The sequence below is a fragment of the Zingiber officinale genome, chromosome 4B (genome assembly GCF_018446385.1).
Source record: "Zingiber officinale cultivar Zhangliang chromosome 4B, Zo_v1.1, whole genome shotgun sequence".
Taxonomy (NCBI): Eukaryota; Viridiplantae; Streptophyta; class Magnoliopsida; order Zingiberales; family Zingiberaceae; genus Zingiber; species Zingiber officinale.
The window spans coordinates 126,890,736-126,962,824 of record NC_055993.1 but is presented as its reverse complement, the minus strand read 5'-3'; the positions used below and the strand labels follow the sequence as shown (position 1 = coordinate 126,962,824).

Genomic DNA, 72,089 nt, shown 5'->3' with positions numbered 1-72,089 from the left:
TTGTGGATTTCTAAAGGTTTGAAACTCGCTAAGACATTGTTGGTGCAATGGTCAAGGGGGAGTTGACCTTTAGGGGAAGTTTTACCTAATTGTCAAGGGGAAGTTGACTTTTAGGGGGAGTTTTTACTCCAAAAGACTTTTAAGGATTAGTGATATGGGATTATCACTAAGTTGATTGTTGAGTTTAGTATCAAGGGGGAAATTAAGAGTTTCAAATGAAAGGTATGGGACTTTCATTAGGAAGAAACTCTTGACCTTGATACCCTCCTTTTTCTTTTTGATGTGTGTCAAAAAGGGGAGAGTAGTCATTGGAGAATTATTGGGGAACCCAAGTTAGGTTATCGGGTTAACCTAAGCTAGGGGAAGAATGTCAAGGAATGTTCAAGGAAGAATATTGAAATTCTTTTTGATGTGTGTCAAAAAGGGGGAGAATTATTGGGGAACCCAAGTTAGGTTATCGGGTTAACCTAAGTTTGGGGGAGAAACGTTCAAGGGAGAATATTGGAGTTTGGAAAGAATGTTCAAGGAAAACATTGGAAAACCTGAGTTAAGGTTATCGGTTTAACCTAACTTGATTATGGTTTTGTCAAACATCAAAAAGGGGGAGATTGTTGGTGCAACCTTAGGTCAAGGTTGACCTGGTTGACCCGACTCGAGTTGACGTGACTCGAGTTGTATTTTGATGTTTGACTTGGGAAGATTGTCGGTGCAACCTTAGGTCAAGGTTGACCTAGTTGTGTTGCATGTTGATGTTTGACACTCGTGAGAGAGTTCTATTCTTGATGTGGGACAAGAATAGATGTTTGGGAGATTATTGGTGCAACCGTAGGTCAGGGTTGACCTGGTTGACCTGATTCGGGAAAAGTCCAAGTATGGAGACTTGGCACGGAAAAGTCCAAGTAGGGAGCTTGGCACTGGAAAAGTCCAAGTATGGAGACTTGGCACGGAAAAGTCCAAGCAGGGAGCTTGGCACGCGAAAAGTCCAAGTATGGAGACTTGGCACTGGAAAAGTCCAAGTATGGAGACTTGGCACGGGGAAAGTCCTGGTGAGTGAAGCCAGGCAGTGGGAAAGTCCTAACTGGGATGTTAGGCAGTTGGAAAGTCCTGGTGAGTGAAGCCAGGTAGTGGGAAAGTCCTAACTGGGATGTTAGGCAGTGTGGAAATCCTGGTGAGTGAAGCCAGGTGGAAAGTCCTGGTGAGTAAAGCCGGGCAAGGGAAAATCCAGATGGATCAAGGGTGATCGGACATCTGGTGTTGAGAAGTCCAAGTGAGTGAAGCTTGGCATATGGAGTCGGAGAGGGCTCGGTAGCTCGTTCTCCGAACTAGGTTAGAGAGGGCACTCTAAACCTAGGAATTGGATCGGACTGGTGACCGATCCAGTGATATTGCGTTTGCCCTGATCGGTCTGGTGACCGATCAGAATCAGATCAGTGGCTCACTGATTATAATCTGATCGGTCTGGAGACCGATCAGGAGGCAACGCAACTTGCGAGAAGAAAGCCGTGGATCGGTCTGCTGACCGATCCACCCATGGCCTGATCGATCGGCAGACCGATCAGTGACGATCGTGAGGGAAGCTGATCGGTCTATGGACCGATCAGAGGTTCCTGATCGGTCAGGACCGATCGGGGCTTTGATCGCGACACCTGATCGATCCGGGACCGATCGGTGACGCAAGCTTCACGCGCTAGGCGATCGGTGCGGCCGATCAGGTTCTAGCCGTTGACGCAAGCGGCTAGTTTCTTCATTGCCTTCTTCGCGGTATAAAGGGGTCGAGCGAGTCGCACTACTTCTTCTTCCTCTTCTCTTCTTCTGATGCTGGTGCTTGACCTTTGTTGAGCTCTTCTTCACAAGCTTCGCGTGAGCTTCTCGATTGGGATATCCTGCTGTTGTAGGTGTTGAGGAGCTGCGCTTCAACGAATCCAATCGGCGAGGAGGCAAGAAAACCTGTGTTTTTACATTTATTGTTCTTGTCTTCTTGTATTTCTTGTTGTATTCCTTTCTTGCTGTTGCAAGAATATTGTGGCGAGGTTTCTCCACCCACAAGGAGTATATTGTATTAGCCGGTTTTCCGGGGACTCATCCACCGACGGATTGATAGGCTTCGTCCACCTTACGGACACGCCGAGGAGTAGGAGTTTCATCTCCGAACCTCGTTACATCGACGAGTTGAGGTTTGGTTTGTTTTGTTTTCGTTTTCTTTTGTTATTTCCGCTGCTAACCTAATTTGTAGAAAGAAACGAGCAAAGATTTGGGGTCGGCTATTCACACCCCCCCTCTCTAGCCGTACGAGTACAAAGGATCCTAACACTATCTCCCCCTAAACTTATACATTTCCTCCTCCTTTTATTATATCAAAAAATAGGGGAAGAAATTAGAATATTTTGAAATTAATTTTGAGGGGTGCTTTAAAAATAGTAAACAGAATGTTTAACAATTTTTAAAAATTTTCATAAAGTCATACTTTGTATTTTGACAAAATAAAAGAGTTAACAAAAATATGTTGTTAATTTTAAAAATTCAACTAATATTTTAAAAAATTATAACTTGTTAAAAAATTATAATAATAAATCATTTTAACATTTAGTCAATTAAATATTTATTTCAATAATAGACTTTCAGGATGTGGTGAGGTATTAGGTCTTTTGGATATTAGAGCAACAATCACTTTCTTAGACAAAGGTTTTAAAGAAATTAATATTTAATTTCCTTTATGACATTTTAACCCTTTTAAAATCGAGAGAATTTTAGTCTAAGTATGATTTTGGAATCCAATATAAGTTCCTACCTACTTGATTAATCAAAAATTTTAGAGGTATATAATTTTTAGAAATATTCCTAATTTATCCTTGGTAATGTCTAATATACCAGTTTAGCTTACCATACTTCCAAATTTTGGTTTTTGACAATTATTCAAATTCAAACATGCATGGTCATTGTTTAAAATTTTGATTTGAGTTTTTAACTTATCATTTTCTAATTTTAACTTATCAAACAACTCTAATGGATATACTTTTGCTAGTTGTTTTTTCAAATCAGTGTTCTCTTTTTCTAATTTTACCAAATCCTTGGAAAGAACTTTAATGAAATTAAACAACTGCTTGGAAGATAGTGCACGTACCTCACTTACCTCATGTTTTGATGCTCCCTCTTTATCATAGCTTTCTTTTGATGATTCTCCCCCTTCGTCAATGCTCATTTTTGAACTAGTTTCATCTTTTGTTTGATGGTTTGCCATTAGGTCTAGTCCGGAGAAGGCCTCGACCTCGGACTCAGAGGATGATGATTCATCCCATGTGGCCTTCAAGTTCTTGTGCTTTGATCTATTACCCTTGACTTTCTCCTTTTTCTTTAGTTTAGGGCATTCATCCTTGATGTGTCCTTCTTTGTTGCAGTTGTAACATCGGACCTTCCTTTTATTTCAGTAATACTTTTTCGTTTGTGATTTAAATTTATTAGACCAAATAAATTTATTAAATTTTCTTACCATTAGGGTCGCTTCGACTTCATCAAATGATTCTTCGGAGTATGAATCATTTGTTCTTGCCTTTAGGGTAATGTTCTGACTAGGTTCCTTTATTTGTCTTACATATCGAGATTCATGTAATTCGAAAGTGGAGAAAAGACTTTCTGAAGTACTCACCTCGAGATATTTGGATATATAGTAGGAGCCTACTATAGATTTTCATTCCGGTGTTCCTAGGAACGCATTTAACGTAGACCTTTGTGCATCCCGATTAGTTACCAATTCTCCGAGGTTTGTTAATCCGATGATTAGTTCCTTGATTCTTCCGTGTAGATGTGCTATTGACTCTCCTTCTTCCATCCGGAGGTTTGTCAGTTGATTCCAGAGCACGCCCCTTCTAGCAAACTTTGTTTCGGAAGTTCTTTCATGTAGCTCCAGGAACTTCTCCCAAAGTTCTTTTGCTGAGATGTAATCTCCAATCCGATTTACTTACTGGGGTGGAAGTACGCTAAGCAGATGAAACTTGGCTCGTCTGTTCGCTACGAAGTCTGCTTACTCCTTCTTGGTCTAATGATATTCTTCTTTTTCTTCTCCTTGGGGGGTTTTAAGAGCTATAAAATCATATTTAATTATTAACAAAATTTCAAAATCAGTTTCAAAAAATACATCCATGCGTTTCTTCCATAATGCAAATTCTCCCTCAAACTTTGGTAGGTAGATTATCGGTCCGGCTATCGATTTGGTACTTCAGTCAATGGTTAGTCCTTTTGAGGTGGTTGGGCTCTGATACCACTTGTTGGAGCAGATGGTTCAGCAAGAGAGGGGGGGTGAATTGCCTATTAAATTCTTTGGACTTGGATTAGTAGTATAATTATAATTAAGCAACAACAATAAAAAAATAACAACTTAAAAGGGAAATAAGTAAGAGACTGCGACTTTTACTTGGTTACAATCTAGGTGGTTATTAATCCAAGGCAGTTATAAAGTTTCACTAAAAATATCTCCTTTGATGAAGGAGGAGAAGCCTCTTACACTCTTTGAAAAGCTCAGACAATTACTAGGAAGTTAATACAGAAGTTGTTACCTATTTCCTAGATCTAGAGGTCTTTTTATAACCCATGAAAAACTTATCCGGAGCTAAAAGACGCCTTTAATAAGATGGAAGGCACCTCCAGCGAGGCGCCAAGGGATAAAGCTTTATCCCTTGGCAATGGTAACATCAGCCTGGTCGAAGGAGCCTTCCATAGGGTTGGAAGGCGCCTTCGTACTATTCATCGAAGGCGCCTTCCAACCATGGACGGCGCCTTCCACAGCGAGGCGTGGAGGCGTCGTAGAGGCGCCTTCAATTCCCTTTGAAGGCGCCTCCAACAGCATCTTCATCCTTCTTTTGCTCTCCTACTGCTCTGATCTCCTGGGTGATGTCGGCCAATCGAAATAGGGCTCACCCGAACCTAATTGTCAACCTTCGCCTCGAGCAGGCTTCTGCTCCGGTTTCTCGTCCCTCGGAACGTCGAGCAAGCCCTTCTCGTCCACCGATGTACTCTTCTGTAGCACCTCGTCCCTCAGATACACCGAGCTCGTCGACTCCCTTCCCGTGCCATCCTTCTCACTAGCTGCATCTTCTGCTCGATTTCTTGTGTTCATAAGCTCCTGCACACTTAGACATAAGGATCAAACATAATAGGACCTAACTTAACTTGGTTGATGACATCAAAACTACCACGGTGTTCCAACAAAAACTCAAGATATGGAGAGTCAACTACGAAAGCATATCAGATATGCTACGAGGAGCAATTGGTTGTCATTATAGATCCATTCTAATTCGTTGTCATACAGTAGGAGCAGACAACTAGGAGTTGTGGGATCACATGACAGGGTTTACTTAGGAAAACAATCTCTTAGCGTTGTCGATATGAAAGTAGACGACGAATTGGAATTGATACACCAATATAGTTCTAAAAGTTCACATAAGATATAATGGATAGTCTACCTACATAAATAGCTATTAAGGATATAAAACTAAATATAGATTAGGTATTTACAATCATTATGGTGAAACCTACATTCTAGAATTGTTCCCCCCAATTCAACTTCTTCCTTTGAACACTTGTCTTCCCTTAACCTTCTCTACTCTGAGCCCTCTCTCAAACCTCTCTCAACTATTGTTCTCTTAAGCTTTCTTGTGACCACAACAACCTTGATTGTCTAGATATCTTATTTTGCAAACTCAGCTAGTGCTTAATCAACAGTGCATATGGATTGATATTTTATTACTTGATGATAGAATCGTGTACTTACAATTTCCCATATCAGGTAGCAACCACGTCACTATTGAGTGGGGTAGCAGTCGCTTGGAAGACTGCCACGTTGCTGTCGTCGGGCAGCAAGAGTGGCTGCGTCGCTGCCTTGCATTTTTTCATTGAATAGAAAAAGACTATTTAGGATTACCTTTCTAATTCCTTAATGATTGTGGAAAGAGGAGGGGATGAACAATTGTAGTAAAAAGGTGGAATCTGTCACCCTAGCGATCTCACACGGTCGGTAAAAAAAATGATTAATCAAGCCCGGTAACGTCGAACCTGGGGCAACCAGATGACCCCACGGAAGTTTACTTCCGACTGTCAGGGTAAATCGGGAAAGTGCATATGGAGGTTGATCATGACAACAAGCATTCTCAGGTTCATTATAAATGATTAACTAGGTCATGTAACATTGAACTTGAGTGATCGATCTGGTAATTAAAAAAAATGATTAACAAGAAGGTTAGGTGTAGGGTAAAATTTAAATTAATTTAATAAATTAATATGTTTAATTAATTAATATATAAACATAATAACATAATAAAAAAATATTTGTAAAACAAAAATAAATGATAGAGAATAATGCGGTGGTAAAGGGAGTCCATCAAGTATGAGTCAAAGGTCGGACCAGCAGCCGACGTGGAGGTCAAAGTCAAGAAGGTCAAAGGCAGGAAACCGCTAGGTCACCAAAGTTGGCCGAACGAGTTGCAACAGTCGAGCAACCATAGAGGGTCCAATCAGCCTGGAAGTTCATCAGGTCAAATCGCTCGTCCGACCGAGATGACTATAAAGAGAACATTAGATGCTCACAACCGACTAAATGAAGGATAGCTTGATTGGACCACATGTTCAGTCGGGCGAGGAATGCCCTACTGAGCCGAGCGACTCTGGAGAAGAGCAGCCTTGATCGATCGGGCGGGGAATCCAAGCCGAGCGGCTCTCCCGCTCGCCCAAACAGTGAGACCCCTTGCGTAGCTCATTGCATTCTTTTGGGAGTTGGTGTCGCTGACAGTAAGGCATGGTCAACAGACAAATTGTATGACGGAAGCTTCCACTATCATGTCAAGGATTTACACGCCCTGTTAAAGAATGGTGTCAGAGACACTTTTCGGGCATGCCTTTTCATAGGACAGTTGGTAAAACATGCACGCGCCTTGGGAAGCATGCACGTCTGTTATTGGAGCACTATATAAAGGGGGGTTTATGCCCCGGAGTGTTATTTTGTGTTTGAGCTCCTATAGTTGCTACAATTCTTCGCCACTTTTCTATTATTCCGGTAATAACTTGAGCGTCGGAGGGTCAATACTGGGGATCTCTTTCCTGACCCAGTATTAACATTCTTTGTATTGCAGAGCGGGATGAAGTTTTCACACGATCAATTGAAGAGTCACATCCTTAGCCAGTTATCTTCGTCAAGAAAATATTAATGTAGTGTTTAGTGGGAAAAGAGATGGAAGCACAGGTGGTTCTGGCTGAGAGCGGCGTCCTCACTTATTATTTGATGGCGGGATTCGACTAGGTCCCTACAGGCCGCCTCATCAGCCGAAGGTATACAGATTATTTGTTTGTCAAAATGATTTGAGTTGGTTATCTCAAATTGTCGGCTTAATTGAGTATCACCAACTTCGGCTGGAGTTTTCCAAGTCCAAGTGAGTGAGGAAGTTTGCTGAGACGTCAATTCATCAAGTTTGCGAATCGTGCCAGTGCTTTGAGTGCTGAGTCAACAAGGTCAATGCGAAAGATTCGAGATGGACGTCGGACAAACTTGGAGTCTGAGTCCGAAATCCTAATAATTGCATGAGCGTCACTCAAGAAATAAAGATATCGAGTTATACAGCAATGAAGTCTTTGTAAAATAAATTCGTCCCCTTCAAAGATATAAAATGTCATGTTTGAATTTTTAGGATAAAATGGTGAAACCTCAAACACAATTTAACACAGGTTAATAAGACGAACTGAAGTATGTCAAATTTAATATTTTACAATGTAGTTGCCAATTTATAAAAAATGTATATTTTTGATATATTGATAATATCTATGGTTCGGTATTTTTTTTTTTTTTGATAAGATAGTTACAGTATATTACATTTTAAGTATTTCCCCCACCCCTAGTCTCTAGACACCTCATGATTTCCAATTTCTTCCAACTAGTGTTATTTTCCACTAGAAATAAGATTGGCAGGTGTCAACTGATGTGGGTCTCTAGACCCTTGATGATTTCCGGTATTTTCTAACTTGTGTTATTTTCAGTTACTTGAGGAAGACAGACACAATAATTCATTCTTAACGAATAAATATCTCTAACCGTGTAATTACTTGATCCAGTGACGGGGACTTTAAAAGGTTATGATCAGCTGTTTAACTTGGTGCTAGATGCCATTAACTTATCGTTCTGGCTGCTTCTGGCTTAATGCAGAATGACATTCTATGCAATCAGACTTGTTTTTTTTTTTAATTTTCTTAAACAATTCGTTAATGGTGATTTTTAGTGGGTCTCAACACTGCCCACTCTATTCGTCTATTTGTTTTCTGCATATGTTGTTGTTGAAAACTAATGGAAGCAATTTTGTAGGCTAAAAATGATCATTTCCAACAGGTTTATTTGATTGATGCATTTGTGTACAGATATGTAGGGATAATGCTCGTCTCTCAGACTGATGGAACAGAGGAAATTGCAAATTCCTTTATCCAGCCAGATGGAGCTTAAAATTCTAAGTATCAAAAAGAAAGGTGAGAAAATTTTAACCATGACAACTTTTGATATTTTTTTTATATTAAAAATAGAATTTATTGATTGTTGTTAAGGCTAAATAACTTTAAATCTCGTTGTGTTTTTCATCCAAAAGCAGTTTGCCCCCTATATTTAAAAAATAACATTTAACCCCCTATGTTTTAAAGAAAAAAAATAATAAATAACCAAAACAACTTTACTTTGCTATTTAAATATTAAAATTATAGTTAAATAACTTTAAGCCCATTTTATTTTCCATCCAAAAGAAGTTTCTCCCTTGTATTTAAAAAATGACATTTAGCCCCCTATGTTTTAAAGAAAAAAAGGAAAAAAATAGTAAATGACCAAAATAACTCCTTTACTATTCTAAATGTTAAAATTATTCTAATTAAAAGATCCTTATTCAAGGTAACCTTAGATTTTTAGACAAAAAGAAAAGTAAAAATAAAAAATCGCACATAATCGTTGAAAGCTTAATCTTAGTCAAACCTGATTGATATATAGGTCAAAATTTTCACTTGTTCCTAAAAAAACTCTCACAAAATTTATACATGTGCACCAGTATAAACAATAGATAAGCAGCAACTCTAAAAGAAATAACTATTCAAAAACTCATTCCACCACCTTTACCAAATAAAAACAAATCAAAATTTTAAATTGATGAACCAAAATCAAATAAAAATGGAATAAAGTTCATCGTTAAAAATCTCTTTCTCATAATGACGTAATTATAATAGTTTTATTGTATGTTACATTTGATAATGAGAAAGAGATTTTTAATGATTAACTTTATTCTATTTTTATTTGATTTTGGTTCATCAATTTAAAATTTTGTTTTTTTTATTTGGTAAGGGTGGTGGAATGAGTTTTTGAATAGTTATTTTTTTTTAGAGTTGCTGCTTATCTATTGTTTATACTGGTGCACATGTATAAATTTTGTGAGAGTTTTTTTAGGAACAAATGAAATTTTTGATCTATATATCAATCGAGGGTAGATCCTCTGGATCACTTTTTGCGGTCAAAGGGATGATCCCTAAACATGCATTGGAGGAATACATGATCCCCACTTATAAAATAGGTGGGAGTCATTCATCTCCATCAATGCATGTTTAGGGACCATCCCCTAAACCGCAAAAAATGATCCAGAGGATCTGGGCTCATATCAATCAGGTTTGGTTAAGATTAAGCTTTCAACGATTATGTGAGGTTTTTTATTTTTATTTTTTTTTTGTTTAAAAATCTAATGTTACCTTGAATAAGGATGTTTCAATTAGAATAATTTTAACATTTAGAACAGTAAAGGAATTATTTTGATCATTTACTATTTTTTTTTTCTTTAAAACATAGGGGGCTAAGTGTTATTTTTTAAATACAAGGGAGAAACTTCTTTTGGATGGAAAATAAAATGGGCTTAAAGTTATTTAGCCATAATTTTAACATTTAAATAGTAAAGTAAGGATTATTTTGGTCATTTGTTATTATTATTTTTTTAAAAACATAAGGGGCTAAGTGTTATTTTTTAAATATAGAAAGATAAATTACTTTTGGATGAAAAATACAAGGGGATTTAAAGTTATTTAGCCGATTGTTAATTACTTTTGATGAATACATCTAAATTTACTGGACTATATACTAGAGTCTATTACTTTTTAGGATGATATTTTTTCTACAATTTAGGTTCTTTTAATTGGATAAATTTTAACAATTTTTTATAAAAAAATATTATTGTTTATAGTGGATGTTTGTCTGGTAGAGAAAGAATTATGCGAATACTTTATAGAAGTATTTATATTTTTCCTGTTTTAATAATTTTACTTAAATCAAGTTACTTTTTAAATATAATTAATAAATAAGACTCCCAGAATTACAAAATATAAATATATTCGAAAGAGACCTTCCAAGTTGTTAATTATATATTTACTATATCATAATAAATTATAATTTAGATAAATAAAAATAATTTGTTAGAAGGAGGGTTTGAACATCCTACCGTGTGGTAAAAAGCCACACGTTTTAAAGGAAAGAGATCTACCAAATTGTTATTATACATTTACTATATATTTTACTATATGGTATTAAATTCTAATTTAGATAAATTAAAATCATTCGCTAGAAGGAGGGCTTGAACCTCCGACCTTGTGGTTAACAGCCACACGCTCTAACCAACTGAGCTATTCCAGCTTGATAATAACTGAGAGAGACCCTACAAATTATTAATTATATATTTAACTAATATATGTAATTAAATTCTAATTTAGATAAACAAAGATAATTCGCTAGAAGGAGGGCTTGAACCTCCGACCTTGTGGTTAACAGCCACACGCTCTAACCAACTGAGCTATTCCAGCTTCATAATAAATGAGAGAAACCTTAAAAATTATTAATTATATACTTAACTAATATATGGTATTAAATTCTAATTTAGATAAATAAAAACAATTCGCTAGAAGGAGGGCTTGAACCTCCGACCTTGTGGTTAACAGCCACACGCTCTAACCAACTGAGCTATTCCAGCCGCATATTCCTTTTTATTTAACTTATAAAGGAATATTAATATTCTAAATAAAATAATTTTTTAACCATTATCGCCAAAAGTAATAGATGAAAAACAATCATCTTACACCACCTTGAGTTTTACAACAACAACATACTCGCACAATTGATCATTTTTTTCAACAGATTATTTCAAATTATATTGATCTTTTGAAATCTTTCATAATACCTACCTAGTGAAAACAATCAATATATTTATTGGCTTAGCTTCTAACTCTTTCAAGATAAGTCTTTTCCTAATTTATTCCTTTTAACTAATTTTTTTAATAAAACTATTTTTAAAAAATTAGTTCGCTGCAAATATAATAAATATAGAAATAGCCCACAGAAAACCGGTGAATCAGGCAACGAAGGTTAAATCGCTTTTCGACATCTCACACTTGTAACGGCCGCTACTTGTCTATTTGTCGCCTATCCATATGGTAACCGATACGTGGGCACCATGCAACGCCTTCCTCATCGGCATTTATCAGCAGACAACCATTTATTGCCCGAAGCCAGCTCGATTCGCTTTATTAAATAAACTTAAAATTTTAATAAATATTAAAAAAATAGGATCGGATCGTATATTATATTAGTTTATTTAGAGGGCGTTACGATGTCAGTCAAAGACACGTATCGGGTTACGGAACGATTCGTAACAGCCCGTTGTCCGTAGCCGTCATTATTCCAGCGCGCCCTCGGCTCGCCGCATCCCCATCCCTAATTCGCTCTCGTGCTCGTCACGTGCTCGATCGTCTTCTTCCTCATCCTCTCCCTGTTTTTTTTCCCTTCTACTTTACTAAACGTTAAATCCGTAATGGCGAATGAACCAACACGGGACATGGCTTCTCTTCCTCCATGGAAACGATTGCTCGAGAGATTTCATGATTTGCACCTCGTTCGATTCGGAGTCTTGGGAAGGAAAAAAATAAAATCTTTTTTGAGTAAAAAAAAAATTTAGTTGACTCCAAAATTTAGCTGCTCGTGCGAGCAGAATATATAAGAACATTGAGCAACACAAGTCGTCGGCTCAATGGCGTTGGGGAGGCGTCTGACGATCTCCCGGCGAGGTTCCCGGGCACGAGCGCGGCTGGCTGTCCCGATTGGGTGCGGCAATGGGAACTGCCAGGGCGGTGGGGCCCACGTCGCCGGGCATGATGACGAGGAAGCTGTCCTCGAAGGAGGCGGGGGCCTTGGCGCCGTGTGAGTCGCGGGGTTTCTGGCTGTCGGAGTCGTGGTCGGAGAGGCTGTTCCAGTAGTAGGAGCATGTGAGGAAGAGGAGGGCGAGGGCGACGAGGCTGAGCATGGCGGCCATGCCGCCGAAGAGGAAGGGCACCGGGTTTCGCCACCACAAGTGGGCCGCCGCCGCGCCGCCGAGCGAGGACGGCGGCGAGGAGAGTAGGGCGGCCTGGCCGTGGGCATCCAAACCTGCGCCGGTCCTCATGTCTGCTGCGAACGCGGTGAGTCGGTGGTGAGTGGAGAAGTGAGGTATGCGCGTGTATTTAAAGAGGGGAAGCGGATAATTAATCGGACCTTTTAACTTCTTATTATTATTTTTATTCCCCTAAAAATTTTAACTGAATAATATTCGCCGAATATATATATATATTCTTTCCATGCGGTGAATTCGCCTATAAAAGGCCCTAACTGAATTCGCCTATAAAAAATGGTGTTCAAAGGCCGAGCCTATATATATATATATTCTTTCCATGCGGTGAATTCGCCTATAAAAAGCCCTAACTGAATTCGCCTATAAAAAATGGTGTTCAAAGGCCCGAGTTAGGCTCGGCCTGGTATCCCGTGGGCTGTGTTACTCGTGGCTCGACTAGACCACTACTTGATGATGGGCTATGGCTTGGTTAAACCTATGTGGTTTAACCAGACCGAAGATGAGATTGGGCCATAGACCAAACTGATGATGGGTGCTTGACTAAATCTATGTGGTTTAACCAGACCGAAGATGAGATTGGCCCAGTTTGACAATGCCCAATATTAATCTTCTTTAAAAGGTTATGGTTTGATTATGTTACCGTATTAAAGTTTTGTTCGATGCATCTCCAAATGCTATCATGTTACCATATCAATTCGTCCCCTCGGATGAGTATAGTGACTAGCGCATGAGGTATTATCATAATGAGATTTGGGGTTTGAATCTATGCAAAATCGAGGTAAATACCTCCCTTATGTGTTAGTCACTATTCCAAAAACTAGTAGCCGCCCGTGATTTATCTCTTCCATGTTGGCCTTGGGACGAATTGGTGGAGGCGCTGGGGACGAACGTATTTACCTTTTGCCATAATGTTACCATATTAATTCTCCAACTTTTAATTATATCTGTAAATTTTTTTTTCAAAATGTCCTAGGGCTTGGTAGGATGATAAGAGGGCACATAATTGAACTACAAGTGAAATTGATGTACAACATTTGGAGTCATCATATTTTCTGAATATATATATATATATATATATATATATATATATATATATATATATATATATATATATATATATATATATATATATATATATATATATAATTTTCACGGGTCCAGATGCCCAAAAGTACTCTTAGATGTTTGATTCACTTTTTGAGAATTAAGGTGTCTAGGTGGACATCTGGGTGCCCAGACCTGTGAGGGGGGTCAGGAGTGTGCAGAGTAAGAGTATGCAAGTTAACATTTTCATATATGAAAAATGATATCCTACACATCCTTATCATGCATACTCCTAGGCGACCCTCATAAGTTCGAATGTACGAAAGTACTCTTGGGTGTCCTGATTCACTTTTTGAGAATCAGTGCGTTCGAAAGTACTCCCGGGTAGTTGAAATCCTTTGTCCCAAAAATGATGTGTCCCCGTGTTCCTTTGTCGATCGGACGATCATGATATTCTCATGATGTGCACTGCATCCTTGAGATATGATTTAGCTCGTCGATCGACGAGAGAACACGAAGACACATCATTTTTGGGACATAGGATCTCAACAAACTCTCAGATGTCTCAATTCACTTTTTGAGAATCGAAATACCCGGGCAGACATTCGAACGTCTAGACCTATAAGGAGCGCCTAAAAGTGTACAGGGTAAGAGTGTATAAGCTAACATTTTCATATATGAGAAATGATATCCTATACATCCTTACCTTGCACACTCTACGGCAACCTTCACAGGTCCAGACGCCTAGGAGTGTGATATAAATGAGTCTTCACATTGTTTTATATGAAGACTCTTTTCATAGTTGTTCGATATGAGCAACTTAAAAGAAACTACCGTCGACTCCTAATTGATTATCAAGATTAATTGCTTGGATGAGAAAACAATATAAAAGATCTTGTTTATATTAGTTATTTTTCCATCTACATAGCACATTTCATCATCCTGTCACATTTCAACAATGTAAAAGATCTTGTAAATCGCTCAACAAGGGATAAATCATGACATTAGCAAGGGATGAACTCGAGAGAAAGTAAAGTAAGAAATTATAAGAAAACTAAATATCGTTGCACCATTAATTGACTGAACTATGGATCGATCAATCGAAGTTCCAAATTAAGTTAGATGTGGCTTCTCTTGTGATATGTTAGAATGGTGGAGCCTCCACATGTTTCCTCAAAAGTCAAAATATATGTTTACGTAGAGGACAAGAGTCAAGATGAAGATATATAACTTGACTCGACCGGCTATGCCAAGGTTGTCCTGATCAGCTATGTCAAGTTTGTCCCGAGTGGCTAAGCCAAAGTCATATGCGCTGGTCCTCCCGATAGTCATTTGGACATTATCTAAGCATGAGGTGCCACTCCCAGTCGAACGACACCACTTTCAATCGAGTGTTCCTAGTCGAATGCTCCTAGCTTTCTGTCGACTGGCTATGCCAAGGTTGTCCTGACCGACTATGCCAAAATTTTCCCAAGCGGTTATGCCAAGGTCATATGCTCTAGTCCTCCTGATGGTTGTTCGGGTGTCATCTAAGCATGAGGAAGCACTCCCAATTGGGTGACACCACTCCCTATCGAATATTCCTAGCCAATTGCTCCTAGCTTTCTCCTGACCGACTATGTTAAGGTTATCCTGAGCAGCTATGCCAAAGTCATATGCTCTGATCCTCCCAAATTGAGGATGGCTCCATGGTGTTGATAAAGAAATCCTTCTCCACCCTAGAGATCTGATGCTCTATTAGATGGGTCCTCCCCCATTTATATTTCATAATTAATATACTTTTAACGACAACCATCAGTATATTGAAGATGATGAGCCAATGATGTTACTGATAATCATTAATACACTGGAAGATGTAAAAGCTAATAAAAGTGATAAATGATCACTAATACATAGGAAGGTAAAAGGTCATCGAAGGTAGCATAAAAGGAAGGGAGACGCATGAGGTAAGACAAGTTTTTCTAATCTTAAAACTCTCGACTATTCATTGATTCATATTTTCCCATGTTCCCACTAGTTCTTACTTAGCATCAAAATGGCAACGCTAGAACTTCTTGGCGCTATTCTAACTCTCATCTTTACTCTTTGTTATTCTCCAAGTTCTCAGGCAGTAGTGATTTCACCTCTAGGACTCTTCTGTGTGGTTCCAACATTAGTAATTGATAATGTTGAATCATAGAAGCCACTAGGGGGGAGGGGAATAGCGATCGAAAATTCGTTATCGAATTAGAGTAAGCAGCGGAAAGGAAACACAAACCACAACGCTAACACGAAATAGTTTTACTTGGTTCGGAGCCTTCGTCGACTTGGTGACCAAGCTTGTAGGGGACGGTCATAATAATACAAAAAGGGAGAGTTGTTTTGAATTTTTAAAATCTTCTCTTTGTAGAAAACTATAAGTTTTAAAAGAGAGATTTTAATTTTTAAAACTTTCCTTATTTGAATTAGGTCACATGTTTAAATAGAGAGTTTAAAAGATTTTAAAACTTTCCTTTTTTAACCATCATTATGATTTAAGAAAAAAAGGAAAAGAAGTTTTAAAATTTAAATTTTCTATCACCATGTTAAAAAAGGAAATTTTATAAGAGAGTTTTTAAATTTTAAAACATGGTTTTAATTTTTAGAAACTTTCCTTTTTTAACTCATACTTTAGGAAAGAGAGCTTGTAAATTTTATAAGAGGATTTCTTCTTGTAAAATTTTTAAAAATTATTTTTCCTTTCCTTTTAATTGTGGCCGGCCACCTTCCTTGGTGCCCAAGCAAGGGCCGACCAATAGGATTAAACCAATCCCAATCCTAAACCAAATAGGATTGATCTCAACCATTGATTGATGATTGATTCAATCAAGAGAAAAGAAAAGGAAAAATAAAAAGGGAAAAGGAAAAACTCTTGGATGATTTTATTTTTTGTAAAAGGTTTTTCCTTATTTGCCTTGGGCAAGTAATATAAAAGAAGGGGTGAGGGGGCTTCATGAGACACAACTCTTATTCTTTTGCTTGGGTGATCTCTTGGTGGTCGGCCCTCTCCCTTCTTCCTCTCCCTTTGCTCTCTTCTCCTTGGTGGTTGTGGTGGCCAGATTTTAGAAGAAGAAGGAGGAAACTTTTGGGTGGTGTTCATCTTGGAGGATCGTCGCCCACACGACGTCCAAGGCGAGGCGAGGAATACGGCAAAAGATCTTGAGGTCATTAGCTTATAAAGAGAAGGTATAACTAGTATTTTTCTTTCACATCATACTAGTTATTTTTCTTTGTATGAATTCTAAATACAAGAGGCAATTAGATCTAGTTTATCGAATTTATTTTTCGATTTTGTGTTTTCTTCTTTTTCGAATTTGTGATTCGATTGTTCTTTTTGGTTAACCTAAAGTTATTTAAGGAAATAAATATTAGCTTTCCTTAAAAGGCTTTGCCTAGGCGGTGGTTGTTGCTCCCATATCCAAGAAGGTCATGTGCCTCGCCATGCAGTCCTGGAAGCCAATTTTGGAAATTAATATTTATGGAATTAATAATTTAGGTAGATTTGAATCAATAGTGTTAAGTTCCGCTTGCGATTCAAATCTAAACCATTAAGAACAGATAAGTTAAATATGGAATCAATGATGTTAAGTTCCGTCTACGATTCCTGATTTAATTTCTAAAGAACACAATAGGTTATTTAAGGAAAGATTCGACACTTGTACAAAAATTTTTGTACAGTGGAACCGGTACGTTTTTCTAGGATTAACCAACAAATTTAACTTCTAAAGAACACAATAGGTTATTTAGGAAAGGTTCGACACTTGTATAAAATTTTAGTACAGTGGAACCGGTACGATCTTCCTAAGACTATCCAACAACTATTTCCTATGACACCTGCTCAGAGGAGGTTTTTATTGGTAGCCGTGGATTATTTTTTTAAATGAGTGGAAGCTAAACCATTGGCCAGAATTACTAAACAAGCAGTTATCAAATTCTTATGGCAACATATTATTTGTATATTTGGTATCTCATATAAGTTGGTTTGTGATAATGGAAGGCAATTCCAAGGTAGAAAAAAATTCAAGAATAGTATTTGGGATATGGTATTACCCAGGCTTTCGCCTCTGTAGTTTATCCATAGAGTAATGGACAAGTCGAGGTAACAAACAAGAAAATTATTAGAGGGCTCAAAACTAAATTAGATCATGTTTGAGGAAGTTGGGTGGACGAATTACCTAATGTGTTATGGGCATATCGCACAACTCTACGAGAATCGACAGACATAACTCCTTTTCATCTAGTTTATGGTGGTGAGGCCGTAATCCCGATCGAAATTGGCATGGAATCCGATCAGAGGTGATTATATGAAGAAGATAATGTTGATCGACATTTTATGGAGCTCGACTTGATAGAAGAAGTATGGGGCAAGGCAACAACTCATCTTATATCATATTGTCAAAGAATGAGGTAAAATTATAACAAAAGAGTTATTCCTAGATTCTTTTAGGTGGGTGATCATGTTTAGAAACGCATCAAGCTGGTCAAAGATGTTAATAAACTGGAGCCACAATGGGGAGGACCCTATAGGGTTGTACAAAAGCTCGTCTATGGTTCTTACTATTTAGAAGATGTTGAAAACCAGAGATTAGATAGATCTTGGAGTGTCAATCATCTACAACTTTATAGAGCTTAACAAGTATGCATGTAACTTACTCTTGTATTTTGCTCAATATATTCAATGAGAAGTACAGGCGAAATTATTACAGTCGATCGATCGCGATAAACAGATGGCTAGAGACTTTAAACCTCATAGTTGATCAGTCAGGATAAACAGACGATCGGAGACTTTAAACCTCACAGTCAATCGGTCGCGATAAACAGATGGCAGGAGACTTTAAACCTCATAGTCGATCCTTCTCGATAAACAAATGGTCGGAACTTTAAACCTCATAGTTGATTGGTCATGATAAACAAATGACCAAGACTTTAAACCCTACAGTCGATAGGTCGCGATAAATAGACGGTCGGAAACTTTAAACCTCATAGTAAATCGACCGCGATAAACAGACGACCGGATACTTTAAGCCTCACAGTTGATCAGTCGCGTTAAACAAACAACCAGAGACTTTAAACCCCACAGTTGATCGGTCGCTTTAAACAGACGGCCAAAAACTTTAAACTCTACATAGTCAAGCTCGACTTTAAACTTTATATAATCGAACTATAACTTTAAATCATATTCATTCCAAATATCATCAAAGATACCAATATCCAATCTATTTATTTCGCTCGGCATTATAAAACCGATCGATTTATTATTTAGTTCAAGGATTCATCATGAAATGTTTACAAATATCCAATCTGTTTATTTTGCTCAGCATCATAGATCCAACTAGTTTATTATTCAGTCTGGGAATTCATCAGGAAATATTTATAAATATCTGGTTTGTTTATTTCGCTCAGCATCATGAATCTGATCGATTTACTATTCAACCTGAAGATTCATCATGAAATGTTTACAAATATCTGGTCTATTTATTTCACTCAGCAACATAGATCCGACTGGTTTATTATTCAGTCTGAGAATTCATCAGAAAATATTTACAAATATTCGATTTGTTTATTTCACTCGTCATCATGGATCTGATCGATTTATTATTCAGTCTAGGGATTCATCATGAAATGTTTACAAATATCTGGTCTGTTTATTTTGCTCAGCAATCATAGATCCGACCGATTTATATATATATATGGCCTATTTATTTCGCTCAACGTTCACTTGGCGTAGTGGTTCACTCGGTTCATTATTCTGTCTGGAAACTCATTATGAACTGTTTCTAAGCATCTAGTTTATTGATTTCATTTGGCATTATATGACTAACCGGTTTCTTATTCAGGCCAAGAACTCATTATGTTCGTGCAGCAAAATACTCAATCAGAAAATCCATTATGAAGAAGTTATCCTTACTCGACTCGAATAACCTCAGTCGTACATCCTATCCAAAGATCCCTTACATCTACACAACTAAGTCATTTGCACAACCAAGTCATTCTACCTGATGTTATTTCTTCAGCTTGTATATGAGGTAGATTGGTGTGTATTGGTGGTTCTGAAGATACGCAAGGGTACACAAGTAAAACAGGTGATATCAAATACTATTTAGTACACAACTTAGTAGTTAATTATGTGTTTATTTTTATAAATAGCTGTGATTACATAATAGGAAGTATAAATACACTAGCCAAATTTGCTTAAAATATCTCCTACGAGCTCCTTAAGGAGTTGATTCTGATCTATAAATGATATAGGGCTCCTTTGATAGATATCCCCCCTGGCGTAACTACTGAACCACTCCTCCGGCGGCGTGATTAAGTGTTTTAACAAATCGTGTGGTCAGCTGTCCCTTAAAATCAATAGAATTAAGATAGGCTCTTCTTCCTACTTCGACTCTTTCTTCCTCCCTAGCTTGATAGGTTGATAGTTGGGGTTGTGCAGTGCTGGTTTCAGCCTTTGCAGCGTTCAATTTCGCCCGCAAGGATTATATTTGAGTTTCTTTTGCCTTTAGCTCTTCTTGTCGCTTTAATAATAAAAAGTTTTTGCCAGCTAGTTCCTGGGTCAGTTCAGGGGAGTTGGAGGCATGAGAAGTTGTTAGCCCTTCTAAGAGAGCAGTCTTGTGAGCTAAGTTGGAGATGGCTACATCTTTCAAGACTCTTTCCCTTTGAAGTGCAGATTCCCTACCTTATAACAGTGATTCCAGTCTCTGCTTCTCAAAACGTTGAGACTCCATCAGTTATCGGCAGTCTCGCAATGCACTTTCTGTACTTGAGATAAGTAGAGCTTGTTCCTCTCTTTTCTTCTTAGGTCATCTGTGGTGGCAAAATTGGACTCCAATTCTTTCACACAGTCCTTCAAAATCTTGTTGGATTGTTCCAAGTTTACCACTAGTTGGCTTAAGTGCATGCTCGAAGAATAAAACTAGAAGAAGTAAAGAAAAGATCATGATTTAGCTAGGTAATTTACCTGAGAAATTAATTGTGAACTTACCGCAAGGGCCTTCTGATCATGTTCATCGGTGTATTCTAATATTGGGGCTCCTTGTATTTGTCTGTAAGTTTGCATCTAGGATTTGGTTAAAGAGCATTTTACTTGTACTATCCCATATGTAGGAAGGGCTTCCTGCCCTCGTTCGGAAGGTAGTATGTATACTTGATTAAAGCGACAATGAGGACTAGGAGGAGAAGAGGATTCTAGCAGATGAATGCTAGGATATTCAGTAGGGGCTTGCACGGAATCAATAAGAGCTGAGGTAGTAATGACCAATGACTTCTCAGTAGGCTTGGCGCGAGAGCACGGGCGTTTGGTAGGTCGAGATTGGGTTTCTTGAGCAGAAGATGTCATAGGTACACCGAGGGAAGCTGGCATAGATAAAAGAAGCGTGGGTAGACCCAGGGTCAAAGATTGGGGGATAGAAGATCCTGGAATTCCCATAACTGGCTCTGAATAAGATTTGGATATCTTTATACCTAGTCTAGTTGATTCGGGAGCCTGTTTTAGCTTGCAAGAGGTAGAAATTGTAGGATTGAAAAGAATTTAGATATCTTCATAATGGTATGATATTGTCCACTTTGGGCCTAAGTCCTGATGATTTTGCTCTTGGGCTCTACCCAAAAGGCCTCATGCCAATGGAGATATCTTTTCTCTTATAAACCCCCCCTCAAACAAAGGACCACAGGCTTCCCACGTCTGATCCTTGACCCACCAGGTCTTCCTGCTCCTCGGTCCACCCGACCTACTAGGACTTCCTGCCTGGTGTATGGCCCTCTTGATCAGAACATAGAAGCCCCCACTTTCTTTATTCGAGGTCAATATTGTACACACATGGCTCAATTAGACCATAGCTGTTGTGCACAGTCGGTGGTTAAACCTTCTAGCAGTTCGGGCTCTGATACCAATTGTAAGATCGAAAAGAACTTAGATATCTCTACAATGATATGATATTGTCCACTTTAGGCCTAAATCCTGATGATTTTGCTCTTGGGCTCTACCCAAAATGCCTCATGCCAATGGAGATATCTTTTCTCTTATAAACCCATGATCTTTCCCATGTATTTTCAATATGGGACTATGTTTGCAACCTTACAACCCCAACAGAAATCAATCTAGCTAATTGCATCATAGTGATGTTGAAGTTGTATCGACAACGTACCGAAAATGCATGCTCTTTCCCCCTAGTAAAAGGATTCTCTGATACATCAAGGGGGACTTACCCAGTAGAGGGGAGCCCTAATAGTTGTAAAGTGGAAAATTACGATCGTCGGCGATTGATAACAAGAGGGATATCTGACTCAGAGGAGTTGGAGGTAGGTCGTGGAGCAAGGGGTAGTAATCCAGTAGAGGACGAGGAAGCTTGTTCACTTTAGACCTTTCATATATTCTATCACTGGACCCAAAGTGGGGTTTGTATGAAGGTTCCTTAAATTAAGGATAGGAGGAAGATTGTATTGCCAAGTTGTAAGATAGGAGGAAGGAGTTGGAAGATAAATTAAGAAATATCTATCTTTCCATTCCTCTTATGCTAGTACTCAATTGAATAAAATTGTCTTAGGATGAGATTGAAATTTAAACAGGTCATTTGTTATATGACGAGGAAGAAAGTAATAGTGAAACAAAAGGGGTGATAAAGGGATGTTGAGCAAATGGCAAACAATGGCAAATCCACTTAAGATACTAAAGGATTGAGGAATAAGTTGATTCAGTGGAATGTTGAAGTAGTGGCTGACAGCAACAAAAAAAAGGGGACAAGGGGAAACGAAGTCTTGACACAACTTGTTCTAAAAGAAGGCGACACTCTCCGGGGGAGGATGATGGGGGCGGTCTTCTGAGGTAGGGATCACTATCTTGCAAGGAAGATCGTAGTTGACCTAGAGATGGTAAGCTTCCTCGAGAGTAAAGCCGAAAGAGCATTGCGCATGCCACTCGTGGTTCTCCGCCATTCTTGAAAGGGAGAGTTACATGAACTTAAGAAGAGGAGTAAAAGAAAGTTGGAAAGGAAACAATGAATACGAGAATGAAAAGGGAAAAGCCTTAGGATTTTTTCGTAGAATGTTTTTAGGGATTCTATAAAAAGGCTTTTCTGAGTCAGGCTGTTGGATCATAATAGTAGAAAGGAAGGATCGATTGTGAACTGTGGGATGGTACAAATAAGGCTGTGGAAGGGAGGAAGTTCTATAACTCTATTGAGATATGCACACGTGTCACCAATGGAAAGAATACAGTGGGAGGCGATTTGATAGGCGATTATCTCTAGGTGTTGTTACGTTTACCAAGGCAAACTTGGTTTAGTGTGTGAATTCCTTAGCCAGCTTGGGTCAAATTTATATGGGAGGGGGTATTTGTCCCACATGGATTTCATTTTGGTCGGTTTGAAAATTCTAGGTTCGCTCGGCCTAGAAGACCGAATGAATTTTAGTTAGCATAAATTTGTAGGCTTCATGTGATATAGCGTGTTCGGCCTGGAGGGGTGGATGTACTTTGCGTCAAACAACATAGTGGAGGGAGCTTATCTCTTTATAAAGTAATAGGGGTGGCAAATTTTTGACCCGACACGAAAACACGACCCGAATCGAACACGAAAAAAATCAGGTTAGGGTTGGGTAGTTTCGGGTTCGGGTCGAAATTGGGTCGACCCAATTAATAAACAGGTCGGGTTCGGGTCAACATGAAATGACCCAATTACAACCCGCGAACCCATTTATAAATAATTATAAATTTAAACTAAAATTAAAATTTTAAAAAAGTTAAAACTATAAACATAGAGATATGCTATTGATTGCAATGTTGTCATGGCTTATCATTTATGATATGGATTTTTAATTTGTGTAGATAAATGTTATTTTTAATTTTTAATTTTTAATTTAACATATAAAATTTCTTTAATGAATTCAGGTCATGTTCGGGTCAAACGAGTCAAACGGGTTAAACGGATCAAACGGGTCGGGTTCGGGTCAAGTGTAAATAAACAGATCAGGTTCAAGTTGAATAGTTTGATCCTAATTAATAATCAGGTCGTGTTCAGGTTGTCATTTGCCAACCCGCTAACCTGTCAACCCGAACCCGTCAACCTGAACCTGAACCGAATTGCCACCCCTATAAAGTAATCCTCACTTTACCTTGCTCAGCTTATTCCTTAGATGGATTTTATGGCACGAGCTAAAGGGGAAAACCAGTCACTAGATAATGAAATTTCAGCAAAATAGGAATGCTTGTTAAAATTAAGTACAAATTAAAAACTTATTACATTGCAAGTGTCTAGATGCAGTACATGGCATATATGAGCTGATAAAGAATCATGAGAATTTAGGAAATAGATCGGGAGGACCATTTTGAGTTATTCTATCATAGTCCAGAGAGCTAGCAAGAGGATCAGAAATTAAACAGACGCTCTCTTTCAGTTGCTCCATCGCTCCTTACGCCCCCAGTATGAGTGCCTTGACAATGGAATTAGCAATCAGAGTGTTGAATTCTTATGTTAAGAAAAGCTCATTCTTCTTTGTGCTGAACCGCTCATCCTCCCCTACTCGATAAGCTTCTAAGTTTGCTCGGATGGTTGCTAATTCCACTTGGGCAGATACTAGGCTAATTTGGGTGGTCCCTAGCTCTGACGCCAAAGAATTCTGCTCAGTCTTTTGAGTTGCCAGCTCTAATGCCTTGGTGGCTAGCTCGGTCGCATGAGCAACTTCTTGTATTTGTAGATGACCAGATAATTGTGTATTCTTTTCAGTCTACTCTGCCAATTTTGCTTGTGTTTTTGTTCGAAGGTGTGCCTCTGTTTGAAGTTGAATCTTAATAGAATCTAAGGCAGTCTACAATTGAGTTGTTCTCTCGAGCTCAATTTTAACAAACTTTTGAGCTTCCTAAAACTGAGCAGATATCTCCTTTATTTGGTCAGAGTCCTAGGCACCCCCCCCAACTCAGTGGCCTGTTGTTTTAGTAATTCATTTTCTTGAGCTAGATTATACAATTGTTGAGCAACATTCATACTAATAGCCCAACGCTGAATAATAAACATAACAATGAGTAACTAATGAAGAGATGAAAGGAACCAATTAAAGTAGTAATACCTTGGTTTGTTCGTAAGCAAATTCATTTGCTAGCGCCTTAGGGGGAAGCTCGCTCAGTTTGTTTTGAGCCTCTGACCAAGCATTTATCAAACAATCTCCTAACAAAATAGGAAGAGTAGGAGCTAGGGAAGAGTTAGGAAAAGGTGGAAGAGGTACAGAAGGTAAACAGAAGAGAGGAGGTAGCTGGCCAGATTCTTCTGGCACAATGTTACGGGATGTTCCCTTAGGAGAGGGTAAAAGGTCGAAAGTTAGAAGATCGCTCAGCAAGGAGGGGCCTTCTCCAGTTTAGATAGGACTAGGTAATGCCAAAGCAGGATAGAGAGTAGATAAAGTTGGATCTTGAGATTGTTCTCGCCTCTCTTTTGGAGCAATATCTTCTAAAATAGTTACTGCTAGTCTTTTGGGAGAAGGAGCGAGGCTGAGCTTTCACCCTTTGTGTTTCTTCTTTAGAGCGACTTCTGGTTCTGAAGAAATGTCCTCTGATACGGATGGGGAGACATGGGCAGGCTCCCCAAAAGTAGTAGCTGCTCCGAGTTCATTAGCTTGACTAGAAGAGGTGGCTGGGGGTAGGTCTCGCTCGGCCAACATCTCCTGTTCCTTAATGCGAAGCTCCTCTTTAGAAAGGATAATTGCCTTATTGATCAAAGACTTTAAAACAGTGTCCACTGCACAAAATAGAAAATATCTCAATTAGTAACAACATAAAAATTAAATTATCAAAATTTATTAAAAGAATAGGACAACTTCTTTGGGACATGACTTAAGCAAAAAAGATACAAAAAGCCATCCTGCAACAACTGGTGAATCTTAAACAGTTGACTGCTTAATTTAGGGAGATAAGAGACGAAGATAGGATCTGGAAGAGAGGGAAAAGAAGATTGCCAAGTGGTAGACCAAGTGGCAGAGTCAGGCAATTTCATAAAGAAAAAATGGGATTTCTAGCTTTTGATGGAGGATGGCATGTCTTTGAAGAAAACCGCCTTCAAGCGAGATTAGAAAAGGAAGGTTCCAGGTTCTAATTTTTTAGGATAGGCAAACAAGTACAAATTGTGGGGAGTGGGAGGAATGTCGAACAAGTGAAATAGCATAAACATCACACACATGTACCGGAAAGCATTCAGGACAAATTGCTAAAGGGGAATGTGAAAGTATTGACTTACTTCTGAGAAAAATGGGTAAATAGGGAAGTGCAAGTCAGCCACTACTTGGTCAGAGAAGAACGTGATGTGGTTATCAGGAGGAAGATGAGGACGCTCATCCGGGGAAGGAAAACGAATTTGATAACTATGAGTTATTCCATATTTGGAATAGAGATGAGCTCGATCGGAAGCATCAAAACTGGAAGGAGTAGAGGAATACTAGGGAGCGAAGGATTCCTAGTCCATGATAGAAGAAAACCTAGGTTGAAGGTGAACTACTTACTAAGTGTTTTAGAGTTTGAGATGTTAGAGTGTATACTAAAAGCCTAGCTTTTGTAAATATTTATTTTTGAAATAAAAGAATCACATTGATCAATATCTACATTTATTTGTTAAATGTAATTGTTCAATTAATTTATATAGTAGACAACATGGTGTGTGGTGTCACACACAGAAGATCATGTTGTCGGTTCTTTATAAATTATAAACAGTTGCTCATGACTAAGATGGAAAGGAACAAACCATCGGAATAGTCGTAGTGTAATTAAGTATTGGTGTATTTTGATTAATAAATTACACTGGTACACTCTAAGTGTATTGAGTAGGACCATTTTAGGTAAGTTCTTTTTATACTAACTTAATAAAAGAACTAGACCTTAGTTATTATAGAAGTGTGTGCTCTTAATCCTAATATAATAACAAGCACATATATTTAATATTTATTTTTTTGACTTATCAAAGGGTGAGTTTTAGCTCGATAAATCAATATGCCCGATAAGTTGAGAAATAATATTACTTATAGTGTGTATTGTTGATTATAGAAGGAATCTGTGTCCTAGTTATCTAGGTTGAGAATGTCCCCAAGAGGAGCTCATAAGGACTGTCATGTTAAACCCTGCAGGTGGACTTAGTCCGACATGACAATGAAGTTGAGTAGTACTACTCTTGGAGCTAGATATTAATTAAGTGAGTTGTCAGTAACTTACTTAATTAGTGGACATTTATTATCTTAAACACAGGGAGACTAACACACTCATGATAAGAAGGAACCCATAATGTAATTTGGGATTGGTGCGGTAGAGCGATAATAACTCTCTAGTGGAATGAGTTATTATCGATGAACTTGAGTTGTGTGTTCGGGGCGAACACGGGATACTTAAGCTCATCGGAAGGCCAAAACCAATTTCTCCTTTAGGTCACTGTCGTAGCCTCATTAAAGTCTTAAGTCCATCCAAAGAAAGGTCCATCTTGGTGTCCAAGAAGGGGGACGGTCCATTGCTTGGTGACCAAGCAATGGCCGACCACCATCTCCTTTTAAAGGGCCGACCCTTTGCTTGGTGCCCAAGCATGTAGGGGTCGGCCACAATAATTCAAACAAGGAGAGTGTTTTGAATTTTTAAAATCTTCTCTTTGTAGAAATCTACAAGTTTTAAAAGAGATATTTTAAAATATAAAACTTTCCTTATTTGAATTAGGTCACATGTTTTAAAAGAAAGTTTAAAAATTTTAAAACTTTCCTTTTTTAACCATCCTCATGGTTTAAGAAAAAAAAGGAAGAGAATTTTTAAAATTTAAATTTCCTATCACCATGTTAAAAAAGGAAATTTTATAAAAGAAGTTTTAAATTTTAAAACATTGTTTTAATTTTTAAAACTTTCCTTTTTTAACTCCTACTTTAGGAAATTAGAAGAGAGCTTGTAAAATTTTATAAGGGTTTAAAAAATTTATTTTTCCTTTTCCTTGCTTGGTGCCCAAGCAAGGGGCCGACTAATCAAAATTAAAACCAATCCATGATTTGGTGATTGATTCAATCAAGAGGAAAGAAAAGGAAAAATTAAAAGGGAAAAGGAAAACCATGAGGAAGATTTTAATTTTTGTAAAAAGTCTTTCCTTATTTGCCTTGGGCAAGTAATATAAAAGAAGGAGTGAGGAGGTCTCATGAGGAACAATTCTTATTCTCTTGGTGGAGTCTCTCTTGGTGGCCGACCCTCCCTCTCCCCTCTTCTTTTCCCTTTGCTCTCTTCTCCTTGGTGGTGGTGGTGGCCGGATTTTAGAGGAAGAGGAAGAAAGCTTTTGGGTGGTGTTCATCTTGGAGGATCGTCGCCCACACGACATCTAAGGCGAGGCGAGGAATACGGCAGAAGATCTCGAGGTCATTAGCATACAAAGAGAAGGTATAATTAGCAATTATTTTCCGCATCATGCTAGTTATTTCTCTTTGTAAGAATTCCAAACACAAGAGGCATTAGATCTAGTTTTTCGAATTTATTTTTCGTGTTTATGTTTTCTTTGTTTTTCGAATTTGTGATTCGATTGTTCTTTTTGTTAAACCTAGAGTTATTTAAGGAAATTAAATATTAGCTTTCCTTAAAAGGCTTTGTCTAGGCGGTGGTGGTTGCTCCCATATCCAAGAAGGTCATGTACCTCGCCATGCAGTCCTGGAAGCCAATTTTAGAAATTAATATTTAATGGAATTAATAACATGGGTGGATTTGGATCAATAGTGTTAAGTTTCGCTTGCGATCCAAATCTAAACCATCAAGAACAGATAAGTTAAATTTGGAATCAATGATGTTAAGTTCCGTCTGCGATTCCTAATTTAACTTCTAAAGAACACAATAGGTTGTTTAGGAAAGGTTCGGCACTTGTACAAAATTTTTGTACAGTGTAACCAGTACGATCTTCCTAGGACCAACCAACATGAGAAACAAGAAATGCAGAAGAAGGAAGATCACTGGGAAGAATAGAGCAGAGAAGAGGGGAAGTGGTATATGAAAAGTTGGTGTGTTCTAGGGTTTTATAAGAGGCAGTTCAAGTACCGCCGTCAGATTGAAATGGCCCATATAAGGAGGATCGTTAATTTGCAAAGTTAAATGAGCGGCCCATTATACTGCACAAGGAGAGGGATGTTGGCAGGCATCGCAAAGAATGAGTGGTATGGACACATTACATGCACCCACGAATAAGCCTTTTATAAGGGATGTGACAGACGAATCATTGGGTATCTAAAATCGCATTTTCGCACATCCTTGGTACTAGAATTAGCAAAGCGTAGACCATTTTTGAAAAAAATTACTAAGGGATTGTAAGTTCTGTTGTTGTTGTGCAATCACCTCATCCTTAGCCTTCACCTCTTCAGCTGCAAGGGCCATGGAATGGGCATGTTTATCCTTCAATAAAAGCATAGCCTGGTGCTAACTTTCAAAGTCTACATAGGTTTTCTCCTTTAAAGCTATCTCGGCATAGGCCCGAGATTTAGCGGAGAGCTAAAGTTCTTCTATGTCCTTCCGCAATGTACACTGTAAATCTTTAGTCTCTAGTGCTTCTTCCAGGGCCATCTCTTTCTGAGCAAGCAGTAAATGCAGTTGGTCTACTTGTTGATGAAGTTGTTGGGGTGCATCAGCTGTAGAGTTAGAGGCCATTAGTAACGGAGAATTTTGGTTAAGGAAAGTAAAAGGAAATATACAGCGGTTAACGTTATGCCCTCCTTTTTAGAAAAGAGGAATTTGGATGTTAATAGCATTTAATCTTCTGGGGAGTTAAAACGTCTTTCCCTCAAGATTAGTGGCTCAACAAAAAATTAATTGTCTCAGAAAAGAAACGGCATTTATAATCACAGAGGAGTGAATGAGGGTAGAACTTGAGTCCAGTCAGTTGGCTATATCTCCTTCGACTAGACTTGAAGGGGAGACTAGTGATAGGGGTTATGGCAAGTGGGTTCAGGATATAACGTGAATATCAAAGTCAAGATGACGTGGTGATCAAAGTGGATATAAAGTGGTATTCGTTATTTGGTTCTATTAATCGCCTGACCTCGGAGTCCTTAAATTTCATCCATGTAACTCCAAAGCAGAATACTTGTATAGGGCCGACCGGTTGCAAGCTTGGTAGAATATAAGAACTCTAAGGTTTTATGATGAAAATGAGAAATAGGGTGCTTGGTTAGTTAATGGTCAGTTGGACTTAGGCAAGTTCGACCAAACGAAAGGTTGTTCAGGCTCTATGTATAAAACTTTTAACATACTATCGGTCGGGCGAAGGTCAATCGAACGTAAGACTCTCTATATGTACCCAACAGGGCAAAGTTCGGACGATCATAAAGGCACTTAGTCTTATATATAACTCTTAACATACGATCGGTCAGGCGAAGGCTGATCGAACATAAGGCTCCCTATGTGCGCTCGACCAGGCAAAGCTCGGGCAAGCATAAAGGCACTTAGTCTTATATATATAACTCTTAACATACGATCAGTCGGGCTAAGACCGATCGAATGTAAGGCTCTCTATGTGCACCCGACCTGGCAAAGCCCGGGTGATCATAAAGACACTTAGCCTTATATATAACTCTTAACATACGATCAGCCGAGCGAAGGCCGATCAAACATAAGGCTCTTTATGTGCACCAGACCGAGTAAAGCCCGAGCGAGCATAAAGACACTAAGCCTTATATATAACTCTTAACATACGATCATCGGGCGAAGGCCAATCGAACGTAAGGCTCTCTATGTGTGCTCAATCGGACAAAGCTTGGGCGAGCATAAAGGCACTTAACCTTATATATAATTTTTAACATACGATCGGTCGGGCGAAGGTCGATTAAACGTAAAGTTATCTATGTGCGCTCGACCGAGCAAAACCCGGGCAAGCATAAAGACACTTAACCTTATATAAAACTCTTAACACACGATCAGCCGGGCAAAGGTCGATCGAACATATGGATCTCCATGTGTGCCCGACTAGGATTAATGTTCTTGGTGTCAGTAGCTTTCATATGTTAATCAAATTTCAGATTGTCCAGGTGTAAATGCAAGATAGTTTCATATGGAGCTCTAAATATATTTATAATAGGTTGTCTATCATGTAACTTACATACGGCCAACTTAATGACTGGCCGAGATACCTTCAGTAGAAGACATTATAAATATCTAATCGGCTCAATGACTGGTCTAGATACATTCAGTAAGCAAACAACAGAAAATATTTTGATAGCCCGTCATAATTGTCGGGAAATATTCTCTTGAAATCTCCTGTGAAAACTAATCGGTTTCCCACTAATGAGTCAATTATAATAGCGTTCTCCTTCAACAACTTCAGTAATGGTGCGGAGTATAAACAACAAAAGAGGTACATATGTGAGTAGAAAAAAGATTTCTCGGAACTATCATGAAACACTCAAGTTGTACTTTCTTCCATCACCTAACAAACTCTAACAAACTAGAGATCACTTCACGACCACGGAGGTTATGTGAGGTGATATAAAAGGGAGAATCCTCTTTGCTAGGAAGGTACGTAATTATTTACATCTGAAGTTCTACTTTCTAGCACTTTGGCTATTGTTCTTCTTCCACTTTTAAGCGAGGAGACTAACTTGAGCGTCGGATTGCCTAGCCAAGGATTCCCACCCCGATCTTAGATCATTAACGCTTTATTAGCTCGTCTGATTATGCGTAGGTGAGGAGTCCCTTCAGATCTCGAGAAAGTCATTATTCTTCAGCCAACCACCCATCGGAGCTAGCGCACCATCTCATAGCCTTCAGACAGGATCAATTATGTCATGCGAAAAATTCTTGAAGGCGTCTACGACAATCATATTGGAGGACAAATGCTTGCTCGCAAGGTGTTACTGGCCGGTTATTTTGTCCAATCTTTTAAGCTGACGTGATAATGTTCGTGGTTGTGTGTGAACATTGCCAGAAGCATCAACCCCTCTCCCATCATCCGACGAAGCTCCTCAAAATGTCCACCATCTCTTGTTCTTTCGATTAATGGGGAATGGATATAGTGGGACCTTCTCTACCGGACTATGGTAGAATAAATTCCTCCTAATTATTGTTGACTACTTTTCTAAGTGGGTCAAGGCTAAGGCTATAGCTCAGATAACTAAAGAAGCGGTAATGAAAGTTTTGTGGAGAAATATTGTTTGTCGGTTTCGAATTCCACACAAGTTGGTGTCTAATAATGGATAGTGGTTTTAAGGCCACAAACTCAAGGAATAGTGTGAAGGACTAGGTATTCAGCAAACTTTCACGTCAGTAGTTTACCCATAAAGTAATGGATAGACGGAAGTTGTCAATCGGGAGATCATTCGTGGCCTAAAAATCAAGTTAGACCATGTGTGAGACATCTAGGTCGAGGAACGTCCATGCATCTTGTGGGTATATCGGACAACACCGAGGGATAGTACTAGCCATACCCCATTTTACTTAGTGTATGGAGGGGAGAGGAAGTTGTTGTTATGGTTAAAGTGGGAGAAGAGTCCATTCAGAGGCATATTTATGATGAAGAAAACAATGCCCACAGTTGACTCTTGGATCTTCATCTCCAGTCTACAAAACCTGTCGGATAGAACCTTCAAAACCCTACCACATCCTCTTCCATACTTGGGCACCCAGCAAGTCGAAGCATTCTTGCAACTGTAGAAAATCCGCCTTGAAATTTGAGCGTCGTTCTTCCTCTATAACTTTATAAGTCGCCAACTCAACCTTAATAAGTTCTAGTTGAATAGTCACTTCTCCTAGACTCTGAATAGCCTCATTGGCTTGATCTCTTAGGGTCTTAGTGGCCTCTATTGTCTGAGTCAGGTGTTCCGAAGTTGGCCATTAGGTTGCCCTAGCCGGTGATTTGCTCCTCTTGGCGACTGATTCGAGACTCCTGTAGTTCCACTCGGCCAATCAAGTGCTCTCATGCTACCTCCAGTGGTGCAGCCTGCATTTGCAAGAGCTTTTCCTCTTTTTGGGTGGCTACCTCTAGCCCAACCTCCAAAGCCTTGAGGTTTACCTAAGTTGCTTCTAGTTCTTCCTATAGACGAGCTAATAAACTCGCTTGCAGTTGGGACTCCTCTCACAATCGAATTGCCTCTGCTCTCGCCTCCTCTACCGCTCGAGAGGGTGTTCCAACCATAACTACAAGGCATCCACATTGGCATCAATAACAGTGCAACACATTTATCACTCAATCTAGTTATGTACCTTGATTATGGAAGCGTTCGCTTGACCATTGACCTCAAGCGTGTCCAAACCTTTCATCTCCTCGATGTACTCGCCTTCCTTTATGAGAGTCATTAGGCTGGCTTGGCATTTATTCTCTGCCTCTTGGCGGGATTCAAGTAGTACCTTTGTAGTCGTGGAGATTATTGGCACCTCTAGTGAGGACGTGATGGAAAGGGTTAGCGGTTCTTGTGGCCCTCCGATCAGCATACTCAATATGGGTGAGCTAGACCGTTGGGGACTTGAATGTCTCAGGGACCCTACAAGCGAGTCTCCCTGCTCACTGGCAAGTTCTTAAAGGTCGCTCGATGGATTGGTCGTCGCATCCCTCCGACCAATATAAGCCAGGTGTTAACGCTTTTTTTCGGAGAACAACAACTTGGGCAGTAAGTGTTGGAGGCATCTCTCGAATATCTTCTGTTAGCTCTTCAATCGGCAGTAGGGAGCTTGTAGGTCGATGAAGGTTTGTTGGTTGCTATTCCGAATATCGTACTGGTTCCCCTGTACAAAAAATTTGTACAAGTTCTGAACCATTCCTAACAACCTATTGTGTTCTTTAGAAATTAAATTTGGAATCGTAAATAGAACTTAACATTATTGATTCCAAATTCAACTTATCTGTTCTTAGATGTTTAGACTTGGATCGTAAACGATGCTTAACATTATTAATCCAAATCCACCTATGTTACAAATTTGATTAAATATTAATTTCAGAGATCGGCTTCCAAGTTAAACATGGCGAGGCACTAGGCCTTCTTGGTTATGGGAGCATCCACCACTTCCTAGACAAAGTCTTTCAACGAAATTCAATATTCAATCTCCTTATAGTAACCCTAGGTTTAACCATTAAGAACAATCGAATCACAAGATCGAAAAAATAAAAGAAACATAAACTCGAATCATAAATTCGAAAACCTAAAATCACTAGCCTCTTGTATTTGGTATTTCAAGATCTAAACAAAAAGATGAACTAATTATGATGCGGAAACTAATAACTAGTTATACCTTTTGTAGCTTATAGACCTCACGATCTTTTATCGTATTCCTCTTCTTATCTCAGACGTTGTGTGGGTGACGATCTACCGAGACGAGAATCCACCCAAGTCTCCTTCTTCTCCTTGCAAGTTTCGGCCACCAACAATCTCCTAGAGATGAAGAACTTCGGCCACCAACCAAGCTCCAAGGGATGCTAAGAAACAAAGTCTCCTTTCTCTACTTCTTCTCCAAGCAAAGTCTGACCACCAACAAGCTCCTTGAGAGTTGATGTCACCGGCCACCAAAGAAGAAGAAAAGGAGGAGAGGAAGAAGATGAGGGTCGGCCACCACCAAGGAATAGAGGAGAGAAATAATAGATGTATTGTTGTGTTATGAGGTGAGGCACCTCTACCCTCTCTTTTATATTCTTTGGTCTTGGCAAATAAGGAAAGTTTTAATAAAAACTTCCTTATTTTCTTTGCCATTGAAAGGAAAATTTAATTGATAAAAAATTTTCTTTTCTTCTATTAATGGTCGGCCACCACCATCTCCTCCAAACAAGGAAAGTTTTAAACACAAAATTAAAACTTCCTAATTTATTTCCGGAAATTTTTAAAATAAAAATTTCTCTTTAAAAATTCCCTTCATTGTTGGTTATAAAAGGAAACTTTTATAAATTAAAATATCTCTATTCAACATGTGAATGATTACAATAAGGAAAGTTTTTTCCAAAATTAAAATCTTCCTTTCAATCTACAAATAAGGAAAGATATCAAACCTTTATCTTAATCTTTTGTAGAAACTATAAAAGGAAAGATTTAATTTTAAAACTCTCTTTTAAAATCACGAGGATGGTTATAAAAAAAGAAAGTTTTATCAAAAATTAAAATCTTCCTTTTAACTATAAATAAGGAAAAATATCAAACCTTTCTCTTAATCTTTTGTAGAAAGCTATAAAAGGAAAGATTTAAATTTTAAACTCTCTTTTAAAACCATAGCTTCCACATAAGGAAAGATTTTAAAATAAACTCCTTTTATTTTTTATGTGGCCGACCACCTAAGCTTGGGCTCCAGTCTAGGGACGGCCACTCCTCAACCCACCCAAGCCTTATCTTGGCCGGCCCTTGCTTGGGCTCCAAGCTTGGCTTGGCCGGCCACCTAAGGATGGGTAAGAAGGTGGGTATAGGTGAGTATAAGACTTTATAAATAAGAGGCTACGACAAGGACCGAGAGGAGAAATTGATTTTGGTCTCCCGATGAAATTGAGCTTCCCGTGTTCGCCTCGAACACCTAACTCGAGTTTATCAATAATATCTCATTCCACTAGAGTTATTATTGAACTACCGCATCAATCTCATATTACTATATGGGCTCCTTCTTATCATGAGTGTGTTAGTCTCCCTGTGTTTAAGATATAGAATGCTCACTAATTAAATGAGTCACTGACAACTCACTTAATTAATATCTAGCTCCAAGAGTAGTACCACTCAACTTCATCGTCATGTCGGACTAAGTCCACCTGCAGGGTTTACATGACAATCCTTATGAGCTCCTCTTGGGGGTATCACCAACCTAGATTCCTAGGATACAGTTTCATTCTATAATCAACAACACACCATATAAATAATATCATTTCCCAACTTATCAGACATATTGATTTAACGTGCTAAATCGCATCCTTTGATAAATTAAAGAAATAAGTATTAAGTATATGTGTTTGTTATTATATCATGATTAAGAGTACACACTTCTATAATAATAGAGGTATTGTTCTTTTATATAGTCAGTATAAAAAGAAACTACCTCAAATGGTCTTGCTCAATACACTCAGAGTGTACTAGTGTAATTTTATAGCAAAGATAAACTAATACCAAATTACACTACGACTATTCCAATGGTTTGTTCATATCCATCTTAGTTGTGAGCTACTGTTTATAATTTATAAGGAATTGATAACATAATCTTCTGTGTGTGACACCACACACCATGTTATCTACAATATAAATTAATTGAACAACTACACTTAGCATATAAATGTAGTCATTTGACCAATGTGATTCTTTATTTCAAAATAAATGTTTACAAAAAGCTAGGCTTTTAGTATACACTCTAACAGGATTTTCACTGTCACATCCGACCGAGGAAGAGAAGGTGGCGTCATCACACTGGGTACGATCAAGCCATCAGGAACCACTGAGGAACCCCCTTCGACTTCATTCACCCAACTAGATGATTCTTCGAACCCCGCACCCATCGGGGGTTGAGAAGGAGATAGCTCGGACTCACTCTTTTCGCCATTGGTAGCATCTTCAGAAACCTCTGGTGCTGGGGGCGCTTGTAGGGCCTCCTAATCCCACTTTTTTTGTTTGCTCATCGAGATGTTCAACATGGTAGCATCTGCATAAAAAAAGTAGCATAAGTTAGTCTTCACAGACGAAGGAGGTAGTGTGAGACTTACCGAACGACATTTCTAGATCAGCAGCATTCAGGCCCAGTTGAGCCCGTTATTAATAAGCCCTCATTCCTGACTATCTTGGTTGCGTTAAAACACATGTTGGTCAACAGCTCCAAGGCCCTCAAATACTCTGGGCTCTTCTTATATCGGCCGAGAGGCCAGGAGTCTACTAAGTCTACTTGCCAGCTGATCGGGAAAGTAAAGGGGGTTAGTGGTTTTAGGTAGAAATACAGATTTTTCCATCCCTTGTGAGATGAGGGAAACCCATTTAGGAAGTGACAACCCGCCCGGGCCATGAAGTGAAAGGCACCGAGCTCTATTCAATCGGGATGGTAAAAATAACAAAAGAAAACATGGGTCAAGGGTATTTGACACAACCTAAAAGTCACTGCTACCCCGCTCAGAATCCTAAAGGAATTAGGGGCTAATTGATGGAGAGGTATTTGAAAATATTCTGACACCTCTCTATAAAACTCGGGGACTGGAAATCGAAGCCAATAGTTGATAGGAGAAAAAAGTAAGGTAACCTGGTGGGGGAATGTACTACACTTGATCTGCCTTTGGTATATGGATCTGATAATCTGGTGAGATGCCAAAAGAGAGACGTATCTCAACATGGTGTTCTCCTATCAATGAAGAACGAGCCCACTCATACCAAAAGAAAAGACAATGGCCACCAGCCATAAAGAAAGGACAAGCAACTCAAAAAAGACTTACAGGAAGAGGTTGGGCCCTAAAGCAAGCGAAGGTGGGACACTATAGCGGCGACCAAAGCAGAGACAAAGGTTGAAGATGAATGCACAGGGAAAGTGACACTTGCTCCTCACCGCCTTAATTTAGAGCTTCACTCATCAATCGCAGTTGCTGGATCAAAGATCCGTGAGGGGTGGGATTGTCTCCCCACCATCAGATCAGACGCTAAACTCAAGGCAAATCTCTGGTAATCATTACCCTGATCAAAAGTGATCGTCCCATCTACATCTGACATGACCTCGAAAAAAGATGAGCAACGACACGCCCAATACTTATCCCAACACCTATGATGACACGTGGTGCTAATTGCGCACCACACCTCATTAAAGATGTATCATGCCTCATTTAATGCACATCCTCTCTCCATCACTCGAGTCATGCTCATTAATGCTAGTGATTTAAACCCCGCCAACATGGCATTCTTGAGGTGATCATTAGTTACTTTATGCTTAATCCAATTAGTCATGTTTATACCTCCTTAGATTGGATTTGATAGGAAGACTTGTGATGTGTTGGAATGATGGAGCCTCCACGTGTCTCCTCAAAAGTCATGATATATGCTTATGTGGAGGACAAGAGTCAAGACGAAGATAACTTGACCCAACTGGTTATGCCAAGGTTGTCCTTGTTGGGGTTATAAGGTTGTAAAAATAGTTCTACATTGAAAACACATACGAAAGATCATGAGTTTATAAGAAAAAAATATTGTCATTGGTACGAGGTCTTTTGAATAAAGTCCGAGAGCAAAACCTTGAGGACTTAAGTCCAAAGTGGGCAATATCATACCATTATGTAGATATCTAAATTCTTTTTGATCCTACAATTGGTATTAGAAGGAGGTCGCTCTTCACCAGACTAACCGCTGGAAGAAGCACGAGCCAAAGCCATGATCCAAGATCAAACTATGTGGGTGAAACCTTGAACAAAGTAGGGGAGACCCTATACAGGTCAAGAGTGACCCGATGCTCAAGGGAAAACCCTGAGCACATCAAGAGTGACCCGATATTTGAGAGAGGGTTGTATGGTCCTTTATTTAAGAGGGGATTATTGGGGTTGCAAGGTTACAAATACAGCCTCATATTGAAAATACATGGAAAAGTCATGGGTTCGAGTGCTCCTAGCTTTCTCCCTACCGGCAATGCCAAGGTTATCCCAACCGACTATGCCAAGATTTTCCCGAGCGACTATGATAAGGTCATATGCTCTGGTCCTCCTGATGGTCATTTGGGCATCATCTAAGCATGAGGCACCACTCCTAATTGGGCGACACCACTCCCAATCAAGTGTTCTTGGTCGAATGCTCCTAGCTTTCTCCCGATCGGCTATGTCAAGGTCGTCCCAAGTGACTATGCCAAGGTCATATGCTCTAGTCCTCCTGAACTGAGGATGGCTCCTTCGTGTTGATAAGGAAACCCTAGTGATCTAATGCTCTATTAGATAGGCCCTCCCCCATTTATATTTCATAATTAATATACTTTTAACATTAGTCATCAGTATGTTGAAGATGAAGAGTTAATGGTGTTAATGATAATTATTAATGCACCAAGAAGAGATGTAAAGCCAATAAAAGTGATAAACGATCATTAAGACATACGAGGTAAAAGGTCATTCAAGGTAGCATAAAAGGAAGGAAGAAGCAGGTTTTTTCCATCTTCCCATGAGTTCTTACTTGAGCATCGTAGTGGCAACGTTGGGACATCCAAGCACCATTTTAACTCTCATCTTTAATCTTTGTTATTCTCCGAGCTCTCAGACGACAATGATTTCACCTCTAGGACTCTTGTACGTGGTTCCAACAGTAGCAATTGATATATCTACGACTTTACTGGTGGATCATCCTCAAAGTCTTGGCACAGGATCATCTCGCATTGTGGACAGAAGCAAAAAGGCAATCAATGTAAACACATGAACATGAAGACACAGTGGAGTCGAGTGGAGGTCCTCCCCCTCTTTTAATTCTTCTTAACTAGTCCAGTCTTAATTAAAGTTATGAGTCTTGGCACAGGATCATCTTGCATTGTGGACAGAAGCAAAAAGGCAATCAATGTAAACACATGAACATGAAGACACAGTGGAGTGGAGTAGAATGGAGTGGAGTGGAGGTCCTCCCCCTCTTTTAATTCTTCTTAACTTGTCTAGTCTTAATTAAAGTTATGTGGTCCTCCAATTGCCCATTAATCAGTTGATGGAGAAAATGACAAAAGAGAGGCAATGATTGAAATCCACAGTGTCCTGTTTAAGGATGTCAACTAGCTTAGTTAGTAGATTGTGTAGAAAATCGACATTAACTAACCTTCTTTTTCCTATAATTCCCTTGAAATCCAGTTCTTCACTGAAACTGAAAACTTGGTCTGGGGAAAAACAAGGAATACTTATGACAACGCGTATTGTACATAAAAAGAAAAATTTCTCAAGAAATATACCAGGAAGTGATTGTGCTGTCAACAGCAATCCAACTGTTAGCCGACGACGGAAACAACAGTTACTTGGACCACAGACTGTAAGCTGTTCAGCACTCCCTTCTTACCTGGGACCAAATTAGAACCTTGAAGGCTCTGGAACACCATGAACTAAACAGCAAAATATGAGATGACAGCAAGACAATGATAAGGCCAATTCAATCCATGTTGTATTTTATGTCAGCGATCTTGATACTGTGCCTTACAAAACAAGGAAGAATGAAGAACAAGAAGAATAATGTGGAACAGATTACAATTACTCTTATCGTAATGAATCATATTGGTGTTGGTGTTGAACTTCTCCAGCCTATACCTATGAGTTCCTCTTTGCATATAACCATTATTAACTTGAGAAGGAAATTTTAAGAGGAAACTGTTTTTTTCTTACTAGTATATACATACTGGCCTAAAACGAGTTTACCCGTCGGTGCTTCGTTTGGCCACAATTGTCGGTAACCAATCACTGCTTCTACTTCTAGGCACTTGGTCCCCTTTTATCGTTGATAGCCTGATTACAACAAGCCCATCACGATCGGCCTTCAAGTTGTCTCTTAGTTGCCTCAAGCTAGGAACCAACGTCCTCTCGGCCCAGTCATCAAGAGTTGTGCCGCTGAGCCACAGACCGCCTACTATTCTATTGAGAGAATCATCGTCGATCCTTATTGCTCTTCCCTTGCCCATAATAGCTCTAAATTTGACCGGCACGGACTCAAGGATGCTCTTACGGAGTTGAGCAAAGTCAACCGGCTTGAATGTTACAGCTTTGTCAACTAGCTCAATGAGTTCTGGTGCCAATGAAGATGTTGAACCATTAATAGCAAGCCTGCCCTTGTCATACTCATGCTCAGTGGTGATGTCACTTGAGTTCCGTGATCCTTCCCCGGCATCGGCATCCACCCCAACAGATAAGTTCAGATCAAGTGAAAGGTTAGCACTAACAGCAGACTCCTTTCGTATCTTGATTGGTTGATCAGTATCACAAACCCAGTTTGGATACCGTTTTCCAGGCCGATCCCCAGTTGTAAGCTCCAGTTGCATTCCCCCATAAGCAGAATCTAGGATGGTCTGCTCGTACTGCATGAAGGAATGATACGAGCATCTGAGCTCTTCTGGCAGGCAATCTGCGATAAGAACAAAGATGATACTCCCTAAACTGACCTCCCGGCCATACGAATCAAGTAGACGGCCCCCCTCTATTGCTTGCTTAATTCTACCTTGTATCAGCATGTCTGCTTGATCTATGTTCTCGAGTACAATCATTGAGAAAGGGTTCTTCCGCACTGCTTCCACTATTCGGTCCATCAATGTCTTTCCACGGTAACTTAAATTCGACTCTTCGTCATTGTCAATGGCACTTGAAGCACGACCAAAGTCAATAACCGTAGGACCAGTGCTGAAAACTAACTCAGCTAGAGTGTTAGCCATCTTCTTCTTGCCAACCTTGTCAGGCCCGATGAGAAGAAGCCAAGTATCTCGTTTCATAGCACCTCCCCTCCTCTTTCCATTTCCAGATTTGCATCGCATGACAACATCAACAACAGCTGAAGCAGCTTCCTGTTGCCAATTGACACTCTCTGTGAGCTCTTTGAGTAGCCTCTTAAACATGTCAATGTCAAAACCTCCAGCAATTTCAGCTCTCTGCTGACCAGCCAACATGTTCTGAGTGCACCCATTGAGATCACTGAGGCGCTCCTTCTGTGTTTTCTCCAGCGAACAATTGGAAACATTTGAGCTCCCAAGGACTAGATCGGTCTTTACTGGACTTCCAGGATGGCTGGTTGGCAGTTTTGCTGCACCAGTGTCCTGACTAATTTCTAGTATATGGGATAAGTGGCTTCGCGATGACGTTAACTTGAGCTCAGACGGTGGATGTGGTCTCCGAACACTCAAATTCTTGGACATTGCTGAAGAAAATGGTATCCTAGAGTTGATTGGCATCTGACTATAATTCAGATGAAGTTGGGAACAAGTATCACTCCATCTCTGCAGCAGTTCTTCAGTGTTCTGCTTCCAATCCTCCTCGCACTACATAAGAACATGGTTCTCATTGTTAATATGTCACACACACTACAAAAGCCATATCATTAACATTACGTAGCAAGCGACACTTGATTCAGACCTGAAGAGGAGCAGAGACCTTGGTGCTGCCAACACTACTAAGCTTGGCAACTTGTAACCACTGCGGCAACCCCTCACTCTCATTCGATTTCCCAGAGCATTTCTTGCATTCATCGGCGACATGTTTGGCTAATTCACACTCATAACCCTCCGTGCACACAGGGCATAGGGTTGTTCTTCGAGAAGAGGGATCGGAACTTCCGGGTGGACGTTTCAGGGGAACTGCAGCAGCACTTGCTCCTGTTATACCTTCAGATGCTGTTAGACCCTCTACAGAGTTGCCACTTATGCTACTTGCCCCGAGCCTGTAATTTGAGCCAAATTAGGCAATCCAACTATTGATTCTAAAAAGGCAAAGAAGAATAGAAGATCTACAAGAATACTATTTTTGAGGTTCTTAATTCATTCAGAAGGATCCAAAACAGAAAGGAATCCATAATAGTGAAGAACACAATAAGTTCTGGTAATCAAAAGTGTTGAAATAGGGACGTACTGCTCATCCATGGATTTCCACGTATAGAAACTATGAAACTTAATGCAATCCAAATGTTTCAACTAGTTGATCAGGACGAGGAGAATAAAAATTCAACCTTGGAAACATGTTGTGGAAGGATGATCTCGATGTGATTGGCATGGCTTGAAGATCCCAGTCCATCTCCATTGTTGGGTGGTACACCTGGCACCGGAGGTACGTCGCTGAAGTAGCCACCGCAATTAACCAGAGTCTGCGACTTTCTTCGAACCGCTTCCAAAGCCTGCCCATCTCCGCCACTGCCGCCCTGCCGGCTTCAGGGATGGCTGGCTTTGGTGGCTGGATTGAGCCAGCACTGCTGGGGGTCTCGATGAGCCATTTGAGGTCTCCTAGATCAACAATCACGCCTCGGCCACCACTGCTGATCATGCACTCGATCGAACTGCCAAGCTCCCTGATCTTGCTGGTGATCTGAGAATGGTCGAGGGCGGGGACGGCAGCGGTGATATTCTTGGCGAAGGGGAGAACTTGGGCGTTCCGCAGCGGCGACGAAGCGTCGATTGATGGAATCATCCTGTGGAGCACTTCTCGCAAGACAGCGTCGAGATTGCAGTCTCCGACAAGGACGGGGTTTCTCTTTCTGGATCTGGAGAGGATGTCTAAAACACGCTTCACTTCCTCGCCCCTCGGATGGTCGGTGGCACCTCCGGCAGAAATCAGGGCAGTATTGACGTTGCTGCTCTGGTGCTGGTGGAGGCGGGGATTCAGGTAGGAATTGCGGGAGACGGCGGCGCGGTTGGTGAGAATGTGAAGGGGGGAAGCGGAGGGAATGGGAGAGGCAGTGGCGAGGGAAATAACTGATGCCGCGGGTGCAGCGGTGGCGGTGGAGGAAGAAGGGGATGAGAGGGATTGCTCGACGGCGGCCTTGACAGCGATGGAAGAGAAGCTAGCCTCGCGCATCACGCGGCTGACGGCGGGGTCGTCGAGGATGGACATAAGGAGCTGCTCCAGCTCGACCTTAACGGCGAGGAGCGGCTGTTGCTGCTGCTCGGGGCACCCGCGGCGCTGGTTGGCCTGGGCGCGCTTGAGGGCCGCCATGAGCGCGTTCGAGATTGGAGGCTCGGCGGTCGCGGCGAGACCGGGATTGGCGGCGGAGAGGCGGTCTAGGGCAACGGAGAAACAGAGCTCGAGCGCGCGGCACTGCAGGGGATGGGACGACTGCGGATGCGAGCGGACGCATGCCTGGCGCAGAATCCCGCCGGAGGCGGCCAGGAGGGTCGCCGCGACGTGGAGCGGCGTCGTCTGCCCGTGGCACCGCCGCGCCGCCTCGGCGATGGATTGCGTCAGAACGCCCGATGCCTCCGGTGTCAGCGTCTGCAGGATCGTGCTCAGCCCCGCCCTCATCTCTCCTCTCGCTCTCTATCTCACCCGCTCCACTCGATCTAACTCATCGGAAAGCCTCTTCCAGCCACCAAAATCCCATCTTTCCTAATCCAAAACCACCAAAATTCCCCCCAAAAAGGCAATCTTTTCTTCTTCAAAGCTTCACTCAGCTAGATAATCAATCGATCTCTCCTCCAGATTCAAAAAAAAAAAAAGACGGTGGATTATAATCAGAAGCCAAATAAATCACAGAGAGAGAAGAGAAAAGATCCAATTTTTCTCCTTTTTTTTTTCGGCAGCAAGAGGAAATCGGACTGAGATAAGGAGGAAGAAAAGAGGGGGAATAGAATCTTCTCATCTGCTGCACATTTTTATTCCTCCTTTTTTATTATTCTCTGGAAATGAGATTTGGGTTGTGAGAAACAAAAGCCGTCCTTCACTCCCACACACACAACACACTTCCTCAACTCATCAAAAGTAAAGCGCCCTCTGTCTCTTTTCCACACTTCTGTTTTTTATCTTTTCCCCTCGTTATTTTTTTTTTTTGGCAAAATCAAAAAGCGCCCCCAAATTATATAAACACAAAAGAATACCCTTTTAAAAATAAAAATAAGTATAAGTTAATCGGATCAGCTTATAATTGACTTGTGTTCATGTGCATTGATCCCTGGCTTATTACAATAACTCTTAACATTAGAATTTAGAATTTAACCATTAGAAACTCATTGATAACTACTACTAAGTAGTAATTACAATTTGAACAAAATAACTATTCCATAATTTAAGATTTATGATTGATTTTAATATTTAGAATTTAAACAGTAATAAGACGACTTCTCTCTCGACTTAGTATTTGGCAATCTAGTCGATAATCAAGCGACGTCTCTCCTAACTCAGTACTTGAAGTACTTGATGACTCGACGCTCAGGATTACTTGAAGAGTCTATACTTGAAGTACTCGGCACTTAAAATAGTCAATTGAAATAAGACTCGGGAGAAGATTGTAATCAGAGAAGATCCTCTCAGGATAAAATAGTCTAGTAATTCGATTTAATCTGACAGTATAAAATTATCAACTTAAATCATTCCATAAATAAATAAATTGAAGTCGAATTTATAATTTCAATTTAACAAATTTGCTTCCTATCTCTGTCACAACATTGTCCAACGGTTAATTCGTCCAACAAATATGACGATTCGTACCGATTGTTATTTTTTTTTTCTTTATTCCCATTCAACATGTTTTTTTAATTTTTCAATATTCCAGATGTGTTCCTTCTTTTCAGGGCGATTCATTCCCCGAACTCATAATTCCACGTGCCGGCCTAACTCTTCACTTCCGGTCTGATTCGACGGCCGCCCGCCACTCAAATTTTATTTATTTATTTATTTAATAATTATTTTTCATTATCGGATTTTTTTTATAAAAAAAAGTCCCCTAGTGTTTAGAAGTTAATCATCTGTTAATCGATCAATAGATTAAGATTAGCCATTTAAGTAATACTCTCGCCGACGTGTCGCGCTCTCTTCCTCTGGCACTGTGCGGCCATGAAATTATTTAATACTGAACTCCTTATAATTTTATATAATTAACACTTGGCCTTGAAACCCGTACAATATATAAACATGTATCAACTTTTCAGTCTTCAATCTATAAAATAATACATGTAAACCTTCTTTATATATATATATATTAAGTGATCCATCATGTGTGACATAAAGGGAAGCGTGGGGTTTCTCGGATCACATCTCCTCTAACTACTTAAATTACTTGAGAAAATGTAGATTAGGTTTAAGGTGGATTTTGAAGATTGGTCGGTCGAGCATTTGGTTCGAGCACACTTGTGTTGGTCGAGCCACCGAAGGCATTGTTAACTCACAATCGAAAGATATACTTCACAATTTGTTAGAATATCAATAGGTTATTTTAAATGAAGAACTTCTATATAGGAAAGTAAAGTAGAGTAGGAACAAAGGAAGTCTAATATCTCGCACGACAATGCTTAAATTTAGGCTTTGGGGAGTTGAAAATGAACATAATACTTGTTTTTTTTAATCCACATGATGTGGCGAAGACGGCAAAGGCTACGTGGTGGATCCAAACAAAGTCAACGCAAAGTTAATTGTTAAAAATTATAAATGAGAAATTAAAAGATTTAAGTATCTTTTGGATAGTTAAAGAGTGACATCTTATGAAGAGGTAGTGTGCCTCTTCTCTCACATCCTTATTTCACTCACTGAATTCTTTCCAAGCAAAGCAAGGATTGTATTCCATATTTGTATTGGAGAGTTCGAAAAATCTTCTCCGATTCAGAGGACTTGCGATTTGTAGGGCTGCTATCGCAAGATAAAGTCATTGTTGTTAAAATGTATACTAAAAGTCTAACTTTTTGTATAAATATTTATTTTGAAATAAGAATCACATTGGTCAAATATCTGCATTTAGTTAAATGCAGTTGTTCATTTAATTTATATTGTAAATAACATAATGTGTGGTGTCATACAGAAGATTATGTTATCAGTTCCTTATAAATTATAAATAGAAACTCATAACCAAGATGGATTGGGGCAAACCATTGGAATGGTTGTAGTGTAATTTGATACTAATTTATCTTGACTATAAAATTACACTAATATACTATGTATGTATAGAGCAGAATTATTTGAGGTTGTTCCTTTTATACTAACTGCATAAAAGAACAGAACCTCTGTTATTATGGATGTGCGTACTCTTAATCCCGATATAATAACAAGCACATGTACTTAGTATTTATTTCTTTAATTTATCAAAGGGTGAGATTTATTCGTTAAATCAATAAGCTCGATAAGTTGAGAAATAATATTATTTATATGGTGTGTTATTGATTATAGAAGGAAACTGTGTCCTATTTATTAGGATGATGTTGTCCTCTTGAGGAACTCATAAGGATTGTCATGTAAACCCTGCAGATGGACTTAGTTCCGACATGACAATGAAGTTGAGTGGTACTACTCTTGGAGCTAGATGTTAATTAAGTGAGTTGTCAGTAACTCATTTAATTAATGGACATTCGATATCTTAAACACAGGGAGATTAACGCACTCATGATAAGAAGAAGCTCATAATGTAATATGGGATTAGTGCGGTAATTCAATAATAACTCTTTAGTGGTATGAGTTATTATTGATGAACTTGAGTTGGGTGTTCGGATCGAACACAGGAAGCTCAAGCTCATCAGGAGGTCAAAACTAATTCCTCCTCTTGATCCCTGTTGTAGCCTCTATGTATAAAGTCTCGCATCCACCCAAGTCATCCTTACGGCTAGCCACATCCTTGCTTGGTGCCCAAGCAAGGGGTCGGCCACCCCTTGCTAGGTGCCCAAGCAAGGGGCCGACTAAGATGAGTTTAAAAGTGGGTTTTTAATTTTTTAAATCTTTCTTTTTGTAGTCATCTACAATGTTTTAAAAGAGAGATTTTAAATTTTAAAAAATTTCCTTTTTTGAAGCCATCCACATGGTTTTAAAAGAGAGTTTTAAATTTAAAAAACTTTCCTTTTTGTAGTCATCTACAATGTTTAAAAGGGGGATTTTTAATTTTAAAACTTTCCTTTTGTAGTCATCCACAATAGGAAATTTAAAAGAGAGATTTTAATTGTTGTTAAAATATTTCCTTTTTAGCCATTACCAAGGATTATAAAAGAGGATAGATGATGCCTTAGAGGTGTTAGAGTGTATAGTAAAAATCTAGCTTTTTATATAAACATTTAAGAATCACATTGGTAAAATTATCTACATTTACTGCTAAGTGTAGTTGTTCAATTAATTTATATTATAGATAACATGGTGTGTGGTGTCACACACAGAAGATCGTGTTATCGGTTCTTTGTAAATTATAAACAGTAGCTCACGACTAAGATAGAATGGAACAAACCATTGGAATAGTCGTAGTGTAATTAGGTATTAGTTTATCTTGACTAATAAATTACACTAAGTACACTCCAAGTGTATTGAGTAAGACCATTTAAGGTAAGTTCTTTTTATACTGATTTAATAAAAGAACAAGACATTAGTTATTATGGAAGTGTGTGCTCTTAATCCTAATATAATAACAAACACATATATTTAGTATTTATTTCTTTGACTTATCAATGGGTGAGATTTAGCTCGATAAATCAAGAAGCCCGATAAGTTGGGAAATGATATTACTTATAGTGTGTGTTGTTGATTATAGAAGGAAACTGTGTCCTAGTAATTTAGGTTGAGAATGTCCCCAAGAGGAGCTCATAAGGATTGTCATGTTAAACCCTGCAGGTGGACTTAGTCCGACATGACGATCAGATTGAGTGGTACTACTCTTGGACTAAGATATTAATTAAGTGAGTTGTCAGTAACTCATTTAATTAGTGGGCATTCGACATCTTAAACACAGGGAGACTAACACACTCATAATAAGAAGGAGCCCAAAACGTAATTTGGGATTGGTGCGGTAGTTCAATAATAATTCTTTAGTGGTATGAATTATTATTGATGAAACTAAGTTGAGTGTTCGGGGCAAACACAGGAAGCTTAATTTCATCGGGAGACCAAAACCAATTCCTCCTCTTGGTCCCTATCGTAGCCTCTTGTATATAGAGATTTATATCCACCCATACCCACCTTCTTACCCACCTTAAGGTGGCCGGCCAAGCCTAGCTTGGAGCCCAAGCTAGGGCCGGCCAAACCAAGGTGTGAGGTGGTCGGCCCTAGCTTGAGTCCAAGCTTGGTGTGGCCGGCCATAATTAATTAAAAGGATTTTATTTTTTAAAAATTTTTCTTATGTGGATTCCATGGTTTTAAAAGAGAGTTTAAAATTTAAATCTTTCCTTTTATAGCTTTCTACAAAGGATTAAGAAAAGATTTGATATCTTTCCTTGTTTGTAGATTGATAGGAAGATTTTAATTTTGATAAAACTTTCCTTTTTTATAACCATGTTCATGTTTTTAAAAGAGAGTTTAAAATTTAAATCTTTCCTTTTATATCTTTTTACAAAGAATTAAGAAAAGATTTGATATCTTTCCTTATTTGTAGATTGATAGGAAGATTTTAATTTTGATAAAACTTTCCTTTTTTGTAACCATGTTCATGATTTTAAAAGAGAGTTTTAAAATTAAATATTTCCTTTTATAAGTTTCTACAAAAGATTAAGAAAAGATTTGATATCTTTCCTTATTTATAGATTAAAAGAAGATTTTAATTTTAGAGAAAACTTTCTTTTTTGAAAATCATCCACATGTTTAAAAGAAAGATTTTAATTTATAAAATTACCTTTTATAACCCACCATGAAGGGAAAAATTATTAGAATTTTTTTTTATAAATTTCCGGAAATAAATTAGGAAATTTTAATTCTTGTGTGAATTAAACTTTCCTTGTTTGGAGCTTATAGGTGGCCGGCCATGTTAATAATGAAAAGGAAATTGTTTTTTAATTAAATAAATTTTATTTTTCATGGAAAAGGAATTAAGGAAGTTTTTTATTTAAATTTCCTTATTTGCCAAGACCAAGGATTATAAAAGAGGGGGTAGAGGTGGCTTCAAAAAATAGATGACTCTATTCTATTTCTTGCTCTCTTTTCCTCCTTGGTGGTGGTCGGCCCTATTGCTTTTCCCTCTTCTTTTTCTTTCTTCTTCATTGACCGGACCTCATCATCTCTTGGAGCTTGAAGGTGCCCGGGTTCTAGCTTGGAGAAGAAGGAGAGAAAGGAAGCATCCCTTTGGAGCTTGGTGGTGGTGGTCGAACCTCATCTATTCTTGGAGTACTTGTGTAATGCCCGAAAATTCTCGAAAATTATTTTAGAAATATTCTATGAATTTTCTGGAATTTTAGGATATTTTTATGGAATTTTTAGAGTAGCGGAAGTAGCAAAAACAAATGGAGTCGTAAAAGGGTCTAGGCGAGTATTGAACTCAGGACCTATCGGGTCCGATAACCTTTAGATAGCTCTAGTAACCAAGTGAACCCAATAGGGTCGTGCTGAAAGGAAAGGGGAACAATTATATTTATATTTGAGTTGGGCTGAATTACCCACTTAATATAAATAGGGAAGAATTAAGTGAAGAGTTATTTTTAACGTAACTCTCCTCTCCCTCAAAAAACCCTTACACGCCGACCCCTTCTCCTCTTCTTCTCTCGGTGCCAACCAAAAGCACGCCTAGGGTTCCATCCCTAGGGTCATAGGAGGACTTTCTAGTGACGACTCCGACACGAGGACGCTCCTCTCCGCGAGAGGAACACGTAGACGCAAGGAGATCGTCGAGAAGATCGTCTCCACCGGAAAATTAGCGACTAGATTCGTAAGAAAACTAGCGCAGGAGGTAAGAAACCCCTCACCTGCAGTATAAGTAGCTTCCGTGTGAATTTTATGCTTCAGTTTAGTAGTATGTAGATTTTCGGCACAAAGGATGTGAATTAGCGCATACCAAGTGTTCGATTAAATTATTAGCACAGTTAAAATGCAACTTAAGCATTTTACTAGCTTAGCTAAATGCGATAGAAGCATTCATTGAGTATGTTTAACTTTAGTACAGCTTATATGGGACTACGGTCCAATGGGTGGGCTCCCACAGTCGCCTCTAGGTTCAGATAACCTAGCTCTAGGTTCAGATAACCTAGAAATAGCAATATAAGAAGAACTCAGCTATAATCAGTATTTTATTTTAGCAGTGGCACTGTACTGGATTAGATATCCATTGGGTTGGGCTCCCACAGTCGTCCCTAGGCTTAGATAACCTAGTAAACCCTACTAAATTAGGGACTTGCAAACTCGGGTCTAGTTAGGGATGCGCGCATAGCAAGTACAGTTGCCGGGCCCAAACAGCAACATGATTATTATTTTAATCTATTTATGGTAAATAGTTTTCAAAACTCACAAATCAGTTGTGTATACAGTTTAAATTCAGTTCTAATGTAGTTTTAGTTTCAGCTCAGTTCATGATTCAGCTTAGTTTCCATTACTGATACATGTGATAGCTCTATGATTAGTTTTGGTTTCTATGTTGTATGATATCATGCCATTCTTTTACCTGTTCAGTATATATTTCAAATAGCATGTTTTAAAAACATAAATTGCATCGTATGCATGTTTTAGTGAGGTAGATGGTTTCTTACTAAGCGTAAAGCTTACAGATACTTCTTTCCTTATACTGCAGATAAAGGTAAAGGAAAGATAGACTAGCGGAGGCTGGAGGACAATGCGATGGAGATGTGTGTGGAAGGAACCTGGAATAAAGATCTTGGAGAAATTAGCAAACTAAGACTTTAGTTTTATATAGTGTTATTTTCCGCATTTTCTGGTTATTTAATGCCTTGAATCGTGAAAGACTTGCTTAGATTGTTAGTACTTATGCTCATAATCCTAGTTATGTGTTATTGGTATGTTTTCCAGTTATTTTAGAACTTGTGTTTGTGAGTTTGGCACGAAACAGTGCTGAAATCAGAGTTTATTGCAAAATCAGAAACCCCAATCGATCAGTGGATCGATTGGGGGCCTCAATCGATCAGTGGATCGATTGGGAGCCTGGTTCCGCGAATAGTAAGCTTCTGGATTGATCAGCCGATCGATCCAGTCGCATTCTGTCGCGAACAGTAAGCTCCTGGATCGATCAGCCGATCGATCCAGTCGCATTCTGTCACGAACAGAGAGTTTAGGGATCGATCGTTCGATCGATCGGGGAAATCGCTCCCACGAACAGAGAGCTCTGGAATCGATCAATGGATCGATTGGCCAGTCTGGATCGATCAGCCGATCGATCCAGAATATTAACCCGAGCACAGTAGCCATCTGAATCGATCCATGGATCGATTCAACAGCTTGCAATCGATTGAGTTCAATCTGGATCGATTGGGAAGCTGAGTTTCGACCAAGAGACCTTGTAGTTCAGCTCCTTGACCATAGGGGATGCAGGATATGCCATGTATACCTTAGATTCCATCCCTTAGCACATGTAGAATAAAGAAATGGTATTAGTTTAGCAAAGTTTTAAATTAATCTAGTTTTCCGCACCTAGACTTAGTGATGGTCATGGAGATAGCTTAGCACAGCATAATGTGACGGTCCGGCCTTACAGCCTAGCCAGTAGAAGGCGGTATCAGAGCAAAGTTCCATACTTCCTACACACACATCAGCATTGAACCTGCAGCTTCCAAGTAAGAATACCTCTCACTTTGTTATGTTTATTGCTTTCATGTTTGTAGATAACTAAAGTATGCTTAGTTGTGATAGTAACTAACATGATAGTGATAGTAGTTATATACACATGATGCTTTAGTTATGTATGTCCTTTGTTCATTTAGAAATGGCACGAGGACGCCCAGCTAGAAGGGCACCAGCTACTGAGCCCCAGCATGAGGCAGGCAGTTCAGTGCCTCCCCCAGACCTTACAGCAGTAGTGGCTCGGTTACAGCGGCTCGGACAGCAGCCAGTGAGGATGCCACCAAGGCTTCCGGCGACTCCCTGGGTGTGGAAGACGGCGAGGGTGTCGTCGATCGTTCTGAGGAAGGGGGAGCGCTTGTGGAGGTCATCACGGTGAACCATGGGATGCTACTGAAGAGCACCCTTAGGATGCCCGCTGAAGGTTGAACCAGTCTTATTCACACTGAAATGCACTCACAATTAATTGATTAATCAGAGACATGCATGCGTACTTGAAATTAATGGAGAAGGATGTTACAGTTACCAATGACAGGGGTGATGTAGATGAGCCCGATGATCATGCCTTGGACAACGCCGATGACGGAGGGCTTGGTGAACATGACATGTCGAGGAAGAGACACACAAGCATACTAGTCACCGTGCAGAGATGCGTGTTCAAAATGGCGATGGAGGCATCGATGTTGGTCGAGTATGGCCCGCTGCCATTGAACCATGTCCAACCCATCCAAAGCAATCCGGCGCCGGTGAGGGTTAACAAAATGTTATTGGGCAGGAACCTCTCCTCGCCAAATCCAGCCCGACCGAGGACCAGCCAACCTAGTTATCCCAAATGTGCTACTTGTGGGAAATTTCACCCGGAGTTTGCAAGGCACACGAGGATGCTTTGAATGTGGACGGGGAAGGGCATATGGCTAAGCAATGCCGAACAAGACAAGTCTTCCTCAACCACAATCGATGCAGCACAGCTACATCAGATGCAGGCCGTGTTAGATGGTCCACACATCAGCCAGGGCAGACTAGAAGCCCCTCCAGCTATAACGAATGCAAGGATCTACTCCTTAACCAGAGAAGATGTAGCGAATGCCTTGATAGTTGTTACAGGTCAGATTAGTATTTTACAGCAAAGTACAACTGTCTTATTCGATACTAGGGCAACCCATTCTTATGTATCTAGGGCATTTTCTAAAAAGTTAGCGATACCTCCAGAGGTACTCCGTAGTCAGTTTTTGACGACCCTACCTTCAGGAGAAATTATGGCATCCACACACTGGCTCAGAGCAGTGTCAGTCATTATACCAGACAGAGAACTCTTTTGTGATCTGATAGTGCTAGATATGACTGATTATGATGTCATCCTTGGAATGGACTTCCTGATCAGATATGGTGCCTCTATAGAGTACCGTAAACAGAAAGTCGTATTCCAACCTGAAGCAGAAGTGCAATTCGAGTACATCGGAGAACAAAAGAGAAAGGCCAAGAAATTTCTCTCAGCTCTGAAGGCACAGAAATTAATGGATTCAGGATGTACGGGATTTTTAGCGCATGTAGTCAATGCCAGTCAGGACAAGGACCAACGACTAGCGGTCGAGTCGTATGTGACTACCCAGTGAGTCTTCCTAAAGAGTTACGAGCCTAGCACCGAGGGAGATTGAATTCGAGATAGAACTGGTCCGGCACAAATATCTCCAAAGCACCTTATCGCATGGCTCCAGTAGAGCTGAAGGAACTGGGAGCAATTCTGAGGCTTGGACAATTCACATCGCCTAGTCACTCACCATGGGGAGCGCCTGTATTGTTCGTGAAGAAGAAGGACGGGAGCATGCGCCTATGCATAGACTACCGGGCACTGAACCAAGTCACCATCAAGAACAGGTATCCTCTTCCCAGAATAGATGACATGTTTGATCAGCTAAAGGGAGCAGCAATGTTCTCTAAGATAGACCTTATATCATGTTATCATCAGGTGAAAGTTAAAGAAGGAGATATACCCAAGACAGCATTCAGGACTAGATACGGACACTACGAGTTCGTAGTAATGCCCTTTGGCGTGACAAATGCTCCAGCTACTTTCATGGACCTCATGAACCGAGTATTCAGGGACTACCTAGATAGATTTGTTATTGTGTTTATCGATGACATCCTTATCTATTCAGGAACTCAGGAAGAACACGCAGAGCACCTGAGAATAGTATTGCAGAACTTTCAGCAGAACCAGCTGTACGCCAAGTTCACGAAATGTGAATTTTGGTTAGATCAGGTGTCCTTCCTGGGTCACATCATCTCAAAGGATGGTATCATGGTAGACCCCAGTAAAATAGAAGCTATGAGTAACTGGAAAAGACCCAAGAACGCCAGTGAGATCAGGAGCTTTTTGGGACTAGCAGGTTATTACAGAAAGTTTGTAGAGGATTTCTCCAGAATAGCCTCCCCACTGACAGCTCTTACCAGAAAGAACAGAAAATTTCAGTGGTTAGAGGACTGTGAGAACAGCTTCAGCGAGTTAAAAAGGAGATTGACCAGTGCACCTATTTTGACTCTACCAGAAAACACAGATAGCTTTGACATTTACAGTGACACCTCTAAATTGGGACTAGGAGCAGTACTGATGCAAGAAGGTAAGGTGATCACCTATGCCTCCAGACAACTTAAGGAATATGAGAAGAATTACCCTACTCATGACCTTGAGCTTGCAGCATTAGTGTTCGCTCTCAAAATTTGGAGACATTACTTGTATGGAGCTCAGTGCAGAGTGTATACAGATCATCAGAGTCTGAAGTACTTCTTCATTTGAATATGCGACAGCGTAGATGGCTAGAGCTGGTCAAAGATTATGACATAGATATCCTCTACCACCCAGGAAAAACCAATAAGGTAGCAGACGCACTTAGCAGAAAGTCCAGTGCTACCTTACTATCCCTAGCAGCCATGTCACCGCCCCTACAGAAAGAGATCATAGATTTTGGTCTCGAACTTGTAGTGGGACAGCTCTCTACTATGACATTAGCATCTAACCTGCTTGGTGACATCCAAACAGCTCAGGAACAGGATCCTGAAATTCAGAAAATCAAGCAAGGGTTAGCAGAATCAGAAAGTAGAGAATTCAGAGTGTCCGATAGTGGGATATTGTACTTCGGTGACAGACTCTGTGTTCCAGATCAGGAGGAATTAAAGAGGAATATTTTAGACGAGGCTCACAGGACTCCTTATGCGATACATCCAGGTTCCACCAAGATGTACCAAGATCTAAAGAAACGTTTTTGGTGGCCCGGGATGAAAAGAGACATCGTTAGATATGTTAGCACATGTCTGACCTATCAGAGGGTCAAGGCAGAACATCAGAGACCAGGAGGAGTTTTGCAGCCCATCCAGATCCCAGAATGGAAGTGGGAAGACATTTCTATGGATTTCATAGTGGGCTTACCTAGAACCACGAATGGTTTCGATGCCATCTGGGTAATAGTCGAGGTTGACTAAATCAGCCCACTTCTTAGCTATCAGGATATCCTACTCCATGGAGCAGCTAGCTCAGTTGTATCTCAAGGAGATCGTCAGACTACATGGAGTCCCACGGACCATTATTTCAAACAGAGATAGTAGGTTCACCTCTCACTTCTGGGAGTGTGTACAGACAGCATTGGGCACCAAGTTAAAGTTCAGCACAGCTTTTCATCCCCAGACAGATGGTCAGACGGAGCGAGTAAATCAGGTACTCGAAGATATGCTCCGAGCATGTGCCCTAGACTACAAGGGAAGTTGGTGCAAATATCTGAGTTTAGCAGAATTTGCATACAACAACAGCTATCAGGACACTATCGGCATGGCACCTTATGAGGCTCTCTATGGGCGGAGGTTTAGATCTCCAATCTGCTAGTATGAGAGTGGTGAACAGAAAGAACTAGAACTTCAGACAGATCTAGTAGCAGATACCACAGCAGCTATACAGCAGATCCGTCAGAGGATAGAGACAGCTCAGAGCCGCCAGAAAAGTTATGCTGATAGTTTTCAGTTGGGGATTCAGTGTTCCTCAGAGTAGCTCCCATGAAGGGAGTAATGCGTTTTGGGAAGAAGGGCAAATTAATTCCCAGATATGTGGGACCATACCTTATCACTAGAAGAGTTGGCAATGTAGCATATGAGCTAGAGCTACCACAGGAGATGTCAGCCATCCATAATGTATTTCATGTCTCTATGCTGAAGAAGCATATCCCAGATGCCACCCAGGTGATTGAGCCCCAGTCGGTACCAGTCCGCGAAGACCTCAGCTATGGCAGTCGGCCTATTCAGATAATAGACCGAGCCGTTAAGAAATTGCGGAACAAGGAGGTACCATTAGTAAAAGTTATTTGGCAAAATCACACAGCAGAAGAGGCAACTTGGGAGACAGAAGCTATTATGAGACAGAAGTACCCAGAGTTATTCTAAGTTCGAGGACGAACTTTTTATAAGGTATGGGGGATTGTAATGTCCGAAAATTCTTGAAAATTATTTTAGAAATATTCTATGATTTTTCTAGAATTTTAGGATATTTTTATGGCATTTTTAGAGTAGCGGAAGTAGCAAAAACAAATGGAGTCGTAAAAGGGTCTAGGCGAGTATTGAACCCGGGACCTATCGGGTCCGATAACCTTTAGATAGCTCTAGTAACCAAGTGAACCCAGCAGGACTGTGCTGAAAGGAAAGGGGAACAATTATATTTATATTTGAGTTGGGCTGAATTACCCACTTAATATAAATAGGGAAGAATTAAATGAAGAGTTATTTTTAACGTAACTCTCCTCTCCCTCAAAAAAACCCTTACACGCCGACCCCTTCTCCTCTTCTTCTCTCGGCGCCAACCACAAGCACGCCTAGGGTTCCATCCCTAGGGCCATAGGAGGACTTTCTGGCGACGACTCTGACACGAGGACGCTCCTCTCCACGAGAGGAACACGTAGACGCAAGGAGATCGTCGAGAAGATCGTCTCCACCGAAAAATTAGCGACTAGATTCGTAAGAAAACTAGCGCAGGAGGTAAGAAACCCCTCACCTGTAGTATAAGTAGCTTCCATGTGAATTTTATGCTTCAGTTTAGTAGTATGTAGATTTTCGGCACAAAGGATGTGAATTAGCACATACCAAGTGTTCAATTAAATTATTAGCACGGTTAAAATGCAACTTAAGCATTTTACTAACTTAGCTAAATGCGATAGAAGCATTCATTCAGTATGTTTAACTTTAGTACAGCTTACATGGGACTATGGTCCAATGGGTGGGCTCCCACAGTCGCCTCTAGGTTCAGATAACCTAGCTCTAAGTTCAGATAACTTAGAAATAGCAATATAAGAAGAACTCAACTATAATCAGTATTTTATTTTAGCAGTGGCACTGTACTGGATTAGATATCCATTAGGTTGGGTTCCCACAGTCATCCCTAGGTTTAGATAACCTAGTAAACCCTACTAAATTCGGGACTTGCAAACTCGGGTCTAGTTAGGGATGCGCGCATAGCAAGTACAGTTGTCGGGCCCAAACAGCAGCATGATTATTATTTTAATCTATTTATGGTAAATAGTTTTCAAAACTCACAAATCAGTTGTGTATACAGTTTAAATTCAGTTCTAATGTAGTTTTAGTTTCAGCTCAGTTCATGATTCAGCTTAGTTTCCATTACTGGTACATGTGATAGCTCTATGATTAGTTTTGGTTTCTATGTTGTATGATATCATGCCATGCTTTTACCTGTTCAGTATATATTTCAAATAGCATGTTTTAAAAACATAAATTGCATCGTATGCATGTTTTAGTGAGGTAGATGGTTTCTTACTAAGCGTAAAGCTTACAGATACTTCTTTCCTTATACTGCAGATAAAGGTAAAGGAAAGATGGACTAGCGGAGGCTGGAGGACAATGCGATGGAGATGTGTGTGGAAGGAACCTGGAATAAAGATCTTGGAGAAATTAGCAAACTAAGACTTTAGTTTTATATAGTGTTATTTTCCGCATTTTCTGGTTATTTAATGCCTTGAATCGTGAAAGACTTGCTTAGATTGTTAGTACTTATGCTCATAATCCTAGTTATGTGTTATTGGTATGTTTTCCAGTTATTTTATAACTTGTGTATGTGAGTTTGGCTTGAAACAGTGCTGAAATCAGAGTTTGTTGCGAAATCAGAAACCCCAATCGATCAGTGGATCGATTGGGAGCCTGGTTTCGCGAATAGTAAGCTTCTGGATCGATCAGCCAATCGATCCAGTCGCATTCTATCGCGAATAGTAAGCTCCTGGATCTATCAGCCGATCGATCCAGTCACATTCTGTCGCGAACAGAGAGTTTGGGGATCGATCGTTCGATCGATCGGGGAAATCGCTCCCGCGAACAGAGAGCTCTGGAATCGATCAATGGATCGATTGGCCAGTCTGGATCGATCAGCCGATCGATCCAGAATATTAACCCGAGCACAGTAGCCATCTGAATCGATCCATGGATCGATTCAACAGCTTGCAATCGATTGAGTTCAATCTGGATCGATTGGGAAGCTGGGTTTCGACCAAGAGACCTTGTAGTTCAGCTCCTTGACCATAGGGGATGCAGGATATGCCATGTATACCTTAGATTGCATCCCTTAGCACATGTAGAATAAAGAAATGGTATTAGTTTAGCAAAGTTTTAAATTAATCCAGTTTTCCGCACCTAGACTTAGTGATGATCATGGAGATAGCTTAATTAGCACAGCATAATGTGACGGTCCGGCCTTATAGCCTAGCCAGTAGAAGGCGGGTCGTTACAACTTGTGGTGGTCGAACCTTGCAAGGAGAAGAAGGCTTTGGGATCGTTGCCCACACAACGTCCGGGATAAGAAGAAGAATACGGTAGAAGATCAAAAGGTCGTTGCATACAAAGGAAGGTATAACTAGTAATTATTTTCCGCATCATACTAGTTTTTCTTTTGTATGAATTCCAAACACAAGAGGCATCAGATTCTAGTTTTTCGAATTGTAATTCAAGTTTGTGTTTTTCTTTGTTTTTCGAATTTGTGATTCGATGGTTCTTTTTGGTTAAACCTAGAGTTATATAAGGAAATTAAATATTAGCTTTCCTTAAAAAGCTTTGTCTAGGCGGTGGTGGATGCTTCCATACCCAAGAAGGCCATGTGCCTCGCCATGTAGTCATGGAAGTCAATTTTGGAAATTAATATTTAATTGAATTTATAACATAGGCTGATTTGGATCAATAGTGTTAAGTTCCGCTTGCGATCCAAGTCTAAACCATCACTACAACAAAAACCTTCATAGACATCGGTTTTCCACCGGTGTCTATTTCATTTTCGACCGATGTCTATGGAGTCGATGTTAAAAGTCTGTCATTTTAGACATCGGATTAAAACCGGTGTAGTATCACTTAACGACACCGGTCTTCGAATCGGTTATTAACCGGTGTAGTATCACTTAACGACACTGTTTCATCAACGGTGTAAAACCGATGTAATATTAGTTAATAACACCGATTTTGCAGCGGTGGAAAATCGATGTAATATCAGTATTTTTTAACAGTACAAATTTGATTTCCGAAATAGTAACAAAAAAATACACAAATATTCACAAATTACACAAATATTCTTCATTCAACATTATCCATAAAATACACAAATATTTACAAATTACATAAATATTCTTCTTACAACAGTATCCATAAAATACACAAACATTCTTTTTACATCAAAAGCTAATAGATATCATAATCAAGGTAGAACATTCTTTTAACAACACATCAAAGTAGAACCGCACATCAAATGTAATCTAGCATGCATTCAGCCCGCTCGAACCGCACTTCATCAATTTCAACTCTGGAGTACTTGAGATTTGTAAACTGTAAAAACACATAAATAATATATTAGTAAACCAAGACCAAAAATCATAGTTGAAAAAGTAGTAAGAGCACCAGGTAACAAGATGACTAATTTGAATGCTTAAAAAGAGACATATTCATCATTTATCTCAACCACATCAATGCTTACTTCAATGCTTGCAATAAGGATCTTCAGTATTTCACAAGGTATCAGAAAGTTGAATTAACCATCAAATGATAAAAGAATCACATTGTCAGCTGATGCTGTTAGAATGCAAATACAACCAAAAGGAAAGGTTTCGAACATAAAAAAAAAAATGTTAGTCATGCCAAGACTGAGATCACTCATCTATCTATCATTTCAACCTAATAAATTAGTTACTTTGGTTTTGCAAAGTCTCCCAATTGTGTAGGAACCTCAGTAGCTTTTATCCCAAGTTCAGAGAAGAAGAATAATAATGAGGAAAATCAATTTCTGTATTTACAACACTATTTTGATGTTAAATGTTGTTAACATGTTTGTTTAACGTTGTTGTCTCCTTGTTTAGGAGCATTCTTCATAGCCCGCATGAATTTTTAAACAAAATCATGTCTAGTACTATTTTTCATTTTTCTTATTGATGGAATTGAACCCAAATCCATCGCTAAGAATTAATTTGTCTCTGGAGCACAAAAAATTATGAATTTTCATAACCTCAATCAAAGCATTAGTTTGCTTTTTGTTCTAGCATCTAAAGCAAAAGAAAGTACATAAAGGAGAGAGGATAAGGAATAACCATGACAAGAAACCAGGAAAATATATAATAACAGTAGTCCTTCAAAGACAATGAAAATCAAGCAACTAACTTAAATCTGAAGGTGATGCGTAAGTTCGAAAATCTTAATAAAATACTTTGAGTGAGGCCATATTGATAACAGGTAGTCGAAGATTGTAAACCTCAAATTTCATTCTCATGCTCTGATGAATCAAGGTATAGCAAGATTTTAATATTTACGAACTACTAAACAAAAATATCATGAGGAAGAATCTATAGAAGTACCTGGACAACATGAGAAAATTCATTAAGGAATGCATTTTGTGTGGCTAGGGACAGATGACTGCAAGCCAAAACCTCCAGCATATGCTTGATAGCCAAATCAAGAACTCCAATAAAAGAATACCATGTAAGTAAATGGAAGGAGATAAGGTCAAAAGCATCAAAGATAAATGCACAAATATATAAACAAAGCATAGAGAACCTTCCAACATTGTAGTGAACATGATTAGATATATAACTCCAACCATTTTCTCTGTAAACGAAGAGTGCATTCCTGTAAGCTCGAATCGCATGTTGTCTCTACATTTTACAGAATGAATGTTTTACAATTAGCACATAAAATTTTGAACATGCTTTAAATATCTGAGACACAAGTTTCAATATGAAGATAAATTTGACATGCAATCGAGTACCTGATCAGAAATGTAGTAACGGTTTCCAGACGAAACAAGATGAAAACCATACTTGCGTAACATTGGTGGGATGGAAAGCAAATAGTAGTAGGATGCTTGTTCAAGCAATCGACTTGCCAAAATAATTATCTAGTTTTGTGATCTCGTAACAGCAAACTCATGCATGTAAAATGGAAATTGTTAGCGTTGATGGCAAAGTCTGATGGAATGATGACTTATGGACTTGCAACAATACAACAAAGAATAGTGAACATATATATACCAGTCGTGAAGGCATACTCAGCCGATGTCGTATCCTTTTCCCAGTCCTTCAATCTGTGTATCTACCCAAGAGAAGATTATCAATGCAAACTGGATACTGCAACAGCTAAACTAAATCATCCTCAGGCAATGCTATGGAATTATTCAGAATGATACATAATGTAATCCACTACTCTGTCACTGCAGATTCACCTTTGCTCTTCCAAGGACCATTATAAGAGCACTATTTACCACATGAAACACAGCCAAAAAGAAGATCAGAATGTGCAACTGGTGCAAGCCTGTGGCAGTAATCAGTTGCTCCTTTTCCTACAAGTGATCGCAACTGAACATTTTAGTGAAAGCTTCTTAGATTTTGTTTACAATAGATTATTTTCAACCAAACAATCTGAGAATTGGAAGTTGTTGTGCACTACTCACTGAGGGACATTCAACCACTGAACCACCAGCAGCTAAAATCCTGCGCTTCAGGTGTGACTCCGTCAGCACCAGCGCGAGCAGCCGCCTTTTATTTCCGCCAGCCTTTGGCACGCAGATTTTCGTGATCTGGTCCTGACTAAACGTCAACAGCAAGGAGATGAAGTCGAGAATCATCAACTCTGCGAAAACCACAATGGATCACAGAGTTACAGTAATTCATCTATTCCGGATACCATGCACGTCGAAAGAGTGCTCCAATTTAGGTATGAACTTTCTGGTTTTACCGGCTTTCACCTTCTCAAGAACTTCAAAAAGAGTTCTCTTTTGCCTCTTGATAAACCACTGACAACGAAGTCAAATTCTGGAAATTAATAGCAGGCACTCACAAAACTTCGAGTTTCTGAAGAAGTCCAATTGATTCTGGAATAACCCCAGAAAGGTTATTGCTGTCAAGCAGTCTGAATGCAAACAACAAGTTAGTATGCAGAGAGCCTATTACAAGGAAGCTTCAGGTGGCAATAGAGCTGATATATCTTACATATGTTTAACATTCATGCTAGAGCTGAAAAGGCTCAGTGGAATTGGACCTGAGAGATGATTCTTGTTCAAGTGTCTGATAAGAACATATTTCATCATCGTTAATTCTTCACCGCGTAAGTTTTTTTTTGATCATGCATGGAAAACTGAGGTGATTGTTTGCCAGGTCTAGCCATACGAGGTCGGCAAGCGTACCCAGGGATGCAGGTATTCTACCAGTAAAATGGTTTGCATTTAATGATCTATGACATAGGTTTGAATCATTAGACTTCTGTTCCTCAGCTAGCAAAAATAGTAAGACAGTGGAAATTACATCCTAACACGGTCTGGAGCTGGGATAGATTGCCTAGTTCAATAGGAATAGTACCACTGAACTTGCAACCAATCAGTATCCTGAGAAGCAGTAAAAAATGTTGATCAAGCCATAGTTTGATTTTTTTTTTTTTGTTACGAGAAAAAGTGTTATAGTAAATATGGGTAAAAATAGATAACAAAAGTAACATCATGAGCTGATGATAAAGCAACTTACCATCCTCGCCAGCAGTGGCATTGCCTAGATCACCAGCATGTCAATTTTCATCTTCAGGAGCACCATGTTCCTTTCCAGCAGGATTAAAATGAGGCCCTACAGTATACAAGAGCATGAGTACATAATCAGTAATTTAATCCTTTCAATCAGAAACTTGCAACTCAGTAGATCGCCATGAAGGAAAAGGTAAATAATTCAGTTGGCATGCATCCATTGGTGGTGTCTCCAAGAGCATGCACATGGAAGACACGAAGCCCAGGCTTGAGGCCAGTGATGGATCCGGTGACGGTGGTTGGACCTATCACAGAGATTTACATCCCAAAATCAGATCGGATCACAAATTCACAGAAAAATCAAAATGGTTGAAGTTGAAACCCTAGATCTGAAAGGAATTTAGCATTCCACAAGTAGTATTTCAAGAGATTTCTCACCATCTCCTTCTTGGACGAAGTAAATTATGCCCTTAACACCCTCACTGTTACCCAAGACAGCAACAGCCTTCACCATTTCCTTAGGTGTTCTACACAGCAGACATCAAACACACGGTTAAAGACATCATTAAATGTCTCAAAATAAGTAGCATCGCCACTAGATGAGAAATAATCGATCTCGTCTTCCATATACAAAAAGAAAAGCAACTCAACAATCGCCAGACTAAATGCTAAACAAATACCATCAAACTCGAGACGAAATCAGCTCTCGCTCCATCATAGACAGAGAACCCATCAAATCTCAGTAAAAAAACTCCCCTTTTTCTTCACCAAATCAAATCAAAGCAGCCGCATAAGTTAAAATCGAGAAAAAAAAAGAGATAAAACCTAAGGATCGAAAACAAAACAACAATACGATGGAAGATAAATTTCAGATCGGAAAGTATACCTTTGATAAATGGATTAAAGGAAAAAAGAAATGAGATTTACTAGATGATCGAGCACCAAAACAACAACGGGGCAAAAATAAGAGATTTAGATTAAAGAAAACAAAAGCAAATATAAAGATAGAATTATGGAAGAAGAAAGGTGGTGACACTGAAAAAGAGAAAGAGGTAGAAGAAGAGGTCAAAAGTGCGACCTTATTGAACCAGATCCCGTGGGCGGACTGGATTGCATGGTGGAGGTCGGAAAATGGAGAGGTGGAGGCGAGCTCCTTGGCGAAACGCTTGCTACCGCAGCACCGTAGCACATCCTCCTCCGTCCACGAAAAAGATGCCATCTTATGTAGATCTAGGAAGGGGAAGAGGGAGATGAGGCGAGGAGGAAAGTGGTGTTGGCGTCGCGACGGTATACGGTGGACGGCGCGATATAGGTTTAGGTTTGGAGGGAAGAGTGAAGTGTTGTAAATTTTGGCTAAGTATTGGTGGAAAAATTATATTATTTTATTTTGGTTCATAGACATCGGGTTTTAAAAAACCGCTGTTAAAATCGGTGTCTATTAACAAAAAAAGGGCGCTCATAGACATCGGCTAAAAAACTGATGTCTATGAGCGAAAATCTGCGCTCATAGACACCGGTTTTTGGAAAAACTGGTGTAAAATACTCAAAGACATAGGTTTTTGCTTAAAACTGTTGTTGTTCCACCGATGTCTATGAGGGTTTTTGTTGTAGTGCATTAAGAACTGATAAGTTAAATTTGGAATCAATAATGTTAAGTTCCGTTTGTGATTCCTAATTTAACTTCTAAAGAACACAATAGGTTGTTTAGGAAAAGGTTCGACACTTGTACAAAATTTTTGTACAGTGGAACCGGTACGATCCTCCTAGGACCAACCATCAATTGGTATCAGAGCTAGGGTTTGCCCCTGTGTGTTTGATTTTCAATTTAATTATGCACATGTCATACATAATTTAGGCAGGATAATAGTAGGATATGTTAACTCTTTGGTTACAGGCTCCAACTATTATGGCTTATAGTTGTTGTGTGTGATTGGACCCTTGGACATGTCAAGGGAATTATTTTTGTGTGTGCATGATTGTATATAACTAATACAGCAGGAGCTATATTAGCTCTAGGATTTTAGAATTTTATTTTCGATCTAGAATACATGTACATTCCTTCGTGAAATATAGGATTGATATATGTAAAATTTTATTTTATTTTTATCGCGGATAAAATCCTTACGAGACGTGGTGCTAGTGGAGGATCAGAGGCGCAGCGGAAAAGGAAGCTCGATGGACCCGACGGCAGCACACGAAGGACAGTGATGGAAGAAGCCATAATAGTTGGAAAATTAATTTTCATATTTATTGCTTTTATTTACTGTGATGTGTGTGTGTGTGCATGTGATGTATGCTAGCGTAGTCAAAAATCCTCACCTTAAATAACTAAGTGGGAGAGGGATTTTTAACAAATTCCACGGTCTCCATTACTGGTTTGTAAGTGATGCAACAAGCTTATGTGTTGGCTCTGAGTGTCTCCCTCCACAACGGATGGGTTTGTTGTGGATCACTAGATCAAACTTCCTTTATGGATGGTTATAGGAAATTATTTAGGAGCGTGTGATCTTCTCCAATTGAAGGGGCATAATCTTATTTAATGGACTTAGTATCAAGTAATTGTATACACTTAGACGCATTCAAAAGTATCCTCCCCAACGGAGTCACTGCTATTGTTGCGTGACCAAAGGAAAACCAACTATTAGTTTTTTTTTTTGTCATAAAGTTAGGATGACAAGATAATAAAATTAATGGGTAAAACCCTCCTCTTACAAATGTTGAATTTGTATATGTCCGCACTACGTGGCATGCATAATTCCCGGTGTTTGAGGTATTGGTGAATTTAAATAATATTGTTTGGGGAATCAATGTTATTTTAAATTCAAAGTTTTGACCAAATATTTGACCAAAGACATGACCAACTATTAATTTTATTCATCATAAAGTAAGGTTGACGAGATAATAAAATTAATGAATAAAATCTCCTCTTTGAATTTGTATACGTCCACACTAACGTGGCATACAAAATTCATGGAGATTTTTAAGGAGTTGGTCTTGACCAAATATTTTTGTGATTCTTAGGATTTAAAATGTTGGTCAATCCCCTAGCTGTTATACTATAGGATAGACTTAGTGGTCCTAATTATAATGATTGAAAATAAGACTTGGACATTAAGGTGGACTGTCTTCTTAGAACTAAGAACAATAAAGGTGTATTTTATTCATTAGTTGTTACATGTTTAGTGAAGTTATCTACCGGTACCTGGTGTGTAGATACTTGAACCACTGATCATGTCTGCAATTTATTGCAGGGGTTCCAGGAAATCCGACAACTATATGAAAGGAAAATCACCGTCTACATGGGCACTGCTGCAAAAGTAGTAGCTGTTGCAGTGGGAGGTGTTTATCCTCCGAGAGGAATAAAACTTGGATTTTGAGAAATTGTCTTTACGTACCAAGTTTAGAAAGAACTAGATTTCAGTCTGTCTCTTTTGATAACAAAGTTGCTATCAAGGAAAAGAGGGAAAATATCTGTTCTGGTACGTTGGTTGACAATTTATAAATCCAACAAATTCCACGATGCAACAAATGGAAATTAATAACACATCTTCTAACTTTTAAAAGAGAAAGTAACCTTCGGAGATGAACCAATCTTATCTTTGGCATCTAAAGCTAGGTTATATTAACTTGAGTAGGATTCAAAGGATAATAACCAATGAACTCTTGGGTTCATTAGTAGTAGAAATCTTTCTAACCTGCTAGTCTTACTTGGAAGGAAAAATAACCAAGAAGCTTTTAAGTCTAAGGGGCATGGAGCCAAAGATATGTTAGAATTAGTTCATTCTGATTTGTGTGGACCTTTGACTATCCAGGCAAGAGGTTGTCTCGAATATTTTGTCTCTTTTATAGACGACTATTCAAGACACGGGTACATTTACTTGATGTGCCTTAAGTCTAAGTGTTTTGATAAGTTCAAAGAGTACAAGGTTGATGTGGAGAAACGTCAACGTAAAGTATCAAGACACTACGGTGAGATCGTAGTGACAAGTACCTCTTAGGATAGTTTAGGAATCACTTATCAGAAGTCGGGATTCAATCCCAACTGACTGCACCTAGTATACCCCAACAGAATGGTGTAGTAGAACGAAGGAATAGGTCTCTTATGGAAATAGTTAGATTAATGATAAGTTCTTCAGAATTACCAAATTCGTTTTAAGGATATACACTGAAAATGGAAGTGAACATAGTACCTTCTAAGTCAGAACTCTCTACTCCCATAGAATTGTAGAATGGGGAGTTCTACTCTCATAGAATTGTAGAATGGGTGTAAGCATAGTTTAAAGCATATTCAGATTTGGGGTAGTCCAGCACATGTGCTGAAGGGAGACACTGATAAGTTGGAATAGGAGTTCACTTGTTTGTGTGTTATTCTAGAGAAACGAAAGGAGGTTTATAGTCCTTAAAATCAGAGGGTCATTGTTAGCACCAATGATCGATTTTAGAAGAGGACTAGGTAATGAACCATAAATCCATAAGTAAATTTGTTCTTAAGAAAATAAAGGACACGTCTAATCTAGTACCAACTGTATAAGATGAAATATCACAAGAAACTGCAACACGTATCACAAATGATACACAACCACAGACAGTGCCTCGTCGTAGTGGGAGGGTTGGAAGGCAACCTGAGAGATTCATGTTTTGGGAGAGTCTTCAGACTTGAACCCTGGTGAACATAAACCTAATTCTCGGACATATGATGAAGCACTCCAAGATAAAGATGCAACATCTTGGCAAAGAGCAATGAATACATAATTAGAATATATGTATTCTAATAAAGTCTGGGAGCTTGTAGAACCACCAGATGGTGTAAAAGTCATTGGGTGTAATTAGGTCTACAATAGAAAAGGAAGGACAAATGGGAAGGTGTAAACTTTCAAAGCAAGGCTTGTCAAAAAAGGGAAACCTTTTACCTGTAACAACTCAATTTTCCCTATTTCAAGTTCTAAATGTCCTTAAAAATATTTGGAAATGCTTTTAAAATATTCTAGAGATTTTTATAAATTTTTAGAGTATTTTTATGCAATTTTTGGAGGTCGTTTGGTATTTTTACTAAACGAAAGAAGTTTTGACAAAAGAACGTCCGAGCCGAGATTCGAACCGTGGACCTCGGACCTAAACAGAGCCTTAACCGAATCCAGCCAGCCAACTATTCCGCGACCTTTTCGTGAACATATAGAGAACAAAATTTATATAAGTAGTAGAAGTTAATAACAGGAAATAATAGGAAGAAAAGGGTTGCAGCCGAGATTTGAACCCACGAGCCGAGCCTTAAGCAGAACACAGCCAACCAAGTGTTCCACGGGAGTTTTGTTAATCAAGTAGGGAACAAAATATATATAAGCTATAGTTGGAACCGAAAATAACCCTAAGTATAAAGATTTAATTTCTTTTCCCGAACCCCTAAATCCCGTTTTCCCTTTCTTCCTCCCGCGACGGCGTTGTTCCCCTTCTTCGAGCGATTCTCTTCTCGGGCGGAACCGTGGCAGAGAGCTAGGGCATTTCTGGCGGCCGGCGAGCACCCTTTTCCGAGAGGTCCTCACACCATCGAGCTCCTCTCGTCAAGAAGAGACGCGGACACAAGGGAATCGCCGAGGTTTCAAGCTCCACCCGAAACCCTAGAACCTGCTTCTCTCTCGCGGTTGTAAGTCCAAGCAAACCGCTGTAAGTTGCTACTCACCTGCAGTAGGAGTAGTTTTGGAGCTTTGTTTTTCTTCCTTGGCTTGCGGTTTGAGTTGTACAGAGTGCTTGCTAGGACCTGTTGATTTCGGTACATACTGTATGTTGTTTCTTTGTGTTCAGATTTCTTCCTATGGTTTCCGGATCATGCTTTACAGAATAGGGTAGCTAGGGATTTAGCCTTCTTGTTTTTGTTTTGGATTAAGCTGTGTAGAAAAGAGAATTTGCCTGCTTATGTTTTGTTATAGCATGCTTAAAGGGATTTATTTGCTTGCTGCTTGTGTTCTGTTATAGCATGCATGCCTGAATTTAGTCCTGTACATGTGCAGATTGATATTTCATTTATATCATTGAAACAAGCGTTATAAAGGTTTTAATTTCAGCAAGTATTAGTTTTGTTTGTGCTATTTGTTGGATATGAATAAGCATGTTTTTAGCAAATGCAGAACTTTGTTTGAGTTCCTTTCATTACCGTTTAGTATTTCCTGATGAAGCATGATTAAAGAGATTAGTTAGCTTCTATGTAATTCTGTTATAGCATGATTAAAGAGTTTAGCTAGTTGCTATGTATTTCTGTTGTAACAGGTTTAGAGCTTAAAGAAATATGTTTGGACGAGTCATGATTCTAGTTTGGATACTTTGTTCTTGTAAAGTTCCAATGCCTACATAATCTAGTAGCAAAATTTCCATAAATTGACACCTGTATAGTTAAGGTATCTTGCACATACTTGGCTGTAGAAAGGAATGGATAACTATGCTTACACATAGCATTCTATACAAATCACCATACTAGAATTAAGCCATGTTATATGTGTGGTCACTACGATGAATAGCATACATATCGTGAACAGCAGTTTAGTTTTCCCTTGCTAACTTTATGTTAGCATATCAGTTTAGTTTTTGGTGTTATTTCTTGAGATGAACAGTCATGTATTTTAGTGGAATGATTATGTGTCCTATTAAACCTTTTTAGAGGATTATGAGAGGTTATGAGTAGAGAAAAGACCAAGGTCTAATTAGAAAAGATAACAAGTAATTTAAAGTAAGAGGCTAGTACCCGACTTCTGAGGTTGTCGTTAAACAAATTCAGGTGACCAATTCCAAGGTCTTGGCCCTGGTAAGACCAAGGTCTTTACCCTCATAGGACTGGAGGCTCGCTACCTCATGTTGGTGCAACCTTAGGTCAAGGTTGACTTGGTTGACCTGACTCGAGTTGACCTGACTCGAGTTGTGTTTTGATGTTTGACGATGTTTGACGAGGAAAGAGTTGTATTCTTGATGTTTGACAAGAATAGGTGTTCGGGAGATTGTAGGTGCAACCTTAGGTCAAGGTTGACCTGGTTGACCTGATTCGGGAAAATGGACTTTGCACGGGAAAAGTCCTGGTGAGTGAAGCCGGGCAGTGAGAAAGTCCTAACTGGGATGTTAGGCAGTTGGAAAGTCCTGGTGAGTGAAGCCAGGCAGTGGGAAAGTCCTAACTGGGATGTTAGGCAGTTGGAAAGTCCTGGTGAGTGAAGCCAGGCAGTGGAAAAGTCCTAACTGGGATGTTAGGCAATGAGAAAGTCCTAACTGGGATGTTAGGCAGTGTGGAAAGTCCTGGTGAGTGAATCCAGGCAAGGGAAAATCCAGATGGATCAGGGATGATCGGACATCTGGTGTTGAGGAAAGTCCAAGTAGGTCAAAGGATTGACCGGACACTTGGCAGGGAGTTCTAGCAGGTCAAGGGAGTGACCGGATGCTAGGGATGAAGTACCAATAGGTCAAGGTTGACCGGATATTGGTTTGGAAGTCTTGGGACTTGGTTTGGGCAAAAAACCTCGGATCGGTCACCGGACCGATCGGTGTCTATATTTTCTCCGATCGATGCGGTGACCGATCGATATCGAACAAGCTCTACTTGATTCTTGATCGATCGGTGATCGATCGGTAAAAACGAGGCGAAAAGAAAGCGACTGATCGGTCCACGGGCCGTCGAGGCCATCTGATCGATGCGTGGACCGATCGAGCAACATCGCGAGAAGGAAAGGAAGGGGATCGGGCTGTACCGGTCTTTTGATCGGTCCACGGACCGATCCATGACCCTGGCACGGGGAAGAACCTTCGGATATCCATCTATAGGCTGATCGATCCACAGACCGATCGGGGTTCTAGCCGTTGCGACGCACCAGTTTCTTCGCTGCCTTCTTCGCAGGTCGAGGGCTGCTGCTGCGCAAAACTCTCCTTCTTCCTCTTCTTCTCTGCGACAGCTGGTGTTTGAGCTTTGTTGAGCTCTTCTTAAGCTTCGCGTGAACTTCATTCCACGACTGGATCATTCGCTGAGTTGCTTGTTGGCATCCGTCCGTGAAGTTGTTGCTTCATCGGGACTCGATCGACAACGAGAAGGCAAGCTAGTGTTGTTGTATTCATATTGTCTTGTATTTCTTGTTGTATCTCATGTACTCTTTGCTTGCTGTTGCAAGATTTTGTGGCAGGTTTCTCCACCCGGAAGGAGTATATTTTAGCCGGGTTTCGGGATTCATCCACCGACGGATTGGCGGGCTCGTCCACCTTACGGACACGCCGAGGAGTAGGAGTAAGTTATCAACCTCGTACATCGCCGTGTTAAGGTTTGATATTCTTCCTTCGTTTCTTTGTATTTTTCGCGCTTGAAGTGTAGGAAGAAACGCAGCGATTTGGGGTCGGCTATTCACACCCCTCTCTAGCCGCATCGAAGGATCCTAACAAGTGGTATCAGAGCGAGGTCGCTCTTCATCGGATCAACACCCGTGGGAGCAAAGCTAGAGAATGGATCTCTATGGAGAAGACGTCACCATTCCACCCTTCTACGAATGCGGCGACTTCGCGTATTGGAAGGTAAGGATGAAGTACTTTCTTATGACTAACATAATGAATTGGTTTTGTGTATAAGAAGGCTTTTCTCCTCCGGTGGATAGGGAAGGAAAACCTCTTGAGAAGAAGGAGTGGACCGGAGAACAAATTCACAAATCCGAAATCAACGAAGAGGTAACGAAAACAATTGAATTTTCATTACCTACTAATATTTTGTGTAAGATAGGTAAATACAACAATGCTAAGGAGTTGTGGGATAACTTGGCCAAGTACCATGAGAAGAGCTCCACTTCAAGCCATGAAGAGGAGCCTAGTGAGTCAAGTAGCTCACATCATGGAGGGAGCGAATTGGGAGTTGAGGGCTACTCAACATCCAAGGAAGAAGAGGAGGAGAGTTCCTCTTGCTCAAGTTCGGAGCAAGAAGAAGAAGTTTCCACCTCCGGAAGGGTTGAAGAAGAAAGCTCATCTCCATCCACAACCCTAGGTAACTCAAACACTGTGATTTCAAGCAAATTACACATAATGTGTTTTGAGTGTAGGGAACATGGACATTACAAGAGTAAGTGTCCAAAGAGGGTAAGAAAGACTCCACCGGCGCCAAAGGTCAAGGAAGTCGGAGTCCCGAAACGCAATGGCAAGGAGCACATCGTGTGCTTCCAATGCAAGCAAAGGGGACACTATAGGAGTCAATGTCCAAGGGGGAGGCAACCTCACAAGGACAAGAGGCCAAACACATGTAAAGGGGGAGCTAAGGCAAACCCTAAGGTAACCTCTAAGGTTCATTTTTGCAATTCTAATAAAATGCATGCTAGGAATTTTATTGCACTTGTCGATAATAACAAGCATGATAACCTTAGGAATCAATACATGTGCTTAGGAGCTAAACATGTGAATCTAGATAAGGATAATTCTAGAAAGGCTAACCCTAGGATCAACCCATCTAAGGCTAAGGATAACCTAGGTAGGAATCCTAAATCAATTAGACATATGCCTAGGAATACCTCAAGGAAGAGTGATAAATCAAAAATTGAGGTATTAGAGAAGGAGAATCAAGTCTTGAAGTCAAGACTTGATACTTTGGAAAAGACTCTTAAAAACATGGAGAAGTCATCTCTA

The 72,089-nt window shown here is 39.7% G+C and overlaps 1 protein-coding gene, 1 long non-coding RNA gene and 3 other non-coding genes across 5 annotated transcripts; all 5 read right to left on the bottom strand.

Moving 5' to 3' along the window:
* Positions 1-10,604: 10,604 nt before the first annotated feature.
* On the bottom strand, positions 10,605-10,678 carry TRNAN-GUU. Its single transcript has one exon. It is a non-coding gene; the product is annotated as a tRNA-Asn (tRNA).
* Positions 10,679-10,771: 93 nt separating this feature from the next.
* On the bottom strand, positions 10,772-10,845 carry TRNAN-GUU. Its single transcript has one exon. It is a non-coding gene; the product is annotated as a tRNA-Asn (tRNA).
* Positions 10,846-10,938: 93 nt separating this feature from the next.
* TRNAN-GUU lies at positions 10,939-11,012 on the bottom strand. The gene has a single exon. It is a non-coding gene; the product is annotated as a tRNA-Asn (tRNA).
* A 28,432-nt stretch (positions 11,013-39,444) lies between these two features.
* LOC121976562 (protein SMAX1-like) lies at positions 39,445-43,783 on the bottom strand. The gene is made up of 3 exons (XM_042528763.1): positions 42,021-43,783; positions 41,432-41,735; positions 39,445-41,337 (listed from the first exon to the last, which is right to left on the bottom strand). Exons 1-3 carry the CDS (start codon positions 43,304-43,306, stop codon positions 39,730-39,732), a joined length of 3,198 nt encoding a protein of 1,065 aa, XP_042384697.1. The 5' UTR covers positions 43,307-43,783; the 3' UTR covers positions 39,445-39,729.
* Positions 43,784-61,794: 18,011 nt separating this feature from the next.
* Positions 61,795-62,182, bottom strand: LOC121977937. The gene is made up of 3 exons (XR_006111093.1): positions 62,142-62,182; positions 61,948-62,022; positions 61,795-61,867 (listed from the first exon to the last, which is right to left on the bottom strand). It is a non-coding gene; the product is annotated as an uncharacterized LOC121977937 (long non-coding RNA).
* Positions 62,183-72,089: the final 9,907 nt, after the last annotated feature.

What these genes read in the sequence shown, in the direction of transcription:
- LOC121976562 (XM_042528763.1), bottom strand. Translation starts at nt 43,306, where the DNA reads ATGAGGGCGGGGCTGAGCACGATCCTGCAGACGCTGACACCGGAGGCA. An exon ending in TTCCACAACATGTTTCCAAG is followed by an intron (nt 41,736 to 42,020) that starts GTTGAATTTTTA and finishes CTCAAATTACAG; the next exon opens with GCTCGGGGCAAGTAGCATAA. An exon ending in AGGTCTCTGCTCCTCTTCAG is followed by an intron (nt 41,338 to 41,431) that starts GTCTGAATCAAG and finishes GTTCTTATGTAG; the next exon opens with TGCGAGGAGGATTGGAAGCA.